Genomic DNA, 72,089 nt, shown 5'->3' with positions numbered 1-72,089 from the left:
CTCAGGAAATCTTTATTGGGCACCTACTATATGCCTGAGCTTGTGGTATGTACCAGAGATAGAAGGAGAGGTAGAACCTTGACAGATGGTTCCCACTCTCATGAAATCTATTGTAGGAGACATATGCTAAGGACATTATTTAACTATGTGGAATCTGCATGGGAAGTGAACTTTAATTTAATCTGAGTTCCTGAAAAAAATCAAAATATTAAGACAGAAATAATGGTATATAGATATATAATAAATATGTGATACATACATTATTATTATTTTTTTTTTGCTGGGGAGTGAGGAAATGACCACTTATGAGCAGATGTAGATAAAGATTAATGGAGGGAAAAAAACGAAGATGAGAATTCTAGTGCTAAAGAAATAATAAATACAAATTCTCAACCAATTCTTTCCTTAGTCCATCTACGAACTCATTACCAGAGAGTATAATCAGATCAACTGAGCGATAATCCCTCATTAGAAATCTACATAATTTTCTTCCTAGTATCTGTTCTCATTCCCTTTCCTTGAAGAAATACCTTAGGGGAGAAGAGATAGTCTAATTCTCGATTTTCAAATCCTTTTTGGAAATTAGTAGGATAGAAACTATAAATAAATCATAGTGACTAAATCCCTTTTTTATTTTCCAATCGCCTTCTTAGCTCTACTACTCCCACTGTGGCATTTCCATATTCAATTGGCTTAAGTGAGCCCTGCTTCCCTCCACCCATCTCTACTTCCCTATACATCAGTTTTGATCCTTGATATTATTTATATGGCCTGTAGAAAAGTGCTACATGGTGACTTGGGATTGGAGAAAATTGTTTAACATCTGTGCTTCATTTTCTACTTCCCCATCTGTAAAACTTGATGTCATAATATTTATCCAATACCACACAGAAGTGATATAAGAATTTATTCATGTTGGTAAGGAACATTGAGATGTAGGGCACAGCAGAAGTATAAAATGGTGTTATTATTCTCTGACAGGTTGGTCGAGCGCTATAAATAATATAGTCAGGCCTTGAGAAACATATTATGGTCTGTAATGACTTGCAGGTGGCCACAGTCAAAAAACTTGGAGCTCTCATTCTAAAGTGCTGTGTCATTGAGGCTGTGTAAATGTCATCATGCATATTTTGTGGTAGTAGTCTTTCAACTCCAGAAGTCTAAATTAAGTGGCTTTATAGGTTACAGTTAAAGATTTTCTTGTGTGCTATCATTAGAAAAGGAAGAGAGCAACCACATAGGAAGGTAACTTTTTAAAAGGGCAAAATAGGACAACTAGTAAAAACACTGCTAAAACGTGCAGGTCAGTGGAGAAAATGAAGAATTGGTCCTAAAATAGTTTATAAATTTGGTGATTACTAAGGAACCCACTCTTGACCCTCTCTCTCTCCATTCCTCTTTATCTTTCTACATAGTTATGTGACCAAATACATTAAACTGTTTTTCCTATCCTCACATCTCCATATATACCCCAAATACCTGTCTAGTCTTACCAAAACAAAAATAGTTAAAGCTAATTGACAAGTATAGCAATGCAAATGTTATGCAAACTCTACTACTTTATAAATATTAGGAATGACTGTGCAAATGTGTAACTTGTATTAACTACGAAATCCTTAGGTTTAATCAACTGTACTTGAGTTGAAGAATACCTAAATCCTGAAATTTGCACAGTCTGGAGACTGTTAAACTACATGACTTTCAGCAAATTGATAAATCTACCTACAAAAATGTTTTTGTCCTCATAAAACTAGACTATGCAAAGAGAATATTGGGTTTGTGGTCAGTAGCAATAATTGTAAATTGAATCTAGAGTACATGGAAACCATGTGAACTAGGAAGTACAAAGAGAAATTAAAATGGTCGGAGTGATTATTTACGTATTTTATCTTGACGTAGAATGATACTTTGTCTTAGAATGCGTTAGCTTATTAAAATGCATTTAAACAAAAGAAAAAAAATAGAAACTCAAAGCAGAAAAATTATGTGGCACAGGAAAATGACTTTTTTTTTTTTTTGCACTATGTTGAATGATATAGAAAGTGGAGTGGTTAGGTAACTAACTACGTTCCTGAGATGTGGTATACATCAGTGGCATCAAGAGGAGAAGAGACAGCCCTCCTGCATTCTCCACTAGCTCCTAAGTTTTGATACAGGCAAATGTCTTTTCTTCAGTATGTCAAGACAGAGTTTTATAAAGAGATAGAGTCAAGAATCCCTCCAATGAAACCTCAGGACTGCTCTAATACAAAAATGTGCAGCTTTCAGTGTCTAAAAAAGAAAGATTGTTTTTAATTAGCATAAAATAATAAAAAGAAATACAATAATTTTCTGTAAAATAATAACCATTATATATTTGGGGAATCATGTAAAAGAAGAAAAATAAGTAAAAATTACAAAAGATGGTCAAAGAAATCTATTCTTAAAAAGTAAAGAAAATTATAACATGTTCAACTTTACAGAGAAGTAAATAAGAAAGATGGATTAAAGAATATCCATTCAGCACACAGAGTAAAATACTCTAAAGAAATATGAGAGTGTAAAAATTAATACTTAGGTCTGAATATAATCGCATGAAATCAGTGAAGTAGGGATATTGTTTTCACAAACATCTTTTATCATTTCTCCTTTCTCTGGAAATAAAATCTAAATATAGTTTCATATTCTTTTTTTCTCCTTTTCTTCTCTCCTGTTAAAAATATCTCCTCTCTTGACTATTATTTCATCCTAGTGTTTATCCTTACTTTACCTTGATTCCTTTTTCAGACAGACTGAGGAAACTGGCTAAAAACGTAGTGTGTGGGGGTTAGATAAGCTTACAGGAATAATTTCTTTCTGGGTAAATCTATGAAGTATTGAGGAAATTAGGTGGAAATCCTAGAATCTCTTCTCTGGGCATCTATTTTCAGAGATGACTTACAATGGAAAGAACATATTCCTATTGTCTCTGTAACAAATGAACTTCCTTTATCCTCCAAAATTTTTTTCATTAGAACTCAGAAACAGTGAGCTCTGAGTAGAAGTTCTGTTTTATACACTAGTACATCTTCATAATTTCAAACAGTACTTCTAAAAAGCATTCAAGAAATATTTGTGGAATGAATTAACAAATCTTTAGGATGAAGTTGCTCCATTAAGCCTATTTCGAATTTGTCAGACCATATGGCATGCTCATGTTAAACCGTCCCTGCCGCCTTCATGCCAACAGTCCCCTTTCCCTCACAAACACACATATACTCAACAGAAAGTGAGAATCAATGTACTAATTATTCTAATTCCATAGCAGTTTGGCAATGCTATTTGCTAACATATTTGTGTTCGGGTTACCTGTCTGAATTTGGGTCTTCAGTGGTCAAGTCCCTCTCTTGTAAGTTTACCCCATTATGATTACATGCATATTATAGAAAGTTTATTCACTGAATGAGCCATTATCTAGTTCTGGTCATGGTCCAGAAATTTTACTTGTACAGTAGACACAAATTTAAATAAATTGCCATGCTTTTCCAATACATTTTCATAAACCTGATGTGAGAAGAGATATTTAAATAATGACAATTTTATTTGTCACATTTATATAATAAAGGAATGTTAAAATGTACATTTAATGAACATTGGTTATTAAAAGTGCATAGTTTTAATTATGACTTGCAACATTGCTAGTGTTTAATAAACATTTATCAGCCAATTATTAATAAAACATTCATTTAAAAATTTATGGAATGATGTATAATAATACAACTGAAACTCAAAATGAATCCTCCACTTCAGAAAGTGTTTTTATGTAGCAATTAATTTATATTCTAAGTGAACAAATATAACATTTATAAAATTTGAGCAAAAAATTCAAAACTTTTAAGTTCCTGAGTTTGTATGTGTATAACTATTTTGTTTATTTCTAGTCTTTAATTCTAGAAAAAAGATTTATTTTCATAACTGCTTATGAAACAAATATGTAAAGCAAAGCAAAGTTTAACATTTTACTAAAATAATACAATAAGTTAATAATAAATTTATGATAACATCTTCATTAATTAAAATTGATTTCTTTGACTAGGTTTCTAGATTTAAAGAAACAATCCTTTTTGCTACACATTTAATAGGGAGACTGCAGAGATAAAAGTTTTCCTTTCTGTAAATTGCTACCGGTGACTAAATTAACAATGCAGAGTTGCAGAGGGATAATCACCAAATGTAAAATTATAGAAAATTACAAAGAAAGAAAATTTTGATGACTGATAAGAACAAGTTTTGTTACTTTTTTTTCATTTCTTTTATAAAAAAGTCTAACACTGTTAGTCATTGTCTTGATGACTAAATACTAGTCACTGGGAAGATTTCTACAAAGTGCTAAACAAAAACTACCATTAAGTCACAGAGAAGAGACAACACAAAACCGTATTTCAAATGTGTCTGGTACCTTTCAAGGGAATAGATTACACACCAGGCCTCAGGGCTAAATAAACTAAATTCCAGGGACCTTCAATATATTCTCAGATGCTTTGACATGTGGTTATTACATCATCTGCCTTCAAGGTAGAAGCATAGATCCTTAGAAGGAGTTTTGAATCATATAATTATAAGAGTAATGTGCCACTTTTCAGGTCAGCAAAACAACATGAAGTGTCCCCTGTTCTCTAGGAGATCAGAGGTCATTTGGTGTCTTCATAATTTTACCTAAAACAAAGTCTTTGCTATTAGAATCAGAGTTTATACTTTTTGGTCCACTGGCAAACAATGAGCTAAAATATGTGAAAACATTTATCAAATTGAGCATGATCCTAGAGTGACCCCTTTTAAGAAAGCTTTCTTCAAGGCATTTATAACAGAGGTCATTATCAGATTACCTGTGACTCAGGGTATTATATCAATATCGAACTTCTAAAAAATTCTGATGACTTAGGGACAGAAGTTGTGTCCTTCATGTGCTGATTAAACAAAGCTACAGTGACCCATTTAACTCCCCTCTCTACTTGGCACACAATTGTGTCATCATTCCTTGCCTCTCCTTCAGTGAGCTTCAACAAATGCCATAGAGCTGGAGAAACCAGTGAGTCAAAAATGAATCCTCTGACCACAGAAAAATACAAAAACAAAAAGATCCATTGCCTTTCCTATATCAAAATATTTTTCTCCAGTGGTTAAACTAAAATTGCATGGGTGTCTGCATCTTACTTGAGATTTACTCATAAGGCTGCAGGGCAGGAGTCAAATAGTGAAAAATAATCTCCCATCAGCTTCTTCCCACTCCCAAGCACACACACGGACACACACACACACAGGCACACACACACACACACACGCACACACATGCACAAGCTTAACCCCTTGCCACTGCCTTATTCTTAAATGATCTTTCCTTTCCCCGTCTCCAGTTTCATCCTCATCTCTTCCTATAGAGAAAAAACAATTACCTAATGAACTAACTCAGAATAAGGATATCTAAACATTGCTTAAAGCTATCATATTTGCATTCTAAAAGAGCATCCAAAAATAGTTAAGCATTATTTTTTTCCACAGCATTTAGCAAAAAATATGAATTAATATCCCAGGCATTGAGAAATTATTTATTTCTTAAAAAAAAATTGTATCGAATGCCCACTCTGTCAAAATCTTGAAAGACACTAAGGATACAACAGTGAGCGAAAAGGACATACTTGCTGCCCCCACAGTGCTTTAGTCTAAAATGGGATTTAAAAATTTACCTTAAAACCACCCTCTACAAATGAGACAGGAGCTAAGAAGAGAGTGTTTATGATGTTATGGGGCTGAATCAGGTAGAATCCTGAAGCCTACCCTAAAAAGTAGAACTGAGATAAAATCTTAAAAAATAATAGATTAAGTAAATAAAATGCTTACAGCTCATGGACTTCAAAAAAAGTATTTATGATGAAGTTCAGAGTAAAGGAAAGCTTTGTACCAGATGAGATCAGAGATCTGTTCACACAGGACCTCCACAGGTAGGATGACCATGTAGGTTAATCATCCAAACCAAGGCAGTTTTGAAAATAAAACAGGTTCCACTTTATAACAACAAGCAGGGCTGAGTTACCAGTTACCAAGTAACTGGAGACCCATGGTCATCTTATTCATAGGCCATCTTAAATACTGAGTTTTATTCTGAAAGCAATAAAGAGTCCTTGAAATATTTTAGCAGAATGAACTTGCATAATTCTCTGCCTGAACTGTAGAGAATGGATAGGAATGGGACTATTATAGTAGCCACATAATATATACGGTAGCTTGGTCTAGGATGGGGATATTAAAAATGGTCAAGAGTAGTCTCAAGGAAGAAAAAAGTAACAAGGATAACTCCCAGGCTCCTGTCTTACAACTAGATAGGTGGTAATAACATTCATTAAAAAGGAGACAGAAAAGAAATAGCTTTAGGCCGGGGTTATGGTGGGAAGAAGAGGCCTAGTTTCACTAATGGTCCTATAGAGTTTAAAATGTGTTTGAGAAAAGAAATCATGTAAAATGAGTTAAAAATAAAAAGTGTTTTGCAGATGAAAAATCTGAGTTGGAGACATAAATCTTTGAGTCATTTGCATATCAATGGTAACTGAAGCATGCAAGTGGATATTGCCTAGAGAGAGTTTAAGCTAAGGAAGATAGGAGAGAAAAGATGAAACCTTAAAGTTCTCCAGCTTGACAATGGATGGTTACAGAAGGAGAGGATGATGTTATGGAAGCAGAGGTAAGAAAGTAGTTGAGAGAGGAAACTACAGTGATGACAGGTGACATAGATCAAATAAGGTAAGGGCTGAAAATGATACTCAATTTATGAAAATGGAGGGTTAGGGCATGGATGTAGTAGCAGATTCCCCTAGTTATAATCACACCTTCATTTACTGCATGGTCCTGAAGTAAACCACATAAATGCTCTTTGCCTCGGTTTCCTCATTTGTAAAGTGGGGATCATTATAACCTTATTCAAAGAGCTGTTTGAACACTGTTTATCAATCAAAGTGTGCTCTGTGGACAGGAGGGGATTTCGGAGACCCTTCAGGAGATTTGGGAGATCAAAACTACTTTCCTAATAATGTTAAGACCTTTTTTTTAACTTTTTCACTGTGTTGATTTGCACAAACCAAGTTAGCGGCATTAAAATGTATTTTCAAGTATTTTTCTTCATAAGCCACTTGCAGTTTTTAAAAAAAGCCAATTTCATTTAAGAATGTTATTGATGAACTAGTAAAAAGTATTAACTTTATTATTCTTTGATCTTTTATATTACATAATGAAATGTGTAAACACTGCCAAGACCTGCATATCTCAGTGAATCAACATTTTTCAAATGACTAATGCATGATGTTCCAAAAATCTACGTGGGTAAAAATATCTATTGGAGGTGCAAAATACTCCAGTGGATTCAAATGTAATAGACTATAAAAAATTGATTGACTTGATTTCAGACTCAACATTGGAACAACCTTCAGGTTATTAAAATACTTCTCCAATTCCAACTAGATGTCTAAATGAGGCTAGAAATTTTCGTATGCTTCATGCAAAATATATCACAACAGATTGAAAAAAAATGATATAGAGTCTAGCCATATTACTAAATTAGGTATTAAAAAGATTTGAAAAATATGAAATAGTACTACTCTTTTCACTATATTGTTTTTGTGTTGAAAAATATTTATTTTTTATAAAAATATTTATGTTAGCATACAATGACTATCATTATTGTTGCTAAACTAATAAATATTTAAATTGTCATAATTTTCTTTTTAAATATTAAAAACATCAATACACAAAGCCTACATAAACAACAGCTCTTTGAGATCTTTAATAATTTTAAGAGTATAAATAATCTCTGACAAAAAATTTTGAGAATCACAGGTTTTGATGACAAAACAAGATAATTAACTCATTTTATAACATATGAGTTCATTCTTATAAAGTACTTAGAACACTATCTCAAAATTCTATATGTGTTTATAAATAGAGATAGACAAATAGATAGAAAAATAGATGAGAGAGAGGGAGTGTGTAAATAGGAAGAACAATAGGTAATTGGCAGATGGGTAGATAGATAGATAGATAGATAGATAGATAGATAGATAGATGATAGATACATGAGAGAGAGAGAGATTGAGAGAGAGAGAGAGATGATAGACAGGTAGAGAGATAGATACACAATCATTAGTTAAACTACCTAAGTATTCTGGGTTTATATTGAGGATAGAAACTGGACCGAAATACATAGAAGAAAGGTGAAAATATTTGGGAAACACAAACATCACCCATAGGCAAAGTAATTTTATGCCTTCTCTAGAGTTTGATCCTGTATGAAAATCCTGATGTGTTACTCTATTTACTATTGTGAAGATTTGACTTGACACCCTTTATAAGAAGAAACAGGAGAAAAAGATCAATGAGAGAAATACCAAAAGCTTGATAGAGTAGCATTATATAGAGACAGAAACTTCAATAAGAATTCCATATGATAAGTTCGTGCTTCAGAGCAGAAAAAACACCTTGAGAAACAGAACATAGACATTTAATTTTAAAATAATCTAATAAAATAATAAAATAAGCTCCTAATCTGATTTTCTCTGTGTGAGAAGTCTGCTCCTTCTCTTTATCCTAACAGAGTCCTTGAATGTGCCTGCTGTTTATAGCTAAAACAAGTCACATAGACAAAAAGCCTCTTTTTCATATCTGTGAGTTAAAGGTTGATCTGAAAATCCATCAGTAGATCCTAAAGAAATGTGAAAACCTATGGAAAAAGATGGCTCATGGTACATGATAAATGTGTTTATGGGCTGTAGATTATATATAAATTATCTATTTGGCAGCCTAAAACTTAACACTCCCATGTCTTCAAAGAGTAAGGGTGAGGAAAAGGAAAAGGACGGTGGTCTTTATGTTTTGTGGGAAAAGAAGTCATTAGTCCGTTGAGAATCTGGTGAGAAGTATGGACACTCACACCGGAAAAACATGCGTGGACACAGTTTTTCAACATACAATTTCAAGGGACTATACTCTCTATCTAAATAAAGACCATCCATGTACTTTCCAAATGGTGATGGATATCAAGTTTAAAAATGCTAAAATCAGGAAAAACAATTTAGGAGCAAAAATAACACTTCCTAGAACCATTCTTCATTAAGTCGCTCTAGATTTTTAACACACCATAAGCAATCTTCTGAGTGTCTGGCATATAGATGAGGCTTGATAAAGGAATAAAACTGTAGTCATGGAAAGCAGCATTTGTTTGAACTAGCTCCTTCACTTCATATACATGGAAATTAAAATCTAGAGATGCTGAAAATCCTGCTCAGTTAAAAAGTCAATCAGAGAACTAGCTGACCCTTCAAAAACTCTGTTTTCCCCCACTTCTCCTGAAAACAAAGAGCTACATCTGCTCAACGTGTGTAGACTATTAGTGTCCTTGCACTGCTGGATTCCAAATCTGGGAACATACATTATCAAAATTGGAAGACTATGTTGTAAGGGAAGGGAGATGTCTTATCTCAGGAAACTAAGACCACAACTATAGAGTTAAAGTTAGTGAGAGACAATTAAGCAGAATCATGTGCATCCATAAGTTGTAGAAAACATCTTAAAATACACCACACAGTGGAGGTGCATAATTGGTTAGATCAGTTATTCACAATTGTAATAGTTTGATTGCAGAATGTCCTGTATTAACCAAAATCACAGAAGGAAAGAGATATCATCTCAAAAGGGGTTATTGAAAGTTTACCTAGGGACTATTTACAACTGTGTGAGTAGTGTTAAGGTAAACCAAGAAGGGATGGTGTACCATACCAGGGCTAGTGACGTGGACAGCCACTGTTCCCCTCCGGACTGAAGGAGCAGCCACTGTAAAGGACTGCAGTAGGGTGAGACCTGTGGGAATAAATGCCCCTGCCTCACTTACCTTTCACCCTCCAGTCTCCTGCCAGTAACTTACTTGGCCAAACCAGAAGCTAGAGGACTAGTGTTTCTATTGATGCAGTTCAAAATGATAACCTCCCGGGTCACATTACAAGGTGGAGAATGATGAATCTGGAGGGATAAATGGAGAGGACCTGGAAAATCCTTGAAACATGCTGTTAGCTCCTCACAAGCTGCAGGAAACTCAGAACCATTCCCCAAGGAGCCACCAAATTCTGTGCACAGGACTGCATATCTCTAGATCATATATCTCTAAGGGGAAGCACCGACAAGAGAGAACAACTCGTGCCCATATACAATATGCAATACTATTGCAATGTTAAAAACCATCTTAAACTAGTGAGCTATAGAAGGAATATAATGATCTCATGCTGTGTTTCAAAATTTAACTTCACCAGGCAATCCTAAGAGATCAGAATGTGCTTCCTCAGGAGCTGCTGCCTAAAGTATAATGTTCAGTAATGTAGCATCCCAAGAGGCACCCTAGATAGTAGAATTGATGAGTAGAATTACTAATTGAGGAGGGAGGGGACTAGTTTACTCTCAATATTTTTGCTTGCTATTTCTCAAAGGGGGCCACATGATTATTGATCAGTAGCCCACTGGAATAACTTTCAACTAAGGATGCTGGAAATTCGAGACTAATAAGAGAAAGCCTTTAGAAGCAGCTGACAAAACTAGAATACTTAGCTTTGACAGTGAGGAAAAAGTTTGTCAAAAAAGTATCCAAAAGCCTAAGGTAGCCAATAATGCCTAGGATAAAAAAGGATCCAATGCAATGAGCCATCTGACTCTGTGCTGGGCTAAAAAAGACCATGATCTCATTGGGCATTGCATATATCCCTACCTCTCCTACCCCTTGCCATTCTTGGGGAACAGAATAAATTGGAATAGGAATGTAATCCTTACCGTTCGAATATCTCCAGCAAGAGGTCAAAAGTTGTCCAAATGTCTCTTTGAACAAAGACGAAAAATATTAGCCCATTAGTGATTTGAAAACCCAAATGGATACTGAAGTCAACCCTCAGATTGCTAGTAGTAAGACGTGCACGAAAGAGGTTTATATTTCATTTCACTTTGCAGTTCTGACCTTAGTCAAAATAAATTTTGATATTCAAGTGAAGCATAATCCCTCATTGCTATTCTTATTTTAAACTTAAATAACCTCAGTAAATTGTGCAGACAGGTGCTTAATGAAGCCTATATTTATAAAACAATATTTTTCTTCACAAGACTGTGGACTCTAATACATCTCCTCTAATTAGAATCTAGTTTCCTAATCGGAGCTCCTCTGGCCTTCTCTAAGCCATATGTTCAGAGTGCATGGAATCAATCCGCTGTGCCAGCTGTGTCCTCATTATGTAAAATGCACTACAGTGTGGATAGCATGGATGACACGGATTATTCCAGTTTGGCAGAGGTATGCCAACAAACATGTGTGTGTAAATATGTGAGGTGAAACTGAAGCCTGGGGAAGTAAGCCTGAGGGCGAGGCCATTCAAACAAGAGAATTCTCAGAACAAAGACTATTATTTCTCTTGTAAATATAGTTACTTCCAAAAAAGTGTAGTAGGGCATGTCATTTTATACCTAATCTGACTATCAGTAGAAAGCATTGGTACTCTTGGAGAGTTATATAAGAGCATATATAGCACCGCACAATCTGCCTAGCTATGTTTAAAATAAAGAGAAAAAAAAAAAACCAAGGGGAATGTTTCTCATATTACTCTGATATAGAAACAATTTTTTAAAAAAACTCATCAAATTTTAAAATATAAATAGATCTTATTAATGTTTAAAATTATTCTCTTTATCTCTCTTTAAAATTATTATGCATCCCTCCCCAATTGCCATCAGGTTGTGGCATGTAAACTGTGGTTCCTTCCTTGCTGTTAATTCAGGCACAGACATGTGATTTGTTTAGATCAACAGTCGTCACTTCTAATCAAAAGTTTTAAGAACCAGCATGTGCATTGTCAAGTCTCTTTTCTCTGGAAAACCGGTGGTAATGTTCCAGATATAGGCCAAGTCCTGAAATGAACATGATAGAGCAGAACAGTAGCCGACCTGTGATGGATGTATGCAAATAAGTTTTTTTGTAAACCGCTTAGATTTTCACGTTGTTACCTTAGCATAATCTAATCTATTCTGTCTGATATAATAAAGCATTGGAAACTTCATGTTAAAAAAAATCCAACTTTTTAATCTTTTTCTCCCATTGATGAGTTAAATAGCTTGTGTTCTTTATTGTGCTTCCAAACTAGAGAATGAATTCAATCAAAAAGTCTAAAAGAAATTATACCCTCACTCTAAAGACATTTAAAATAATTCACTCAGGGAAAATTACATTAAATTGACTATGGTTTTTGTTGTTTATGCTCTTTATACTTGCAAGCAATTTCTTATGAAGCAGCTACAAAATGTTTACAAAATAACTAAGTATACCAAGGAGATGCCAGTCACCTTAGTGTCACTTAGCATGAGAAGTCTAAGGATTATATAAAGGTCAAAGTGAAATAAATTCTAAGGAGCCAACGGATTTAAATTCAGCTTTGAATTTTGGCCAGTGATTAGACTCCATTTTTTGAGAATAACTGAGTTAACCAAAGTCGGGATTATTCCCTCTACTATAGATGAACTGAAATATTCAAAGCAAATTCAGACAGAAAAAAGCAAGTTTCTAAGCAATAATAATTCATTTGGAACTCAAGATTTAACCACACTAATATGATTACATATATTATTCCAAGCCCTCTCTCAGACATATTAGTAGTGTAGAAAGTATAAAGAAGGTAGACTAAGGTCAGATACAAATGGGTCTAAATTTGACCTGACCTCTTACAAACCACATGACCTCAAACAAGTTATTTAATCTCTCTGCTTCCTTTTCAATAAGATGGAAATAACAAGGACTCTTAGGTTGGTATAAATATTAAATAACGTATGAAATGCAACTATTAAAAGAAAGGAATACAATATTATATGAGCTCACTTTATATTAATTTATATTTAGTTATGTATCTAAAACTATATTTTATTAATGATATTTACCAAAATATACTTACAGAATATAACATTTATTTGGCACTCTCTTTGTACCAGGCTCCATTTTAGGTATTTGGAGTACATAAGTAAACAAAGCAGATGCAAGTTCCTGCCCATGTGCAGAACGCATTTCAGTGGGGAAAGAGAACTAATTAGAAAAAGGATATAGAGCAATTTTGGAGAACAAAAAGTGGGGTGTTACACATGTTGCAAATTTCAATAGTATGGTCATATAGGCCTCATTGAGAAGATGACCTTTAAGCAAAAAATTGAGAAGATAACAGGTACACATGTAATAAAATATCTTCTAGAACAAAGGCTCAATATGGTACATTAGTTGGAATTCATAGAAGAGTAAATATTTATTCATAGATGGCATGAAGGACAGGTACTCATCTAGCCTCAAAATTTTTCTTTCACGGGGTAAGCTGCAAAAATACTGCGCAGCAGTCTGTAGACTTACTTATGGCAGCCTAGAGAGAGGAAATGATATTCTCAATTAATCTTTAATATATAATTTCCTTACTACAGGGAGAAAGCAGAATGTAGTAAATAGTACCAGAGAAGTATACTCTGGAGCGTAACGCCCTGTTAAGAGGATGCATGATGTCAGTTTATTTGAGGTAATATATAAAGAAGAAGCAGTTGTGGAATTGTGTAGGGGAATATCCTACATCTCCAACATTATGAGTCTAAAAATCCCTAAAAGAACACACTTATGAGAGAAAATGTAAAAGTAAACATCGGACCTGAGCTTTATGGGGCAGCTTTCTTTCATCCTTCAATGGTCACGTTAAAACACAGTGTGTCCCAGAGTGAATTTTAAACTTACTGTATACCAGGAGCCGATCTAGATCCATGAGGCAAAAAATCACTAAGTATATCCCAATGCGGGCTTCCAAACCCTCCATAGCCACCTTAAACCTCACATTTCTCTTAGTGCTGAAATAGCCAAGACTTTGTTCCACCCATTCCATCCCTCTCACCACTTGAAAAAATAAAATAGCTGAAGGATTTGGTGACCCCTGGGTGAGGGGAAAATTCACAGGCTGTATATTTGCATTCTTTCATCCTGAATATCTGGCTCAACATAACCATGGAGAAGTCAGTTAAGGTGGTACTTCAGAGGCTAACAGGAACAGGCAGTGTAACACTCAAAATTGATTTGCCCCCTGGGGATCTAACTCTTCTGCAATGCTCATTAAAACTTAACTTAAAATTTTAAAGGGTTTAGAAAACCTTTTAAAAAACATTTTCCAGTGTGACCTCACTCCAACTGACTGTCCTGCTTGGTTAAACTTACTGTGGAGGGAATGGAATTTTTCTGCTGGTTTGCAAATGATTGTATAGACAAAGGGAATAGTTAAAATGCTTTTACTTGTGATAAAATTGATTGAACAAGCATAGAGGTTCCAAATCTCCTTAATTAAGCTCTGAAATGGCTTCTGCATTCTTTTTTGAAACCAAGGGGAATTCCCTTGAAATGAACAAATATTTCATATGGTTAAGTATTCATTAAAATGAGCAATAAGGAATGAGCACAGTATCCAATATCAAGAGGAAAACTGTAAAATGAAAAAGGATAGATAAATAAATCAATAATCTAGAATTCTGGCAGCCTGACCAAATTGTCACCTGTTGTTCTTGTTTTTCTAATTATTCTTCCTATAATTTACTCAGCTGTGCCTATAATTCTCAAGTATGTACTAAGTTAACATAGGAGTTAAAGTTGTTAAGGTCAGGCTAACTGTTTATTTTACTTACAACCATTTGAATAAAAGATAATATACATTTCGTTTTTTATAAGACATTTCAATGAACAAGAGATTTAACACTTTCTAAAAATAAAAGGATAAATATCCATGCAACTGATTTGTACACTATGTAAGGTACCATTTAATATTTTGTTGTCTTTTTTTTACTGAGCTAAGTGTTGAATTCAAGATAGTACTTACATTTTGAATTCTGGAAATTTATTTATTGATATTAATTCATAGTTTAAAAAGGATGCTTAAAGCAAATTAAAACAAAACTTTGTCTAAAAGAAAGTTTTATAGACAATTTGCTCTAATGGAAATTTATTTGTTATTCTTCACCTAATTTATATTCAAACGCAAAATTATTTTAAATATAAATATTATTTTAGATATAAGTAGCCATTAAATACTGAAAAAAATTATACACAAAGACATTCCCAACATCATATCAATTGAAGTATTCTATAAACAACATTTCCTCATCAAGCACAATACACATACATACACACATCACATATATATACTTTGTATGGTTGTAAACATTAAAATAAACCTGTGGCATTGTGCTATTACATGAGAAACAAATCGATTCAGATTTAACTACCTATTAGATATAGAATAATTCAATGTAAACAAGAATTGTTCCACCAGATGCTTATACTTTGTCTTAACTTTGAGAATGTATAGTGATAAGAGGCAAAAAAAAAATTTTTCTATAGTGATACTCTCTTGATAAGACAGCACCTGGAAGGTTTTCCCACATCTATCGGATGGCAAACAAATATTTCAGTGGACTAAAACTTATGCCAAAATGGAAAGATATTTTACATTTTGCTTTCTCATGTTCAATATGCATTCTTAACTCTCAATGAAAATAGAGGCATCATATTTATATCTGATTATGTTTTCCATGACCCAAATCACCTAACTGCAAACTAAAGCAATCTCTCTGGGATGAATAGATCTTATTTGCTCTTAGCACTTCCTTTATTTTATTTTTTCATAATTTTTTATATTCTATTTCATCAAATTTGTTCCTAGTAGCCTTGGTAACACCTGACAGCAGTCATTAACAAAACACCAATAATTTATAAGTCAGGAGGCTGAAGGACAGTTTTTCTTTTGAGAATACAGTTTTCAAAGGCAGACAGAAAGACCAAAACAAATTTTGAAAGCTGCATCGCACAAAGAACACATCGGTTTTGAAAATTTCTGTCTTAACACCTACTGGAAGCAAAACTACATCTAGTGCCAGTTCTCTCAAACACAGTATACAGAAGATGGAGACCTATGTCAAATAAAGTGGCTCAGCCAGCAGGAAGTGTTTGAACTGTGGTAAAACTATATTTCTAATATTTTTTTCTTAGTTATATATTTTAAAGACATACGAAATATCACCTCTAGCAAGAAAAGATCACATTTTGATTCCTCATATAATTAAGCAAAAAGACCTGTACAAACTGTCTTCAAAGGCATGATAATTATTTCTCTAGCTTTTGTCTCTCTAGAGGTACATAGAATAAAGAGCAATTTAATTTCAATTTACTTGAACTTCTTGACAAATATAGAATATTTGAATGTGGAAAGTATTTGTTTAACCCAAAGATATGATACTGAAATGTGGTAAATCAGAAGACAAATGAACCTGTAAACCTGCAATAATTAGGGAAATTTAACCATTAGGCAGCCCTGTAACAATACAAATGTGCTCTCAGTGTCATCTTTTGTCTTGTGAGCTAGGGCACTAATTTTATATGCAGAATTTGTGGCAGAGACTATTTCTGGATGGTGACTAAGGACTGACTACCAACACTTACTGGGTCAGTGAGAGAAGTGTTAACGCTACCTGTGCCACTTCCAGGAAAATTAATACATGGAAATTAGAGAAGTTGGCCTGTCTGAGTACAGGGTTAGAATGCCAACAAATAAAAAAAAGAATGACTTTCAAACACAGAAGGAGATGGTTTTAAACAAGGAGAGCAGGGCAACAGGAGCAGGGAAATAATTATTCACAATTATTTGTTATTCACAAAAAGGAATTACTAAAAGGAAACCATGTAGAGAAAGAAAACTTCTATATCCAATTTTAGCTTTCCATTTGTTTCAAAGAAAAATAAATATTGTGTTTCTCATCATATAGTGTGAAAAAGCCCACGGGCTATTATATTTAAAAAATAGTACTAAAAATCTTGGACTCCATATTCTATTTTTATCCATATCATTTTATATCATGGATAGATTTCTAAACTTTTTAAAATTAAGATTAATGATACTCTGTTTGTGATTACTCTTTCTTCTGTTTTAGGAATGACCCACAAGTAAGTTGTAAATACAATTCATAACAGAGAAATGTTAAAGATACAACACAATTATTGCCATACATTTTATCAGAGAAATGTAAATACCATACAAGTAATTCACTTTCTGCAATGTTCTGTATGGTGTTCATCCACAGTACAGAAAACATCTGCCTCCACATGCATATAACAAAAGACATGTAAAACAACAAACAAAAGTCCCTACTTAAGAGTTGAAGTGCATCATGACAAAGTGTTGGTTTAACATAGGCCGTATAATGTTGGATGCTAACGTGCATACTAAACTCAAATGTATGTATACAATTTTCTCTCTAGAACCCTTTGTCAAAATAGAGCATCGATTGTTCTCCTTTGGAAATAGTGCCTGGTAATCAAAGAATGGCTTGCCTCATTCTGCATTTCAAAGTTACAGATAATGACCAGAAAATAATATTAACAAATTAAAATATGCTACTGCTAGTTGTATTTTATCCATTATTCAAGAATAAAGGGGTTGTGGGGAAAAGAATGAAAAGATGGATAGTTTAAAATTAGACCGGAAAAAAAGAAAACAAGGGCACTCTAGGTTACCATAGTACCCCTAATTCTCAGGCTTGTTTCTTTATGCTTGGAGAATAAATGTCACATTATTAAATGTATGTTCCCACCTAACTTTTATGAGTATTCTTTCCGTCCAATTCAGAACTATCATTACCAGGCATAATCCCCTCTGGGTGCCAGGGCTCTCTGCTTACTTGAATTCTTCAATTAAGCATCTTAATTGGACCTACAAGGGCACTGGAATTTAGAATATGAAAGCAATGAACCATTTGGGAATAAAAGTCTCAAAACATTTTACCTAATTATTATCCATATTTCATTCTGAAAGTTACATTCGGGATACTATTGCATCAATCTGCATGGTTTACTGAAACACACTTTAGAGGTGCCTAAAAAGTTCTTTATCCTTTAAAGTGTCAGTTCAGGATTTTCCATTTCCCTGGAGATAACTGATGCCAATCCAATGTCCTTAAAAAAAGTGCACAGAAAACAATTCCTATTTTACATGAGGTCATGGGTGAATCTAAATGTCATAAGCTGATTTCCCCATTGATCAATTAAGGTGCTATTCTTGACCCATTTTAAAAATATACATGCATAATGTTAACTTTCCAATATAATTTACATAATATATTGTAATACTTTAAATTCTATCTACTTTTAACATTTTGCATCGATGACATTGCTGAACAGATTGCTTCAGAACAAATATTTGTTAAAATATTTGTCAGGCTAATGTACATACATTTTTGAGAAACTCCTTTCTATACACTTATGCATCAAATGTACTATTGCCTACAAGTATTTTTTACAACTCATTTATATTACTTTTTCTCCAAAATCAATAAAATACAAATGTTTAATGTAATAATTTCTGACTCACATTTTCTGATCTGATAATAATAATAATTAAAAAAAAGGTACCTTACTTAGAGCACTTTAAATTTTCATCGTTTTTAATTTTATTCTTGACCTTCATTGAAAAGACACAACGAAATGAGGGGAGGAAAAACTTTTTCTCATCCTCCTTACAGCCCCTGGCTGGGTCTGAAAATCAAAATGACAAGAACAGATTGACAGGAGAAGAGCATTCAAACGTATTTAATATACGTTTTATGTGACATGGGAGCCTTCATAAGGAAATGAAGACCCAAAGAAACAGACATGAGTATATTTATGCTAGCTGTGATGATGAGTGAGTATAGATTAAGGAATATATGGTAAATTTAGTGAACTGGGGACAACATAGGGAGCTCTTTGTTAGGAATCTTCTCAGCAGTCTTTTGTCTCTGGAGATAAGGATGCTTCCTCTTGGTATAGAAAGAGCACCTCTCATCTGAGGGTTCTCTAACTTATATCCTGCGGGGAGGAAGGGAGGGAAAAAGGTCAGAGTAACTGACCTCTCTGTTTCTGCTATTTTTCCAAACTCCTTCACCTTAAAATATTCAACATATTTGGTGGGAGCTTGTCCTGAACTTCATCACAAATAACTCAGATTGTAATCGCATAAGATTCATTTCATACAGGGCAGGATTCTAAAGTCAACTAGAATTTCTGAACTAGTTATATACACAGGTGTGGGCTAGATTGACCATACCGTTTATTTTCTAACCCAAGCTGTTTTAAAGTGAAAATGTGTGCTAATAATAGTCACACAGCTAGCAAAGTTGTAAACCAGGAAGGAAATATGGTCACTCTGGGATGAACAAATGATTGATTGTGAAACAAAAATATTTGTTTGGTAAGTGCAGAAACATTTCAAGTGGAATCAGCTTTTCAAGGGAACTTATGGATTGAGCAAAACTAAAAAGTGACAAATCATTGCTTTTTCCAGCTTTTAAAGATATATTAAATCAGGACATTATATAAAATGATATAGACAATGATACTATCTCTCATTGCTCAGTCAGTTCACATATATTCTCATTTTGAAACTATTTTAAAGTAGGAAAGAAATCTTCACTCAATTTTTTCATCCTTTCATTTTTGCAATGTTATAGGTAACAGGGATAAATGAAATTATGACTATTTTGATTGTATAACATTACCACTGTTCACAGAAGTTATGTATAGATAATGAAAGATATTTTTTTGGGAATCCTAATTTTTATAATGTAAATTAATAACTTTTAATTTAAACCATCTTCTTCTTGAGAAAAAAATAAGTCACAATTAGTAGAAAAGCATATTTGCATCCAAAGCAAATAACAAAAATTCATAATAATTTACCTTATCACTTTAAGGTAAATAGACCACATAAAACCATGCCCAAAACATTGTAAATAAAATTATTTGCTTTAAAAAGCATACTAAAAAAATCCTTTACACATCAAATACAATCAGCAAACATTGAATTTCTTAGAAATGTAGGCATCTTTTGGTAAAAAGATTTCTGTTTCTACCTATTCGTGAACATCTAAAAAAATAAGTGAAATCTTTCCTTTTAAATATTACAATTAGGAGTTCAGTATTTTCGTAAAAATTAATTTCACTAAACTCTTACCATGTTATCTAAAAAATCCATCAGATCATGCTTTGAGGCACAAAACACACACAGTATTGAAATAACTGGCATAAATTGACACAGTAGTCTAACCTTGTAACCACCCCAGTATTACTGGAGGCAGCAAGGCTGCATCATACAATGCAACAGTCATTTTGTCAGGCACGCGCTTTAGTCACAATCTGATTCCTCTCCCCTGCAGGCTGTTGAATGAAAATGCAAACTTGTAATTTCTATTACAGACAATAGAGGTCAACAGGAGGATCAAAAGTTGCACATCTCTCAAATTGTACACTCTGTTACAAGTGCTAACAACTTATGCTAGAGAAATAAAACTGAAGTAAAATGAGGTTTGAAATACCCTGCTTAACTCTAATCAAACACAATAAATGTAACCTTAATACAGCACAGAGCTCCCTGAACTCTTTGGAACCAGTGCTCCTATGAAAATCTAATGCCTGATGATCTGAGGTGGAGCTGAGGCGGTGATGCTAGGCTAGCACTGGGGAGCGGATGCAAATATAGCTGAAGCTTCGCTCAGGCCATTCATCTCCTGCCATGCAGCCCGGTTCCTAACAGGCCACTGACCGGTACCAGTCCACGGCCTGTGGTTTAGAGACCCCTGATCTAACAGATATAAAATAGATCCCACAAGCACAGTATACTACAGATGCTATATATATTTATGGCTCCGGCCCCATAAATTAATGATTTCCTTCTGGGTATCTAAAGGCCAAAATGTGGTTTTTGACAAATTATGTATTTTAGATTTCTTACTTTAAATAGTTAATTTTAAGAACAGTTATATCTTCCATTTCTGAAGGAAAATACATTTACTAACCACTAGATCATGGTTTTCACAAAGTATATAGTTATGTTTGTTTGAAGGCAGTTAGTTATGCATTACCAACAAAAGTTAGCAACTTCTGTTGTGGCTCATGCTGTTCCTCTTTGTGGCACTTTCAAACTTTTATGGTTATACTACCTTTTTTTTTTTTAAGTCAGGGATTACCTTTCTTGGGAAGCTTCTCTTCCAATATTTACAGAAAAAAAATTCACAGTGTACACAGCACCTTTTGTTTAACTAAGTCTCATCAATTTTTTTTAAAGAAAATATGGTCTTTTTTTGCAACAAGTTTCATATTCTAAGCAACGATGAAATAGGCAATGAAAACATGGGTAGTGTATTCCACTTACATGAAAATATTAGAATTGTTTATAAAAGATAAAGCACAGAGGTAGTGCAATGTTCTATATTTCCTAAATATATTCCGCTCTGTCTACTGAAGTGGGTACTTCAGGGTACAGTCTGACTATAATTTAATCACTTTTGGTAAATGAGTATCACTTACTGTAAATCTGATCATACTCTGCTCTGAAGAATTTCTGCAATCTTTTTATTTGCTGTCAGCTCCTTTTGAAAATAAATTTTCCCACTATAGTCTTACCCTTAAAGTCACAATGATGCTTTGCAGGGTTCTTAGTGAAAGGAAACATAAGCTAATTCAAATATGAGAATTGGCAGTGCATAACATAAAAACATAAGCACTTGAAACCTTTTGGCTCACTTCTATGTAGTAACTAATTTCATACGTTGTTATAAACCACACAATTTTTTCAAATGATTGAAGGGCTGCCATTAATTATTCTTTTTATATTTTTTTTTTTTTTACTTTTAGTTTTTAAAATTGTCAACTATACAAAAAGAGACCAAAAATAGAATAAACCTGCATATCTCTATCACATAATGTTAATTATTTTCAATTCATGGCCCATCTTGAACTATCTAATATTATTTTGAAGAAAATCCTGAACACATAATTTTATTCTTAAATATTTCATATATATACATATACAAATATTTCTCATATATACATATACATGTATATATAATGAGGATTCCTTTTTTAAAAACATAGTCATATTATAATTACTTTTAAAAATTTTTACAATGATTTCTTACTATCAAATCTCCAATAACCAAATTTCTTGTCTTATGTTTTAATTAAAAAATTTGTTTTTCTTGTGTAAGGATAGCTATACATTGTTACTGGTCGATATGTGTTTAAGTCTCTCTTTTTTTAAAGTATATTAATGCTAATTGCTACTGGCTGGTTCAATTTACTAAATCTCCTACTTTTTATTTAAACTACTTTATTGAGATAGGATTGACATATAACGACCTGTACATATTTAATATATACAATTGAGTTTGGAGATAAGCATACACCTGTGAAACTATCATTACAGTTGATATCATAAACATATCCATCACTGCCAAAAGTTTCCTCCTGCCCTATTTATTTTTTTATAATACTTTATATAAGATCTACTCTCCTAGCAGGTTCTTAAGTATACAATACAGCACTATTAACTATAGTCTCTATGTTATACAGGAGATCTCTAGTATAACTGAAACATTGTACACTTTGACTAATACTTCCTCGTTTCCCGTCCTCCTCGCCAGTCCCTGGCAACTATCAATCTACTCTGTGTTTACATGAGTTTGACTACTTTAGATTCCTCATATAACTAGTATCATGTAGTATTTGTCATTCTGTGTCCGGCTTATTTAACTTAGCATAACGTTCTCCAGGTTCATCTATGTTGTTGAAAATGGCAGAATTTCCTGCCATCTTTTTTAAGGCTGAATAATATTATATTATTATTATTGTTATTATTTTATTATTATATTATTATTATTATTATATACATATATATACACATATATAACATTTTCTTTATCCATTCATCCAATGATGAACATTTAGGTAGTTTCTACCTCTTGACTACTGTGAATGATGCTGCAATGAACATGGGAGTGCAGATTCTTAAGTCTTTTTTAATCTATAGGTTTGCACTCCTCTCACAGGCACATTCTCTCTCTCTTCTTTGCAATTTATTTGTTGAAGAAACTAGATTTCTTGTACTGTCCATTTTCCCGTAGTCTGGATTTTGCTGACAGGATCTCTGTAGTTCCTTAACACTTTCCTCTATCCTCTGTATTTCCTGTACAATTGAAATTGGATCTAGAGGCTTAATCAAATTCAGGTTTAATATTTTGGGCAAGAATACTCCATAAGTGCTATTGTGAAGTATTCTTTAATAGTAAAAACATTTGCATTTTGACCGTTGTAACGTTGTGGTTAAAGCACAGCTTTGGAGAATGAATACATGGAATCTAATCCTGGTTTTGCCTCAGTGAAGTGGTGAAACCTTATGAATTAATCAGTTCCTCACTTCCTCCACACATGTGAAATGGAGACAATAAATATACCTAACAAATAAGATTTCAGTCAAGACTAGATAAATTAATTCAGATAAAGCACTTCAAGTAATGCTTGATACATATAAGTACTCAATACATGTTAGTTATTATTACCAAATAGGTGGAATTATAAAGAGGAACATGCAGAAAATATTTGCAACAATTTTTATCCATATGGTAGCTAAAATGACAGCTGTAGAATGAATGGACTTTCAGTTCCCGATATAAAAGTTGAAGTGTGAGTGGACCAAAAATTCCAAATATATCAGAGAACTGGTAATAAAAGATGCAGTCTTTTGCTGGTAGGTCAATGATTGAACACCCCATAGGTTGCTAATGATTGAAAGAAATTGCTCTCTCCAGTTCGGGAAAATGTATTGTGCCCTTCCATGTATATCATTTTTGGCTCAACTTCATAAAATAACCACAAGCATGAGCAATTCACATTTTATTCTTGCTTACATATATTTTGACGGCATCAAGCTAAGCAAAACAACTTTCTTAGCTAGGGAGAAGACATGGGTTCATCTCTTGCTATACAGAGCAATAGTTTGTAAATAAATTTTTCACCCTTTTAGGGATAGGGCATAAATGTTTCACATATTCAATCAGTGGTTTACAGAATTTCTAAGGGAGCAAAATCACTTAATATGCATTTTTTTAAAACCACAATCTTGAGAATGGCTATTAACTAAGGATTTAACAAACATCAAATTATAAAATCCATAAAATTGGAAAATGGTGAAGATGTGAAGTTGGTTGAGCAATGGAAAATTTAGGCTGGGTATTTAAGGAAACTGCCTATTAGCAAGAACGATTAGATAATAAAATGGTACTTTTCTTAAGCTCCATAAATTTCAAAAGTAAATTGGAAAACATATTGGAAGAAAATGTTCCACCCCACCAGGGGAATAAATGAAATGGTCTTTTCATCTCCTGTTTCTATAAGCTGGTCTGCAAATTAGATGCATAAAATTTACCTACCCAAACTATGAACACGGTAAGTCCAATATTAGGCTTAGTCCGAGTTTCACTGGGAAAAGTTCCATTTCCAGATCTTCAGCCAAAAGCTGAATAATACCAATATGGAAATTTGGAGCCAAATCAATTGTTAAAGTCAGATTATGAGATTTTAACTGCCATTCTAAAACTACTTATGCAGCCTTTCTATGTTATTTCCACTTGCCAGATCAACACCCAAGAGTCATTTTGACATTTAAAAAAAAATCCCAATTACATATCCAACTGCTGATTTACAAAGCAAAAGGCAACCTGTGATTTTGGCTTTAAAACCTAGTCTGCCTCAGGGATAGATGGATGAAAGAAATTCTAGCCTACTGTTTAAGGGCTAATATTCTCACATTTCCATATCCCATTTAGGGCGGGTAGATTTTAGCACTTCAGTTTAAGCAATATCACTTTATATAAGGTGCTTGAGTGGAGTAGGCAGCAAGCAGGAAAGGGATAATAAATGGCAGAGAAGCAAAGAGGCTGCTGCTGCAGGTAGCCTTCTATGCCAATTGCCAAAGGAAAATGTCTGTGAAAAGCAAACACATTTTTTTCCGTGAGTGAGGGATGAGAATTTAATAGTAAAACAGTAAATTGAGTGTCTGTCCTTTTACCTCTTACTAGAATTCCTTTGTTGTCCTTTGCATGGGGAAGGTTAACAGCTCAACTTAATTCTTCACTCCAAGGAACTTTACAGGCTGTCATTTGGTTAAGGTCTAATGGGCCTTCCGGGATTTGATAGCTGAATGCTGTGCTCACTGGAGCAGGCTGCTCCACAGAGGGCCTGGAAAAGAATGTTTGAGTTGGAGAGAAGGTGCTGCTGCTCCAACTGCTTTTCCACCTGCAAAAACAAAACCTTTGGGGACAGTAGCACTGCAGTTAACAGGGATCCCAGGAATGAGAAAGGTGTTAAAGTAGCCAGTTCTTCTGTTTGCCAAAGATTTTCTGGCCTTGATGTTTTTGGCAAAATTTTGAAATATCCCACTTCTCTCACTCTGCGCTTTTCCCTTCTCATTTCTCAGGATGTTTTTGAGAACTGGGCTTAGTCCAAACAGAAAGACAGAATTTTAAGAGGATGTGAGAGCCACACTCCTGGGTTCCCCATATGCCTGTATGCAGCACTTGGCTGCTGTGAAGACTTTGGGGGCGGTGGGGCAGCCAGTGAATAGCAATAAAAAGATCAAGTCGTCAACCACCTCAGCCTCCATATTGGAGAAGGACACTCCTAAAACCTCAAATTTCAAATTTCAAAACATTACCAATTGAAAATGCCACAGATTTTACTCAGAGGACTCTGAAGGTCAAGTTCATATTTAACCATGTTGAATTGGGAACATTCCTGATAGGAGCACCTTACAAACTATTCTCTAAAATTCCCATTCAAAAACCTGAATCATCCGCACATCTGCATTAGCCTGCTGTGATATAGTGACACAGTCTCTTCTCCCAACCTAGTTTTAAAAATGTTACTTTTGATTACAAAACATATGTAATTTTTTCTTATGTTTCTTTTAAAATTTGTATTGTAATAAAGTATATATAGTATAAAATATGCCATTTAAACATTTTCAGTGTCCAAATGAGTGGTATTAATTATATTCACAATGTTGAGACTTTTCCATTGTCCCAAACAGAAACTCTGTAAAAAAAAAAAAAAAAAAAAAAAAAATGTTTTTAAAGAATGGTTTTTACTATCACAGCTGCCATAAGTCGTGGTCAATGCAATCTCAAAATAATCATGACTAACAGTCATGTATATATTTTCTAAAAGGAAATTAATTAGCTTAAAATAATTATTAGAAAATGGTAAAACCACTGCCACTGATCGCTAAACCTGCATGGTCCATAAAGTGTTTTTATTTCAGCTTACTAATCAGATATTTTTATATAATATAAAATTTCAATGAGTAAGTAAAATTAGTGACCCAGATAATCATGATTAAAAATAGCTCAAACAATAAAAATAAACAAACAAAAGCATAATGTGATGTCAAAGGCTAAAAACGTAAAACTACAAAGAGAATTTGCAAGGTCAGAAGAATCAAGCCATGATTAAAATCTAGAACTCTAATGTATTATTTTAGAAAAACATTTCCAAATTAATAATTAGATTTCAAAGAAAATTTAGATGTGTTTTTGAATTTACTTTAGATAGGGATCCAAAATATAAGTTTAGGAGTCTCATATATAATGTTATCTCAGCCACTAATCAAATTTGCCTTGTCTTTCAAAAGGCAAAAGTAAAATATGAAATATAGATTTACCAATTTTAGGCACAACTTCTCATTTCAGTCAACTCTTGCTCATTGATTAGTAAATCCAATCAGTGGCAATGACAATTTGAGAAGTAAATCCTTCCATCAAATCTTAAATCTTACACATTGCATCTTTGAAGTTCACCCTTTCCTTTCATCATCACGAATTTCAATGCCGTGTGAGGTAAATGCATCATTTATTTTAATCCTGTTGAAATGAATGGATGAACTTAAATAACAATGCAAGCCTTTTCTCACATAGTCCTGTAATTCACTTTGAAGTGATAGCACTTTTAGGATTAAGATGTATACATTTTGGTTCTTTGATTAGTTGTCCTCTCTTTGTGTACTATATTAATAAGAATTTAAAGCAAGACCAACTCACATCTGCCTTCTAATACAAGTCTTAAGTCAAAACAAAATTCTACTAGAGTAGCCAAGATTAATAACTATTTTGAAAGAAATAAAACTATGGTTTAGTAACTACAGACTATTTAATCTCTTGCATTAGGGTGACTATCAATAAAATCAGTCTTGAAAATATTTTCATTTATTATCACGTTGACAGCATTAAATGAAAGGAATTTGAAATACCACTGCAGAAGAAATGAATAACTATTTAATTTTTAACTATAGCTTTCTGAAAAGAAGGTTGTTCTTCTAGGAATAGCTATAAGCAAAAACTATATTATGTATTATTTAGATTTAATATGCTGATTTATTTTAGATGAAATTTAACAGCTAACAGTTTACATTTAAAGGTTGTTCAAAAGAAAATATCAAAGGAAGAAAATCTTCTAATATATCACCACCTAAAGGTAATCATTCTTAATATTTCAGAGTATTTCTTTCCATTTTTCCTTCTACAATATTATTAATTTTTCCTAACTAAAAATTAATATATACCAGGATATGAAACCTTGGCTAAGTCAATGAACAGAAAGTAAATTAATAATAATAATAATGTTTTAAAACATATTTCAACCATCATTGTAAATAGTCATATACCCTTTGAGTCCATTTTTTGAGTGTTTAGTTTTGTACCCTTTTCTTCAAACATTTTTAACAGCAATAGTTTTGTTTTACTCTAATTAAAAAATAAGTAAATGCCTGATGCAGAAAGCTTGGCAGAGAGCGAGATAAAAGGATATAATAAAATCATCTACAACCTTAACCAACAGCTCACTGATAATTTTATTCATGTTCTATCAATGTAATCAGAATCCTGTATACTCCCATTATCCATAAATAGATTCTAACCTTTTTAATATGATTCAGAATATCTCAAAGCAATATCTAAGGATTCACTTACAGAAGAAAAATCATGAATATTCTTTGATATTGTGAGGCAAGCCATGATAAATGGTAACTCTCATTCTTAGCTATCGTGGCCCTCCAATGTCCTAGTACCCTTCCTGACAAACCATTCCTTACCCTCCTATCCATTTTCTACCCATTTCTGAGCAAGTCAGATCCCTATTGTCCTTCATTTCTACTTTGCTGGTTCCATTCATGCTATTCCTCATTGCAATATCATCTTTGGTTGCCATTGTTTTTTGTTGCTTAACTGTTTTTGTGTATGAGTGTTTAACAAATCCAATGTCTAGTCTTCCTAGAGGCCTGAGTCAAAGCTTCACCAAAGCAGAACACCTTCTTCTACAGCTTAGAGACCATATTTCCTGATATATATTTGAGGCAGACATAGGGAATCAAGAAAGGGACTTAGTTATCAGAAGAGGCTAGGTGATGACAAGAAACACGAAAAAGATATCAAATTCCTTGAAACGACTACAAAATCAGAAAAGGAACCATAACCTTACTGATCTTTGCAGACAAACCGAGCTACTGCTTTTAAGCTTTGGCTGGGAAAATGACTGATTTTTATGTAGACCTGATATTTATCTAAGAGATGGCTAAATATTCCCTTCAATAAAAATGAAATATGCCAGAAGAGGAAACCAGGCAAGGCGTTACTCTGAATGACTTAAGTCAGTGGAATTATGTGATAATTACAGATAAATCCAGATTTTGTGAGACCTGAAGTTTGTATAATTTATGGGGCTCTCTAAGAAAAAGAATACAAAATTACAAATACAAAAATTAAGTATGAAGGTGACCATCACTTTGGAATGAGAAAAGAAATCCCAACAAAATATTAAAAACTTGGAGGTCTGTGTACATTTATACTTTTAGATCTCTTTAGAAGATTTATAAATACAATTGTATAGGCATGCTTCCTGATAACAACCTGCCTCTGTTCTCCACCTAGAACATTCTACAACTCCCAGCACTCACAGGGGCCTGTCGAAGTGAGGGGCACTGAAGCTGAAACTTGGTAAGCTTCATGGCAAATCTGCTTCTGGTTTTAATTGTAAAACTTCAGGCAATAGGAGCCAGATGGTGAGATCACTTTAGTAGGCAAGCAGTCCGTCCTAATTTCCTTGAACGTCTACCAAATAGAATTCTCACTGAGTGCTATAAAGGTATAAACAAAGTACAAAACTATAAAAATACAATGGTTTAGCAGAGGCTGGAGCCTAAATGGAGTCTGAGGGACAGGTGTGAGCGGTGGGGGAGGCTTCCCATAGCTGGGCCTTGAACAGTGCCTTAGATTTCAACAGAGAGGTAGAGAGCATTCAAGACAGAAATAAAAACAAGTATGAGAGAACAGGGCAGCCTAAGGAAAAGCAAGACTGTCAGGTGGAGTTTAACTTATGTTATGTGGGAATTTGGAATGAGAAAAATGAGTGTACCCCATAGACTGCTTCAGGATTTCAGACGGTCTTGAGTGCTGTCTTAAGGCATAGGTACTGAATTAGAACAACATAGAATAAAAACAAGTTTTGTTTTGTTCTGTTTGTTTGTTGTAAAGAAAATAAGAAATATTTAATGATATACTTAGGTCATCCAGCAAATTATTAACTAAATAATTAGAAAGTTGCCAGGGAGTTTTATTATTATAATATCTTAGATCACAGCAGAGAAATTTTATATGTGTGTCAGTGGAGATGGGAGTACAGATTAAAGAAGAAGAAAACGAGCAGGTTTCTTCCCACAGAAAAAAGTCCTCTAAATTCACAATGCATGTAAACTGAAGACACTTGCTAATGATGAATCAAATGTGTAAATAGAAGAGTTCTGCTCAGAAGAGTTAAGAAGGCAAGTCCTAGACTTAGACTTTCTGAGTTTGAATCTTGGCTTAATCCCTTCTGGTATGATTTTTGGCTCATTGCTCAGTTGTGTGCCTCAGTTTTAACATCAGTAAAGTGGAGCCAATCATATCTACCTCACGTTGCTGTGTCGGTCCACAGGCAGTAGGTTATGAAAGCACTTAGCAATGCCTAGTTTGGTTAACATGGGCTATAATGTTAGCTGTCATTCTTATTATTTCTGTTTCTGGTTCTATTGTCACTGAGAATACTGAGACGATCTTCTTTCTTCAGTTCAAGATTGAATCCCCTAGGTTCAGTCTTGCTCTTCTCAATTCAATCTCTAAACCACAGTCAGAGAACTTCCTGGAGTCCATATGTTATTATTTGATATCTGCCACAAACTCAGGACAAGGCCCACATTTCTCACTTGGCCTGGCCTCCGACTACCTTTCCAGTTCATCTGCTATCACTCTCCATCTAATATTTTAAGATCCAGTCTTCTTGATTTCCAGGTCATTTGGTTTCTGGCCCATAAGGTTCAGTAGAAGTGGTTCCACTGTAGTTCTTCTACCAGATAACCCTCTCCATCATTTAGCTTAGTTTAGCCATCCTTTTCACTGAGGTGACTGACCTAATGTTTAAATTGGATTTAGCTGCCCTTCTTAGGAGCAACCAGAGCATTTTCTTATCTCAATTGTAGCCTGTAGCATGCAGTATTTAAATTTCCTGCTTATAGATCTAGATTCTGCACAATAAATTCCTTGGAGGCAGGGAGTATGTAGTTTGCTTCTAGCAGCCAGCATAGTAGTTAACACAATAAAGCCTCACTGAATAAATAATTAAGAGTAAGAGTGGTGGTTGTCTCTGGGGAGGCAACGAATATTGACTGGAAAGGGGCAAAAGGAAACCTTCTGGCATGACAGAAATCTGTATCTTGGTCTGAATGATGGTTACACATACATGTGTAAACATTTATTGAGCTGAACTGTTAAAATTCTTATACTTTGCTTCAATAAAAATAATTCAGTCCTCAATTCTTAAAAATGAAAAAAGTACAAAACAAGGCAAAATTCATTTATGCTATTAGAAGTCAGGATTATGCTATTTTGCTAATAGAAGCAAGTTACTAATAAGTCCTACTAAGCCCTAGTTACTGGGTATTTTTAGTTCATGAAAATCTATTGAGCTCTACTCTAATATGTATATTTATGTAGGTATATTACACTTGACAAGTTAAAAGAGTGAGAATGAGTGAATAACAATATATATTACATTAAACCTCCCTATTTGTGATGAGAACAAGTCCGTTTCCTCAAACTGCTCCCTCGTCTCACATCAGAATCAGCTAAAATAAAATGGCAAAACCAACTTTTTCTCTCTACTTTATGGTCCATCTATGTACATTAATGTTTATAAAGACAGACTCATATTATGTATATACATGGTAAGGTACCTATGTCTTTAGTAACTTTTGTGCAGTAGTGAATTGCAAATCTCTGCAACACAGCTCTTTCAGATGTTATTTTTAACACATGGATTCTAAGAACAATTAGCTAGAATTACTTTTGGTGTAAAGTGTGTGTGTGTGTGTGTGTGTGTGTGTGTGTGTGTGTGTGTGTTTTAATTATTTTCTTTTACAGATCTTAGAGTCACAAAAATCTTTATACATTCCTCTTGCCTCAGATGAACTATTGTTTAAAATAAGACTTAAATAGAAATGCAATTTAGATGCTTCTACTAAAGATGTTCTTAAAATATTCCTAGAGCTTAAAAAAATAAAATAAAAACATTTTCACACTCTCTCCAATTTCCCTGTAGAGCATTTATGCATGATTTGGACTCTGGTATACCTATGCTAACAGCAAGAATTCTTAATATAGATATACATTTAGCAGCCACATTGTGAACAGCATAGATAAAGGAATAAACGTTACATCAAATCAAAGTATCAGCACAATGCCCTCAGCACCCAAAGGCGAGGAGGGAGCTTTCAATCTCGGATTCCATGCATGGTACTCGGCAAGATATCGGTTAACTAATTACAGTCAGGTCTGTATTAAATAGCAAATCCATTGGATAAAAAGATACCATACCACAAGGCAGAAGCAAGAAATTGGGACTCAATCCACTCTACCCTACTTCACATCATTTCAATGAACAACCTAAACTGCAGTGCTTTTAAATAGAATATTTATCACAAACCTTTTAATATTACTGCAGACTTTAAAGTACCAAAAATGCAGCTTATTTAACTAAAAATCCTTATCATTATAGATTTCTAAATTTTCTTTTCCACATACAATTTATTTTCCAAACACACATTTCAACAACCTAGAAAGTACAATGTTTAAAGAGAGATTTAGGAAACTCTTCCCCAGAAGGCAAGAAATACATCAGTCATTGATGTCAATCCGTAACAGTTCAAATCACCAAAGGTATTTGGTAAACTTTAATCACTGTCACAACTGCAAAGGTTACTGAGCATCTCCAACACAAATCAATTACAACAGTGTTGCACAAATGTGAGAGTGGATATTGAGTGAATGTGTGTGTGCTTCCTTGACAATTTAACCTTCTGGTATATCAGCATTAAGTTCAGCTACATATAACAATAACAGCAATAATAATAACAATACCAACAAAAGATGACAAAAAAACTGAATATTTATTTTCATTCTGTAATAGATTTAGGCAGCCCAAAGCTTTCGTGCAGCCATCCTTATTGTGCTGCCTCATTTCACAATATGGCTGCCTGTGCTCCAGTCATCATGTCCACATCTCAGGAAAAAGGAAAGGGAATAAGAATGAAGACCTCATTAGCTTAGAAGATATTTCCTGAAAGTTGCACATAACACTTAGTTCTCATTGGTCAAAATGTGTTTCTAAGGTCACAACTATCAGAAGGGGAAGTCTAGTTTTTGAGCTGGACAACAAGATAGTCAGCTAAAATTTGGGATTGTTATTAATAAGAGGAGGAGGATTGATAATTAGAGTAGACATATTTTTTTCTCTCACTCTAAAAACATTAAACAGACCCCTTCCCTCCTACAAAAAAAAAAAAACACCCACTAGACAATTCAATCAAAGAATTAAAAGGAAAACACTTATACTATTATTTACCATAATGTAAATAAAAGCTAATTAAATTTTTTAACTGAATATTTCACTGACTTTCATAAATATAACTAAAGAAATATTTCAAAGAACATTCAAAGCTTTAAAGTACTATATGAGTACAATTTATTGGTGGGGGATAGGAGAAGAGGGGGCCAATTAATTTCTTTTAAAAGAGAAGAGTTAACTTAGAAATAATTTCATCCCGCTACTAACTCAGAATTAATGCACTCGGTTAGGCTGTCATATTTGAGAACCACTGATTTGAACATACTATTTCTGAAAATAATTTCTTTTAGTAATTACTAACAGTTTACGAAAAGATCGGCAATTGTATTTTTCCAAGTGTTCAAGTAATCTTAACTCATCAAAATGCTAAAATCTTTTATATCAGAATTGTCTAAGACTTACTCATATTAATGGCCTCCCTGTTCCCTGACAGCTGGAACCTCTTAGTGAGGATCTATCGCCTAACCCCACCCCAAGCACTGGGACTCATCTGGCCTCTAAGCCAGAATCCATAGCTCATTGTCCAACTCTCAGCTCCACTCTGATCTGGCAACCAGGTTTTAGTAGCAGAGTTTCTGCACTTAGCCTGATGCCAGGCTTTTCTCATACTAGGTTCTGGAAGAATTGGTCCACAGCATATCAGAGAGTCCCCGGCAAGATCGTGAATGAACCTTCCATAATAGGAACCTACTACCTCATCATATAGTTCTTTATACTGTTTGTTTGAACACCTACTCATGTATTTAGTAAACCAACATTGAAACCTGGCTAGTCAGGCATGTTGCCAGGTACTGCTAATAAAAATATCAAAGGCTCAGTTATCCGCCCTCTAGTGGGGAAGACAGCTGTAATTGTTAAAATTATATTTCTTATAAAGAGTCAGATTTGGCCGCTTAGGGATTTTCATCCATTGTTCTTAAGTCTGAATTCTATAGTCACATGGAATAGATTCCATTCAGATTTCCACAAATCCACCCTCCAATCTGAAATATTTCAAATAGGATTATATTCTCATCAACATCCCCAAACTTCACTGTGCCCCCTACATCCTACAAATAACCTTCATTCGAAATCATATACACATTCTTCACTTTTCTTCTCCAAGATATTAAAACCCTGTGACTGTAACTCTTACATGAAATGGTTTCTAGTTTCTTCACTCTCTTTTGGGATAAGTTCCAATTCGAAAATACCCTCCCTAAAATGAAGCACTGAGAAATGAATCAAGTATAAGAAAACATACTAGTATGCCTTACCTCTACTGAACAAAACCTAGTTATTCCATCTAGAATATCATGTCATGATTCTTGGCCAAAAAGAAAAGAAAGAAAAAGAAAAGGCTGCAAATGAATTTAAGGACCTTTTTAAGTCACTTTTGAGCTGACGGTGATTTAAGTCACTTTTGAGCTGACGGTGATTTTAAGTTCTGGAAGTTCTGGTTCTCTCATCCTTGGTGTCTTCCTTTAGCTTGCTTCCTCTGTGAGGCAGCCTGGTATGGTAATTCACATATTGTTCCCCACTTACTACATGAACTTGAGAAAATCAAGATTCTGAACCTCAGGTATCATAAAATCATGCAAATAAGGGTCGGTCCTTACTCCTTAAGGTTTGTGAAGGTGATATCAGCCAATATGTATAAAGCACAGTAACTGGCAGAGTAACCTACGTAAAAGGCCAGAATTAATAGCTACTGTTTTAGTTATAAGTAGTTTACTTATAGCTTAGGACTAATTCATCAAAAATAGATGTTAAGTAATTTTAAGACTATCTAATACAGCTCTGTCATTCAACTCAAGAGCCCTTATTAATCACCCAATATATGTTATGTTTTGTGCCAGGTGCAGGTGATGCAAAAATTAAGTTGTCTTAACCTCAAGTAACCCAATGTTTAACAAAAAACCTTGCACATATATAAATACTTTGCACAGATGGGGTTTGATAGGACAATATTCCTGTTACCCCATTGCATCCCACTCCGTACTAAATATAATGCTCCTCAGCATCAGTGAACATTCAGTAAATGTTATTTGATGTTCCCTATTCAGATATTTCAGGCAAATAGTAATGTTGACTTTGTACACAATATATTTTGGTTTGGAACTTCATAAATTAACTTCTTTTCATCTTGGAGTAGATATATATACCCTGGTATTTCCTATTTCTTAGGATTTAAGGGATAGTGAAAAGCACCACTGCCATCTCTCAGAATAAATCTCTAGGAAGGTGATGGCATGAGGCTAAAAATATATTTATATAATATTATACAATATTAAAACTACCTGGGAATTGATAAAATGATTTGACATATACCAAAATATTTTAAAATGACTACCTCTAGGTGGCGAGATCATGAGAGATTTTGTTAATATCTCTATACTTTTAAATTCTTTAAACACTTCTCAAGGAGTGTGCATATTAGAAGGGATATACAAGGAACTCTAATAGGAGAAAGGAAACAGATGAGTGATGGTGGCCCAGGAATATAGATGACGCAGGATTAAGAATGAGTTCAGAGGGCTCTAGATGGATGAGGGTTACAAGCTAAAGAATAAGATCAACAGTAGAAGGGATTAGAATAATAATGAAAATATAGTTTTACTATTAGAGTATCTAGTTCTCTTTACATTTTGGACAGTCATATCTCCAATTTTGTTACTGAGAAGGTAGGCCCATTGTCCAATGGAATGATTGAAGCACAATAATTTTAGCCTATCTTCCCAAAATTTAGGCAAAAATATGAAACTTAATCTTGTTGCAACTTTTAAAAAATATGTGAATTGTCCTTAAACACACTAGTCTTAGTAATGTTTCATAATGGAAAAAATAATCTAATTTATGAACCACACATACAGCTCTTTGATTTATGAACAAAGTAATGCATTTTTAAAGTATGAGAATCTGAATAAATACCTGTAAAATTAACAAATGAAATTAATCTTTTTTATTGCTGTTGCTACCCTATATCCTTCTCTCTAAAACAAATAGATAGACAGACAGATAGACATTGACAGAACTATATCATTTTAATTAAAAATATTATTTGATTTCCCCTGACAGAACCAAAATCCTTCTCTAAATGCGCAAAATATCAAATCAGTATCTTAATCATGTAACTTCACATTCTCTTTTGCAAAGACATTTTATTATATTTCCCTATTAGTCCTCAGAGTTTATTACTTGTGTTTTACTCATTTTATATCCCTTAAGAGCAGAATTAAATTATTTTTAAGACTGGCATTATAAAGCTATAATAAATAAATATGTTCCCCAAAGTTCTGAGAATATTCTATGAAGTCAATCAACATTTATTACTTTAATAAAAAATATTTTGCATTTTGTGCAACCGGATTGTGGAAACTGCCCAACAGCATTTTAAAGCTACTTCTCATATGAGTGACTATCAATCTTTTATTTGTTCTCAATCTTTCCTTATGAATACCATGCAATTGATTTCTGTCATCCCTCTGCACATTCATGATGGAAGTGGAGGGCAGAGGCTTTATGGTGAGGTTCTCTTCTTTCTGAACATTCACCACACGATAAGTTCTATAGCAAAGACTCTCTTCTTAGATTCGTTGAGTTGCGGTTTTCTTTTTAGTAATGATATAGTCAATCCAAAAAATAATATTACACCAAATCAGATTTCATATATATTATTTCTTCCTAAAGTAAAAAACTCTCAAGGTGCTTAGTGAAATGCTAAATGCTTTATATTGACAGACTACCACTCTTCAGCAATCTATATTTGCAGCCTGCCAAAAATGAAAGCTGTAGTTGAATCTTCTTTGTCGCTCACAGTATTTTAAATTACAAATGATGTTGATTTTAGTCATCTTTGCTCTATTCACTCACAAAGCTGGATGCTGCACAAGTCAGCTCTCAGAATCAGTCTAAAATACTTTTATTGGGCTTAGCACTTGCATAGTACATTATACCTTCAAAATACTTTGTAAACATTTACTAGTCGATCCTCATCAAGAAAGAAAAAAGAAAAAATATCTTGATCTACTGAGAGATATTTGTAAAACAGGTCTTAGGAAGAGTTTTCCTATAGATTAAATTTGAAGGCAAGATATTTATTTATTTAGCATATATTTTAGGAAGTAATTGTCAGCTCTTCGCTTTCCATTGTAACAGAGTACATACTTTCAATTTTAGTGATCATATGAATTAGAGAAGTAGTAATATTATTAACAACCAATAGAAAATATGCCACATAAGGAATTCTTAACATATTGAATGCTGCTTTGCACACTATACAAAGCAAATGTTTTGTGGTAAGTCGATAAGACTCAACTAGTCTCAAAAAACTAACATGGATAAATTCCTGCTTCTCCTTCGTGTCCTATAAGTAGCCACAACTTCACTTGGTATAGTTGCAGGTAAGACTAACTTGGTCTAATTATAAATGAGTCCCCAAGTTCATGTTAAGTATATGAAAATATATAGCACAGCAGGAGTCAAACTAATATATTATTTAAAGAGTACACTATAAATTTTGTTCCTGGTTTTCCAAGTAAAATACAGCTTCTGCCTTCATTTGTTCTACATTCCTTCCATTCTCCCTTTTAGATTCTCTCATTTTAATCTATGGTTTTAAAGGGAAAAGATTGTATAGTCCTCTTGGAAAATAACACACTTAAAACTTAATGAAGAGCTGAAGATGTTATTAATATTATTTGTTGTACTAAATACTAATTAAGGATTTTAAAAATTATGCCATAATACAAAGAAAGCATTTGTCATTATTGCTTTCTTAGATTTGGAAAATAAAAACAAAATGAAAAGGGTCATATGAAGAAGAAACATCAAGGCCCAGAGTAATAGATAATTTGATATCTAATTAAGCCATGACCATAGCTCAGAAACCATAAGTTGTACTTGAAATATATGTTAAGGAAAGCCTGCACTATATTTTAAACAACAAAACAATCAAATGCAATATATGATCATCACAATTAAAAGTTATATACCTAAAATCTAAATGTTTAGATTTTAATTAAGAAAGACCACGAATTTACTGATTTGCTGAAAATCATGTTTCTAAATTCTTTGAGAGTTCTTTATCAGGAACAGGCAAGTTAAGAATTCTAACTTGAAATAAACTATTGCATATTTCAACTTAAAAGCTATAAATAAACCAAAGTGATCTCATAATCTTCAAGCTCCTTTTTTTCTGTGTAAGAATCATAAAATTTACTTGTGATAAACCGATGGAAATATTATGCACATCCATCACAATTTAGTGACATGTTTAGAACAATCTTCAAAAATGTAAAGCAAACCTCTTAATCACATGATAATGCAGCAAATTTTTACACTGAATTTTATATCTGATTGAAACTTTATTATTATAGTTTTATTAGGAAAAAATAGTATTATTAACAATATCAATCTCGCTAAGGTATCATTGCAAAAGTTTTGATTCAAAGGTGGGGTATTTGATCATGCACACATTCAAGAGACTGATGTTACAACTACGATAAAGCAGATCTAATAAATTTTAACATTAAAGTTCAAGAAAACAATATCAGCATTATAGAAACTAATGTGTTTCTATGAATTCATTATACAACCACTGAAGGTTGTATATTTAAAAATCCCCTGAATAATATTTCATGTACACATTTCAATTCCGAAATCACTATTTTAATCTTCCTCTCCAGAAACTCATCTCTTTTCAGATGTCAACTCCTTACCATGTACTCAAGAAAGAAGTTACATAGGTCTGGAAATAAATTTGGAAATAAGAAAACTGACCAGTTAGGATGTGGTTCTTGTAGCTCCAAGAAGGACATTTTGCCTAAAAAGTAAATAGAAGATATCCTTTCCCTATTTTCAAGTGCCTGAAATTCTACAATTTGATACTTTTGGATTGACTATTTGATTAAGAAATATTCTTAGAAAGAACATTACTTTTAACTGTGAAATTCTAAAGCCGCAAAACCACATCATGTACTGGACAAATGCTGCCTATTTTCAGCTGAGTAATTATCTAAGCTACAGATAAAAATTGACCACTATTAAAGGCTGCTTACTCAAAGCCTGGCCATATCTCATATAACTGGTTATACTTATGGCACGATTTATATTTTATAGCGTCCACGTATACCATGATGGGAGATTGGCACTGACATAATAAAATGTGAAACAGCAGCAAAATATTATGAGCCAAAGAGGTAGCCTATTTTCTCTCTTAAATCTCTCCATCAACAGCTAAGTACATTTAAGGCCATTCTCAGTTCTATGGTTTGGCTGATATCCTCTTCTTCTTATAGTTAGGATTTTATATTTGCAAAGTGCTTTTCAACCACATTTACTAGTTTTTCCTAACAAATATGCCTGAAGTTTAACAATTTTTTCCACCCCTTTACAATCCTGATACTGAAGCACAGAGATATTGAGGTATGTTCAAGGTTACACAGCAAATTAAAAAACCCAGCAGGGGATGGACTACAGAGCACCTGAATTTCCAGACAACTGCTTAGGCAACTGATCCATGGAGACTTACGTGGCACAATGAATTAAGCTAAAGAAAGAAACAGACTAGAAAATAAAATAATGAAAACAAAATTAAGATTTCAGTTTCTTTCTCCACAGATAGATATAAATACCCCAGGATACAATGCTTGCTGTTGAGCTTCTAGGCAGATTTACAGACTGATTAACCTATTCCTGTCTGTCTTTATACTTTCTCACCCACTTATGTCAGAACATAAAACATTAGCAAGTAGGTCCTATCCGATAGCTGAAATGAGCATGTTCTGTTGCCTAACCTCTAAAAGCCATAAACATGGAAGTTTTCAGAGGAATTTCTGAGCTCCTCTGCTCAACTTCCCTTTCACAACTCTGGGCTTCCCAATCAGGCCTCATGATGGAGATTAGGGAAAGAGGGAAAATATCAAAGACTCAAAATTTGGGTTTTAAAGATGAGAATAATAGATTTGGAGATCAAGAACTCTTGAACTTTCTCCTAAACACTAATTTGGAATGGAAGTTTACAGTTGTTGGGGTAGGAAGTGTAATGAGGCAGTGAAATAAACAGCAAACAGAAATCTTAGTAACTTCCACATATAGATATACTGAGAAATATTGTCAAAGAGACTTTAAGACCCCAAAGGTCCCTCAGTCAATAAGCATTTTTGAATTCCCTTAAGGTGTCAAGATATGAGCTTGGTGATAGGGAAAAGCCATGAAAAAACTATTCAGGAGCAATAACCTAATTCTGTCTGGAGTGTGAGAAGAGCTTTCACAGAAAAAAATGATACTTCAAGTCGAGATTTGAAAAATGAATAAGAGTTAGCCAGATTAAAGAGGTTAGAGAGAAGAGCTTTCAGGCACGGGAGGCAGTACATGCAAACATACTAAGGCAAAAAAGCGCATGAGACACTGGAGGAACTGAAAAAAGGCCAATAAAGTTGCAGGGGACAAAGAGACATCAAGTCAAGTTTGAGATGTAGACAGGTACCAGATCATGCCAGGCCTTAGAGATAAAGATGAGTACTTTTTTCCTCACTTTATTCTAACTGCTACAAGATGTCTTAATATGTTTTAAGAGGAAAATAATATGAACACATTTGCATTTTTAAAATATTACTCAGCCTTCTGTGTGTACCTACCTGTTATCCATATTCTTTCCAGGTTCACTTTCAGGTGTTTTAGTTCTTATTATACACAAATCTTCTCTCATGAGTAAGATGTGACTGTTGGGAGAGTTGAGAAATTGAATGATGTCAATTTCCTTGAGTTTCCATAAGTTACTGTAAATTTAGCTACCAACAGAAATAAACCAATTGGTATGCTCGTGAAATTCAAAATTATGCTATCATCAGTTAAGCTGACTGAAAAGAAATTCAACAGGGAAGTAATAGGCAGCCCATTTTAAAATGGTATCTTTTATAGAAAATCATTATATGAGCCAATTAAAAGAGGGAAATTTATTTGAATGTGCATTTATAAAACACATTTCAACAAAAGCAAAACTCTAGCAAAAGTACAAAGAAAAAAAGAACCCTCTGAAACAGTCAAAAGATTATACTCAGAATATGAGGTTAAAATCTACATAATAAAAAAAACCCACAAGATTAATATTCAGAAATATAAAGCACTGTTAGTATTCAATTGATGGTCAAACCCATTAAAGTACTAATAAAGACTAATAAGATACTATTCTAACTTATCATCAGCATTATACATTATTTTATATCATGTCTTCTTAGTTACATCACAGTAATCATATATAAGTAGCATTAAATATTTAATTACAAGTAACTGGTAACTCCTTCAGGCCACAGATGTGACAGGTTTTTTTCATGTTCTGTTGTTTTTAATTTTAGTTTCACTTAACTTTTCAAACTTTTCAATTAATACCAAATATGTCAAACTCTTAATTTTATTTTATGTAGATAGTATTTTAACATTTACCAGGACTAAATAAAATGTTCTAGCCTTGGTAAATATTTTTTGTTTAAGCAAAAAATGGTAAAATAACAATTCCCTATAATAAAACAATTTATTTTTATGACTTAAATTTTTTCATAGCAATAGGAATTGAAGCAAATAATAATCTATTTCAAAAGCCACTTAATGGCAGTACAAGGGTCAAAACTGACTTCTGATGTCTAGTTCCTAAATTCAGACCAAAATTATTTCATTATTATACTGATTTCCCAAATGATTCTAATCAGGAGTAGCTATTAATCAGAAAAGTATGAAAAACATTAAGGTCCAGATAGATTTTAAGACTACTAGACTATTCTAAAATTTTTAAAAAGGAAGAACAGAGATTCTAATTTCAGAAACATTTAAAATGTACTAATTTCAATATCTCAACTTTAAAGACCCTATTTTAGCAGCATGAGCAACAAAATATTTTGTCATCTATTGCTGTTGATATGCATTTGAAGTAGACTATGCTCTGAAAACTATAAAGTGAAATGCAAATAAATGACATTATAGATCACATTCCATGAAGTCAGTTGACCAAGAAATGATCGACTTTTCCATTATGAACATTTTCAAAAAATGATCTGTTTTTCTGCAGAATAACTCAATTTCTCTTTTAAATCAACATTCCTCCCTGTGGTAGAACCTAATCTTAGGCAATTTACCATCATCTCTCCAATTCTCATTCACCATCCTTGGTATGTGTTTCTAGATTAGAAGAACTAAGTGCTGGAGCGAAGGTACATTTTGCCTGGTCATTAGCCGAGCATCCACTGAGGTACCTCTGTTCACATCTAGCCTTCAATTTTAGTTCACAGAAATAATACCAAATAATTCCTCTTTCCAAATCATCGAGTCAAGTCCAGCTTTTTTTAAGATATCTGTATCCTTCTGGAGTCCACAGGTCCATTCTTTCCCTTGGAAAGAATTCTCATTTAAGAAAGTTTCCCATTAAACTCTGTGAAGCTAAAGATTTGTGTATTCCCCTGCCACTTACGTATGCAGCTTCTGCTCTCCTGTGTGACTCTGGGCATCAGGAAAATGCCAAGTTTTTCTCAAACATCTTCACCCACGGCTTGCTTCTTGGCATCATCCTTGCCACTTCATTGAGCACTTCTCTGAAGTGAGAAAAAATAGGTCCTAAGCATACTTTTGAATCTATCCTACTTGGGGTCCCTGGCACAGTTACCTTCCACTTCACTGCGAGGTGCAAAACAGAAATCTCTCTCCTTTTCAGGTTCCCACTACTCTCAGCTTTGCCCGAATTTCCGCTCACCATGCTGTTAAAGAATCTGCTTTAGTTCAGGGAACAGGAAGCCTTGTTCCTGTAACAGATAAGAACCTTAATTTGCTAAACTTCATAAAAAAAAAAACTCATTAATCCCCATTCCACTCAGTAATAGAAACACAATTTCCAATCCACTTAGGCCTCCTCCTAACCATAGCTAAGGTTGTGCTAGGTTTAAGGGGTTTACACGCTGCCAAGGATGGAGAGAACCACCCAAGCATGGGCTTCCGCTGTACTTACTTCCATCTGGTCTACAAACATCAGCACATGAAGCCAAAGTTAAACCACTCCTTTTCCCTACTACAGGGCCTCTTCAGAAACCCCTCTTCACTCATTTACTAATGTAACTTGGCAAGAGGCACAAGAGTTTACTCTGTAATTTGGGAAACTTACTGGAGTTCATGAAACTTCTTGGCTCCATCTGTTTCTCTCTGACTAGACACACTCACAGCTACTCTGCTTCTTGATGCTGTGTGAGTTTTGTTCAGAAAGGGAAAGGCAGAAAGGCCTTCAAACTGCCCTGAAGAGTCAGTGCTTTCCCCAGGCCCATTCTTGGCAAGCAGTGGTTCTGAATGCCCCATTAGGGGTCCACCCTTTCTAGGCATCTACCTATTCACTATTCTTTTGTGACATAATTATTTCTCTTCCAATTCTGCTTTTATTATTGCAGTATAGGATGTAAAGAGGAGCCATAATTCTTGGCTATTTGAATTGGCAATTTGTATATCAAAACTCAAGAATAAACATGCTTTGTTGCCTCTGCTTTCTGTGCTCTCATCCCTTTCCTCATCCCTTAGCTGTCCGAAAAAAAAAAAAAAAGCTTCATTAGGAGAATTTAAAAATATATACATGTAGCTAACAATTGAAAATATTATGCCAGCACATCATTATTGTTCTCATTATTCCATATGGGTTTTATGTTCGCCCATTCAGAAACATAAAATTTATTACCTATTCAAATTGATTAGTCTTTTATTTTCTTTATGGTTTCTAGCTTTAGAGTTTTTCATGGGATCAATAATTTGGTTTACAGAAAACACTGTGAAATAGTTTGAGGAATACTAGACTATATTAGATAATGTCTTTCTTTTTTTTTTTGTCCTTAAATATTAAGGAATAAAGTACATGTCATACACAATAAAGGCCACACTAATGTGAAGTTTTTCTAAATTATATAAATATTATATTATAACCTGTGTTTCTAGAAGGAAGACATTCTTGATCATCAGAAAGGCAATATCATTGTCAGCTGAAAGGGAATAAAAAACATTTACTAGTTTGGAGAAAATGAAAAAACATTATATATTAAAATGCTACCTTTATGCTTTATGTCAACAACTTCAAAAGTGTTCTAAACCTCTATTTCTGCAGTACAATGGATGAGGAATGTCCTGTTTTTCTCAGTATTCAGCATGCAATGAAAGTTGCATATCATTTTTCTTTAGCTATCATTGCTCTCCCAACTTTGTCCCAAAACACATGGGTCCAGCTATTGGGTATCCTTTGTACTGACACTGTTATCCTGTGTACCAGTCACATGGAATGTCATTCCAATTGTACTTTTTTAACACTTGGAAGAGTACAGAATGGTGACAGAAGAGCTGGGCCCTGAACCCTGAGCAAGCAGAGGTTTTCACCTACATTTCCAACACTGAGTTTGAATTGAGGATTTGATTCATCGACTTGCTATTTCAGGCTTGAGCCTTTCTTGATTATACTGAGAAAGTGTAAAGCACTAGAAGCAGACACGGCAGGCCTTTGGTGCCAAGCCTGTCTCTGTAAAATAACAATAGCTTTATAAGTTCAATGTGTACTTAGCTTTCCATGAGTAGCATTTATCTACTAGTCAATTTCTAAACCTCAATAAATGCAAGGAAATTGAGATGGTCTTGGCATAAATTCTCCTCTTCACAAGACATAACTAGCAAAACCCATCAGGCAACTATGTTTTTTTTAAGTGAAATAGTTGAATTATATTGAAATTTTAAAAAATGGCAACATATTTTTGATAGATATGTAACTTTAACAGACTGATAAAATAGATTAATATCATTGTGATCTAAGCTACATAAAAATCTATCCATATTACATAAGAATATATTTGAATTTCACCTTAACTTCTTGTTCTCTCTCTTTTTTTTTTAGGTTACATATTATTTATAGGAAAAAAAAAAGAAAACTCAAACTTATTTTTTCTTTTTAGGATGTAAGACATTAGAACCTACCCAAAGCTGTTGTTCTTATGGAGGACCTGTAAACTCATCCTTATAGCTGAATATTTGAGGGGCCTGGCCCTCGAAGATTGTGTTAAAGCATTTCGATAGCAAAGAGTATTCTGTAAACGCCAAAACTAAGAGAAGATTATTTTGAAAGCTTATAAGGTGTAAATAATTTTTCAGAAACACTAGGATTATGCTGCAATAACTTCTGCCTTTGAAAAAAACAATTGCAATATGCTGTTGTGGTATAGCTTAAACCAGTATTTTACATTGTATTTAATATTTAATTTAATTTTTTACCATTATAAATCAATAATTCTTTCTGGAATAAAATCATCCTACTTGACATTCTCTATCTTTTATTTCTTCACCTTATGGCACACACCCACATGTGTAGAGTTATTTAAATAAATGTTTACATCAAAATGTACAGAGTTAGCCTGTAATGATAACACTGAAAATATATGTTCAAGAGCTTTTAAAATTCTAGGCTGACCTAAGTATGTTCAGTAAAATGTCAGAAACAGAAAAACTTTAAATCTGCCATTTGTTCATTCTTATTCACACATATAGAAAAAGAAAAATGCTACTCTAAATCTAATACATATGCAATCTGTTTGTTTCCTGATGCTGATGGTCAGTCATAACCAGGCAATGGGTTGTGTTACTTAATGTGCTACATATCTGGCAGTGCTGCTGCATTGTTAATGAGCTTTAGGCCTAACAGTAATTTTATTTTCAGGTTCAGTCATATGATGCGTCCCTATAGGAATAGGTTTTATCACAGAAGCAAATTATTCAAATCTAATTTAACAGACTCAATAATTCTCCTGTTTTATCTCAGGCATTTTGTATTCTTTTCCCTACACCTAGTGGCTATGTAACAATTCAATTACCAAAGTTCCTCATCCAGAAAGTACAGCTGATTTCCGGTAATTCTTATTCTGTTTGATTTTTTTTTTCCTCCTAGTTTAACACACTCCAGTTGATACTGACTGAGTTAAAAATCTCGAAATAAGCCTGGCATTGTGTTAGCATGTAGGTTAAGAAATGAAAAAAAAAAAAATACAAACTAGAAATGGAAAATAAGATTAGTAGTGACATTCCTTGTCATAAGGGCATTTTTTGTCTATGTACACAAAATAAAAGAAGCTCAAGGCAGCTGAAGAAAACAGAAATAAGAGAGATGATACAAATTGAAAGATAAGGTAGAGAGTGAATGTAAAGAAGTACATTAAGAGCACACAAAGTCAGTTGGCAGGAAAAAGCAGCTCCAGGAACCTCAGAAGGTAAAACGCCAATTAACAGATCAAGTGGGTAAGAACCAACTTTTGAAATAGAAGAGCAGTAGCATAAGCAAACTCAAGGAAAATTAAAAGATCAAGGTGATAAAAGTATTCAAAAGTCTTTGGAGAGTATTAGGAATTTTAGGGAATTATAATAATGACAAAATTGTAAGGGTAAAATTCTTTACACATTCTTTCATAAAAGAAAATCACCTGTCGAAATCTGTCTGCATGGATGCTAGAATTCGATTCTTGTTCTTCAATAACAAAGTATAGTTTCTAATCAGATTTGGGTCCATCTTTCCTCCATTTCTCTAAATAACCTCTCTCTATTTGATTTTTTAAAAAAGCAAATAGACATATATACCTATACATAAATATAAACAACAGAACTAAAAATTCAAAGAGAGTGGAGAATATAGACAATGTATGAACTTCATGAAACTTATTGGTTACCTTGAAATAGTCTGATAATTAAATTTGAAAGTAAATTCCCATAAATCTTTTAAGTATATTAGTTATATCTACAAATAATAAATCTCTTAGAGAAAAGCAATGATCTGATTAAATTATGCAATACAAGAAGTAAATTTAGATGAATCAGATAGATACATATTTGGGGAGAAGGCCTGAGCAAACTCTCTTTGTCAGTATTGATTAAGTGAATCAGACAATAAGTTTCTACTTAATATTTAACAAGTGCTCACAGACCCTCAGAGATTCCCTTTAGGGCTCTGCATGTTAGGTAGAAGAAATATACATAATTAACATTTTGGAACTCCTCTACCATTTTTTCTACTCTTGTGCTCCATAAAGAGTTTTAATAGACTTCAGACTTCTTTAGAAAAAGCACTGGAGATTTAGATATATACTCATGGAAAGTTAATAAAAACAACTAACAGCTATTTAGCCCTTACTATGAGGAAGGTGCTTTTATTGTCCCCATTTTGCAGATGATAAAATATAAGCCCAGAAAGTTAACCCATTCTTCTGTCTCCTTTATGTTTAGATTTCAACTAGAATATATAAAGTATTTCTACATATCAATAAGAAAAAAAAAAAACTATATAGGAAAATGGTCAAAACAGGGATAGGTAATTCCTAGGGGAAAAAACTAAATATTTGAAAAGATGATCAGAACTCTCAGTAATCAAGAAAATGAAAATGAAAATGATAATGTAATAAATACTAGAAAATAATTATAATCAATTATATCTAGTTAGACTCTGGCGGAGACAATGACCACTTATTTTTGATAGAAAGAGTATTCAGCAGAATGCATCGAACTCAAAAGTGATCATAATGGTGAAACATTCATTCTGTTTCTAGAAATATATGTTAGAAATAGTGACTTTTGTACATGAACATATGAAAAAAGTAGTTTAATGGAGCATGATTTATTAATAGCAAAAATATGGGTAAATTGCTCAACAATGAGGGAATTGTATATAAATTATTATATCATATTGCTACTGTGGAAAACTCTAATTAAAAAGAAAAAGATAAATTATATATGTAGAACTCCAAGACACATTTTAAGTGAAAGAAAAGAAAATCAAGTAGTAGTAAATTGATAAGGAAATTGCATTGTTACATCAGCAGTAAGAAATGGAATATGCTGCCAAGAGCTTAAATGTAGGCTATCCTGTTTTAATTCTACATTCCTCTGGATTTTGGAATAATTTATAAACTGTTTCTGTACAATTCATGTAATTAAAGAGTAATACTGACATGAAATTCTTTATGGGTCCTGTATTTCTCTCAAGGAGTAATGGAACTCAATTATACATCTAAAATTATCCGTTTGAATTTTATACACTACTTTGTATATGTGTTTAAAAATGGCTCAATGAAATTAAAACCTCAAAAAATATAGAAAATCTCACTATGTTGAAAAGAATAGCACATGTGGAATAACAGAACTTTGCACTTACTCTTCATACAAACTTTTGAAATCGGACTTCAGGTTTCTCTATTCAAAATTATATCTTTTCTCCTCGACTTTTCATCTCTGTAATTATATCTACCTTAACTCAACTCCCAGAGTTACTGTCAAATGCAAAGGAATTCTATAAAATTCACTTTGCAAGCAGCACAGTATTTTATACATTGATAAGTACAGACATAGATATTTAGTTAATTTGATACTCTTGGGGAAAACTATATAACAACCAGTTTTTTTTATTATTATTTTAAATGTAACTCACTATGCAGTTATACTAGAACCCATTAACAAAACTCAAGATTCAGCTTATACTTAATCTTTTGCCTCTCAAAAATAATATTACCATCAAAAAAAACTTCTACTAAAACTAAACTCTTTTAAAAAGGCTATTGGAGTTGTTTCATAAGTCAATACTGAAGTTTTACTGCATACCTATAATCACAAAAGGCTTTATAAGACTAAAAGAAGAATATTTAAAAGTTTTTTTCACAAAAGATTCAGGGTTGGTTAGCAGCTTATAGTAATTATTATATGAATGTTCAGAGACAAGGTAATTACGATAAACAGCAGAAACTATATTTCTGTGTTATTTTTGAAAAAAGTCTATTAGAATCATTCACGAAACTGAGTGTTTTTGAATTAAAATCATTTAGGTCAACAACATATGCTAATTAAGATAGATGATGGATGGATGGATGAATGGATAAATGAATAGATAGATAATAGACAGATGATAGATGATAGATGATAGATAGATAGATAGATAGATAGATAGACAGACAGACAGACAGACAGACACATACGTGCAATCAAAGAAATATTAAGATATGAGTTCACAAATTACACTAGATTCAACAACAACAAAAAAATCATTTTCATTTGTTTTTCTAACATTTACCCAGAACTTTTTACAGAAAATAACCTGACTAATAAGCAACTTCATGGCTTGGAAGTTGACGTGCATGAATAGTTCTGATGGTGGAATATGAAATGTTTAGTTTAGGAAGTGATGGTTAGCTCACAAAGGAGAAAAAAGAAAGCAAAGAGAAAGGGAAGATACAGTAAGAAAATGATTTAGATTGAAGGTTATAGCAGCTGTGCAAATAAAGAAAATGGTGTAATCAACAGTTCACATCCTTCTGACGGATCACTGGAAAAGCTTTATGTAAATAGTTTTGACGTTCAGGCTCCCGTAAAAAAATAATACATTAAAAAAATGCAAGCAACAAGCTATAATGTTGAAGAATATTACAGTCACTTTTCTTCCAGCAGACACAGGCCACTGACCAGCTGATTTATATATTTAAAAAATAATGATTTTTAAATATGACAAGGAACTGCAACTTTTGGTGGAAAACTTAGAAGAGGTTTAAGGACAATATGCTCTGCTGGATCATGGGTCCTACACAAATGTCAACACCATGGCACGTACTTTAGCCTTAATGCTAAATCAAGTCTCTAAATGAAGAAGTTTTTCTCACCTTAAGATTTTTTTAAATAAAATAAAGTAACAAAAATTAATGGCTTGCCAGATGTTCGCCACGGGGAGTTTGTTTCACGGAAATTGAAGGAGGAACTTAATTTTGAATTTATGGGAATGTTCCCTACCCCCATTTTTCTTTGTTTGTCCCATGTTGCTTTTCACCTTTGTTGACCAATGCCAGAAGTGCCACTCTGGGACTCTTTCATTGCTATTCATCTCTGCATTAGAACAAGATGTGTTTAACTTTCCCTTTATTTTATTTTATCTCACTAGGGTGTAGCTAGAAGTAGCAATAAAATTATCCTCGAACTCACAATTGCTCTGACAATTTTCGATCAGCTCAACAGAAAATGAATCAATGAAAATATCTTAAATCATAGACATTCAAGCTGTAGCATTCTGTGAAACAAGGCACTTAATTTTTTCAGCTTCCATATTCAGGGCATGTGTGTGTATTGTTCATTTCTTAAGCATTTTTTGAAAATAAAATGAAGTTGAAGTTTGCACTTGGGTGGTCTCCAAGATTATATAAAGATATAAATGTGGAGGAATCAGTTTTTTCAAAATTGTCTTAGGTTAAGTTGGGGACTTATGTGTGTTTAACCTGGGAGGGGGTTGAAGCAAGAAGGAGAAAGAGGAAAAAAAGGAGAGTTGAGAATGAAAAAAGAATAAAAGCAATTGGCAATTCTTCAAATTATAGAATCATGTTTATTAATTATGTAAGGAGAGGGGTTAACTTTTATATATATGTGGAATTCTGCACAAATACTAGACTCAGTCCCTACTCTCTTCTTGAATGGCTCTCAATCTCTAAGCACAAATAGAAATCATCTAAAATTGTGGACTTCCAGACTCCACCCCTAGAGAACTTACATTTTGAAAGGCATCTCAGAAGACTTTTCTTCAAATGGTGCATGACCACAACTTGCAAAACACTTCTTTAAATGCTTAACAGCAACAACAACAACAACAAAAACACACACAAAAATCTAAAATAATTTTACCTAAAAATTGTGGTGGCTCTCTTTTCCTTGATATCAATAAAAATCAAGCTAGAATTTAAAAGAAAAATAAATATTATAATAACTGTCTTATAGTGAACTGAAAGAAAAAATAGAAACCTAATGAACATACATTGAATGTACAATTGAAAGAATAAATGTGCAAACAGGTTTGCCCAACACGTGCTCTCTGGACACTTATATTTTCTAACTTAGAATAAAAACCCTATTTAAAACTGATTAACTTTCTTCACAATGCATGATTTAAAACCAATTCTTGTGTTACCTGAAACCAAGGTAGGCAAAAGAAACACATTAGTAAGCAGTACAAAGTTGCTTATTTTTCTCCACTGGAAGATATTAGTCTAATGCACTCATTCTTATTCACTGGTGGTAAAAGCAACAAAGTGCTCAGTATCTATCACCGAAATAAGACAGAATGAAAAATACATAATTCATCTATTTTTTCCCTTTAAGGGCAGTGTTTCCCAAAATTCAGTCATTTGTATAATATCTTCATTATTTTGTCCATATCCTTGTAAGACATGTCATTGCATCATAAAAAGAATGTAAATATTTCCGATAGACACTACCTATTTTATGTCACACTAACTCCAGTTACCTCAAGAAATCTCTGGTTTATTTTGTTAGCTGTATTTCCTATCACACATTTATATTTAAAAATCTCAGTTATTGTAGATTAAAAGTATTTATTCTTCAACCATTTAAAATTAGCTCATGTCCTAACAGTGGTTTATTCACTGCATTTTGAGAAATTATCCTCAGAGAGTCCCAATTTCAGAAGTACACAGCCCTTCAAATTATCTCACACTTACCTGTGAATAAAGGACTGTTCCAAAACTTTTGATGCACAGAAAATTCTTAAAATACTTTAACCAAGAGCCAAGCATTCACTACCCCTTCTCAATGATCTTTGAAAAGGAGAATATGAGAATGATGACTTCAAATGTCTTTGTTCTCACTGCCTCCACCCTTCCAAAATTGAGGCTATGTTGAAGTAAAAATCCTCAGGCAATCTTCAGGATCACTTTCCAGTTTATCTAAGGGGGAAAAAAAACTTAATCTTCGTGATTCAATTTGCCAAGTTAACTCATACTAAAACAAAGTGGATATTATTCCTGAAATACTGACATAACCATCTCTACCCATACGTTTGCCAAAGGAAAACTGGCCTTAACCTGATGGTTTACATTTTGTAATTTAGTTAAAAGTCTACTTTATGTGTGGTGTGTTTCATTGTGTTAAGTTTCACCTAAGTCATTTCTACTTCAAGCCTGATTTAAGGCCTTAGAAGAAAACAGATATTTGGCTAAAATGTCATTAAGTATATAAGAAGGCTATGTATGTTGCTATTTTATGTCACGGAGAAGGAAACTCAGTGGGGAGGAAGAAAAGATTGCCTTCAACCTTAAAAACTATTTCTGAAATTTATCTTTACATTAAAAATAAAACCAGCATCTACAGGCATTTGACGAGCAAGTTTTAATAAGGTAGCATTTTTGTTTCAAATTAATTTGTAGCTAATTTCAAAATAATAAATCAAGTCCATGAAGAACACTGAATAATATTTGGATGTTATCATTATTTTACCCATTAAATAATATGGTGAATTGGAAAATGAATGCTTAATTGGACCATGACCTATTTGAAAATTTTGTATTTTTTATTCAGTTAAAAAGGGAATTTAATCTCATGAGTGACCAAACCCTGCCACTTGTCTTTCCAGAGTTACCAACTGTTCTGTTCTGTACGTGGTCTACTATGAAACGGTGATATTTGTGCACTCTACATTTATATTCTCATTAAAACTACTTTAATGCTTAAAATTATTAAAACTCAATATAAATAACTTTATCGAGTTAATAAAGAATTTCAGTTTTCTAGCAAGATGAAAATATACAAATAAAATTTCCGATTAACAATGTTTAATTTTACATTAGCTATGATTTTACATAAACCTATCCCCGCTCAGTGTATACTATGAGATCTGTATCTATTCCCAGAACAAGTATTCAGAAAATCCACAGTTTCTTTGGAATAACAAAGGCAACCAAGTTATTAAATCACAATGATAATGTAGAAATGTATGTATGTGGCAATGAAACAAAGGGCACAAAGTTGACACAGCAGTGAGGAGAAAAACAACTGTCCAGCTTATGAAGTGTCCTAGGAAGATGTTTTTAAACTCACAACATCAAATAGGTATCTTCTTTTATGCTACCGTATAATGCTAATAGCGGCTATGAATTATTACAGGTGACCATTTTAATCACGTGATAGTCCCTTACTAAGTAATTCCACACACAATACCTTATTTCATCTTTGTAACAACTCTGTGCAGTAAACATTATTATTCTTCTATTTTACAGACAATGAAGCTAAGGTTTAGGGAAATTAAGTTACCAGAGCCTTCCACCTAGTTAATAGTAGATTCAGACCTCAAACTATGTTTGTCTGATTCCAGCACTTAACATCTTGGCTATTGAGCTGCAAATCACTTTGTAAACAATCTTCCAGGAATCCCGGACAGAATATAAGGTGCCTTCTCCAAACCTGACATCTCTTTGAAATTTTGAGATTTATCACTTAAATTCCTATGAATGTTGCCTTTACTCAAAAACAACAACAGTAAATGTTTATTTTAATGCCAAAGTTTTGGAATCTCTCCAAAAAAAAAAATAGAGTAACATTTTCACACTTTCCATGAAATAGTGACATTTATCCTCTGGCTTTATGTGCCTCTGTGAGACCTCTACAATTTGAGAATGTCAGCTAAGTAAAATATGGGAATTACAAAAATACATACTATTAAAGAAAATAAAGTTTTAAGTAAAGATGAGAAATTCAAAACAGAAAAATAAAGGAGGAAAATATTTTTAGTCATGAATGAAGTTAGTATAGTAATGCCTTATTGACTGTGGCTTTGGCAATCGTGTTTTTATTTTTCTATAAAATGGTAATATATATCTGCATGCAGTTAAACTGTATTCATATTTATACATAGAATAATTCAAATCCCCTTAAGCAAAGGATTACTGGAATTACTACTTTCCACTTTTCTGGACTACTTAAATGAATCTAGAGGATAGTGCAGGTATAAGGCATCTATTTAAACCCCATGCTCTCAGTATGTTGATAGAAGAGTAGAAATACGTGTCCTTTAGGATCTTGGTAATTTGTGAACATGCCAAGCAGTTATACAAGCATTTGGCTGAGAGTTGCTAAATATGCGAAGGAGATTGTAAGTGCAAGATACATTAAATTCTAAGTCAGTAAGGGTGGTTTGAAAACTTTAAAAAGAAATGCACATTGTATAAAATAAAACGTCTAAGAGAGTCTGCCTCAGCAGGTTACACCACTTTAGCAATATTTCCTGAACAAATAAAAGTGATTCCAGAGAAAAGTTACCTAAATGTGTATACGCGTTGCAGGGAGGGGAGGGAGGGAAGCGGGTAACTACTGCTTTGATTTCAATGGGATAGATAAATTTAAAGCAGATTGCTAACTCAGATTAGTTTATTTTGGAAGTGGATTTTTACTATAACTTTTATTTACCGGGGTTAATTTTTTAAATACATTAAATGCCTTTTTTTTTTTAGCATTCTCTTGGTTTAGTCAACTATAATTTTGCCACACACTATACTTTTCAGTAACGTAATGCCTATGGTTGGCAATGATAGCTGTGCAAAAATAGATGCTGAGATGACACAGTATGCTTAGAAGATGTGGAACATGGGTTTGGACCCAAGATTTTTATAATGCAATCGATTACATGACTCATGGCCTCCAGGAGATAATAATAAACCACTGACAGTCAGGACATTCTTTCTCTTCCATACTTGATTTCTCATCCAAGCTGAAAGTGTCTGGAGTCATCTCTGACGTCTCCCCACTTCAGGCCTCATATTTAATAATCACGTCCTGTAGTTCTACTGTCATGGATCTTCCAAATCAATTTCTTCCTTTCTATTTTCATTGCCACCACCATATTTCAGACTTGCATCACCACAATCTGTTCTGTCACAATACAGGCTTCACGCTAATCAATCCTGAAAATGCCATCAGGTTAATCTTCATAAAACGCAATTCTAGACATGTCACTCACCTGCTCAAAATTTTTCAATAGTTCCCAGTGCCTGGAGAATAAAGGCTATGCTTCTTTGTTTAGAATTCAAAGTGTCCCCTGTATCATAATTATTGCTAGATGTTTAGTTTTTTCTTAGATAGTGGGACCATTTTTTTAACATGTGTGCATATAAAGTATCTGGCAAAGAAATTTACACATAGAAACATGTATTCATTCTTATAGATTCTATTATGGCATCTACCTTTCTCAATTCCATCTAACATGTAATTATCATTAGATTATACTCTCTTATTTTTAATTCTCTCTGGACTTTAATATGCATAACTATAGAAATTTTCTATCATGATTTTTCAGAATTAAGTACAAGAGACAGTATCTCAAAAAAAACTATCATTATTTATTCTATATTGTTGATATGAGACAAAGAAGAAAAGACATTGCATTACTTATCTGTAGAGCATAAAATCCTTGAGGTCAGAGATTGACCCTAATCTTCAGTCCCCCTCAGTCTACCTTGACTTCCTTCTCCGATTTCTCAGTAACATTGTATGAACCAACAAATATGTTGGCTAACTTCTGAATGAGTCCAATCATTGTATTCTCTAAGTTCCAGTCAGAGAACTCAGATAAGAGAAAATAGTGTCAAATAATATTTCTGAAGACCATATTTATCTGAACTATTTATTTTAACTTGCTGTGAGGTAGATTATACTACTGCATTAACAGTTCTCCTATTCTGGAATTGTTTATTTATGATGCCTCTCTCTGCACAGAGAATGATGAGAAGTGAATCTCCACATGAGTAATTTACATGGGAGATCACTTATCAGACCACTTGTGTTCACTTTAGAACTAAAAATACTATTGGGGCCCCATAAATGTTAAATAGTACTAAGCATAATAATAACTAACCTCTTCTTAGTACATGTGCTCCTGAGTACACACACTTGAATTTTTTCCAATTACAATTCAAGAAGATTTCAGTTCCTTCTATTCAGGACCATTATACAGGCTCTTCCTGAAATGTTTTATTCAGGTTGCATATCTCTTCTCCACAATCTTTAATTTAGAATTCAGCTCTTCAATGAATGGAAATTGGGGTCTAAAAGAGAAAAACACCATTTTCATAAATGATGAATACTATAGGCATGCATTGTCTTAATCTGAAAAAAAAAACTCTAAAATATTTCCTAAACTGCTAAAATGCTTGAGCTTTTAAAACAACAACAAAAAAGCAAATTACCATGCAATCCATTATATTTTTTAAATATCTGTGATCACATCTTGTGACATTACATATAATAACATGAGTGACATCGAAAAATGGGCTGAAAGTATTTTAGCAGTGTTCTCCAGGCAAATGTGCAACCCAACTGGACATGCTTTGTGAGTATAAGTAAAAAATGAAAAGTACCCATTTTGTGTGTGGTTGTGGTTGCTGCTATTGTTGCTGTTGATAATAATAATAATAAAAAGACCTGATCTCAATAGGACAGCTGAACTCAATCCTTATGTAGGCTGTAGTTTACCCTTCTACTGATACCTAAAGATGGTTGGGGCAACTTGTAAGCACCATAATGAGATCCAAGCAAAAAAAAAAAAAAAAAATTTCTAAATAAATTGGCCTGGTTTATCCCCAGCTCAGGGAGTTGGGGCAACTCATAGTGAGATTTCCATTTTTAATTGTGGAGCAGGCTGTTTTGCTTCGACTCCTTTGTAAACCCAAATCTAATACATATCTACTTGGCCATTCTTGGAAAAAAAAATATACATAAAAACAGCCAGTCCTGGAGCATCTGAGTACTGTAAGTTCAGAGTGCTTTGAGTACCCAAAAGAGGCAATGGGGGACTCAGAGCTGAATAACTACCTGTTAATGGAGGAGTGGGGGATGTGATGGACACAAAAGCAATGTCCGACAAGTGTCTCGGTGAGAAAATCTGCCAACCCAGCAATGACTTGCCCAGGGAAGAAAGATGCACTTAGAACCACCTTATTTTTAAATGACCACCATGACAAGAGCTGTTAAGTATTAAACAGGTGTGTGCTATCCGTGATTGCAATTGGATCTCCCAACTTAGTGGTGTCAGTAGAACTAATGACTGAGACAGATAAAGTGGCATACTCCCTGCATAGATTAAGATTCTGTATGAAAGCCAAAATAAAGTGCTGCACACCTGCTGCATTTGAGAAAACATAGTCACAATTCCTAAGATGCTTATCTAATATTTCTGGTCTTAAATTCCCAAATGGATCAGCTCGAAAAGATTTTAGATATTTTTAAGTTAGAGAAAATCACAAAAACTTCTGTGGTTATATATCAATTCCAAATCTCTTACTCAGCCTAGCTTCAAAACTGTATTTGTTCTGACTCCTGCATATGTGATATGATAAGATCACTGACATATATTAATTACTGTAAAATGAAACAAAACGATGACCTAGAATGAATGAAACATTGGTTTAAAAAAAAATCCCTTGTTCTTATTTCCACACTTGAGTTAGTTAGATTTTAAAATATATACATAAACTCTATTTAGCAGGTGAAATAAAACTCTGCAAAATATTTTGAAATTTCCCCTCAGAATTTTTAACTATTTTATAAACATTATTTTTCTTCCTTTTTTCTACTATATAAGTAAGAATATAATTGAGCTTTTTCTGAAAACATCTCAGCCTGCCAATTCAAAAAAAATCTTCAACTCTATTCAAGATGTTCTGCTATGCATTATACTGTGTAAAATGATAAATAAGACGTTAGTCCATACTACCAAAAAACTTATCCTCTAAGTGGAAATTACATATTCAGAAGAAAACAAATATAATATATAAAGAGATAAATGCCAGGAGATACAGAATAATTGGAGGAATGATAATTTCTAATTTAAATTTGTATGTTTTCAAAAATTGAAGGCATTATTGAGACACATCTTGGACAAATGAATGAATTTCAACTGAAATAAAAGGTAATGCCTTTTCAGAAAAAGAAAATAGTTTAAGTAACATTAAAACAGACATAATAAAATGAAGTTATCTTTGCAGATAGGTCAGTTTGCCTGAAACAAAGGGTACATAAAGAGAAAGTAGTTGATTAAAATGCAAAGGGCAATGGCAATAAGATCATAGAAGCCTTCTGCCTTAATAATGAGTATGAAATGTGCTCTGTAAGCTGTGGAGAATTATTAACATGGATTTTTTTACTAATTCATTTTATAATTTTATTTGACAAGTAATACATAACAATATAACATTGGAAAAAGTAAATATTACATGATCTCTCACCATGGTTAACATTTTAGTGTATGTCATTTTAAAGAAATATCTACAAAAATGAGACCTTACTGACCATTATGTTGTTACTTGTTTTTTAAATTATATATGCATATGCAGTTAATGTACAATGAAAGTCCTTACATAGCACACTTCTTTTCATATCTTTTAAATAACTGTATAAATATTTATTTATTGAATGTACCCTAACTTATGTAACAATTCCTATACTGTCACACATTTTGATTGCTTTTTATTATTATTATAAACAAGCACAACAAAAACAAATACTTAGTAAGTACCTACCCTGTGCCAAACATTTTTCTAGATACTTTGCATAAAACAAACTAATTACCTGCTCCCTTGGAACTTAACCTTTTGCAGTTACAATCACATCTTTGTACATGCATCTTTAGCATTGATTTACTTGTATCTTTACAATAAATTCTGAGTGCAAAATTTCAATACCAAAAAAATTAAATGTTTCGAAAGAAATCAATGCATACACACAAGCTGTGTATGAGAGCGTATTTCTCCCCACACCTCTGGTAACATAAATATTACCAAACTTTTTGGTCTTTGTCAAAAAAAAAAAATGTAGTTAAATATCATTTTTATAATGATTTTGAATGTTTTCATTTTTGTTGTTATTGGTTATTATTTTGCACGTGTGAAATGTCTTTCATCCCTTTGACATAAAGATTTTATTTGTATTTCCTATTAATTTGTGACATTTCATTATAAATTAAGGAAATGCTATCTTAGGCATATGTTTTGCAAACATCTTCCCCAATTTGTACATATGTATTTTTTTCTTAACTTTTTGTGATGATTTGGACTTCTGATGATGTGTTTTTATCATTATTATTAAAAATTATTGGAGTGACATTGATCAACAAAAGCTGATGTTTCAAGTGTACAGTTCAACAGTATATCATATACTGCATTGTGTTTTTAAGTGATTTACTAATGTCAATAGTTATATAATTTACATATATTTCCTCTAGTACTACATAATATTTTTTACATTTAAGTCATCAACGAATTTATACTCTGTGATATAGGAGTCAGATTTGCTTTTCCAAGAGGTAAGCTTCCTATCTCCACTACATTTACTAACTAATCAATCATTATTCCTCAGTAATTTTTCTCAAGTAGTAAGTCTTCTAAATAAATATCTTTTTTTTCTAAAATATAAGGTGCAAAATTTTTTAAAATAGTTCTTTCAAACCACTTTACTATAAGTTTCTCTAAATACTTTAGTAAATGCTGTCTAGTATTAAGATAGTAGCTGCTTGTTTCTTACTCATGTAAAAGAATTCTGAAGCTCCCTCTTATTGTATTACTAAAAGCTCATGACTCCAAAAGCCACTCTTTTTTTTTATTTCTAAACATCTCACTTTCTAATATCCATAACTTATTTCATTTTCTTATGTAAATATATTGACCAGATCTTTCCAGAGATTGTAGTTAGAAAAAGAGACAGTAGCTGCCTACAGATAAGATTTCTACCTGTATGTTAAATTTCATGCTGTCTGGGTGAACCCTGGGACCTAACAAACACTTCCATATTCCCAATAAACAGAAATTCTAGCAGGGGTCTAATACAGCTAAGTCATGTTCTTGAAGAAGCCATTAACAGTAGTACCCTCAGATCTCACACTAATGGAAAGTAAAAGAATTTCCAGGTGAGGAATGATACTTTTAAAACCTGGTTGGGAATACAGAGGCACAGGTAATTGGTTGGCCATTTTCTTCTTTTTTCGTAACATCCAAATGATAAGGTCTTTTTTTTCCCCTCCAAGGTTTTGGTGTAAAGACTTTCAAATTGTATTAAAACATGTTGCTAATTTAGGAAGAAAATTCCTGTGCTTAAATTATTAAATATAATTCAGGAGCCATATTTCATCAGGGGAACATATCAGTCACCTGGAGACTTTTCAAACTAAATACATTTCCCACGCACACACCTCATATATTGAAGATCTTTCTATGCCTCTCATTTGCCATTAAAACCACTACAGAGTAAGCCATTACTACTGATGGGAGTGAATCAAATTTCAGGGATGTGTTGTAAGAGACTAAGAAACACTTTTACATTAACTAAGAGTTTAATCATGCAATCATTCAATAAGCAGTTTTGATCAACTACTACCTGCTTAGCACCAAGCCTCTAGGAATATAACCGTGGAAAATAGTCATAGTATTAAATAAACCAGCAAGTTCAGCATAATGAGACATATATGTATAAAACAGAGTACTATGAGACTATGCAGAAAGAATAATAATCCAGTCTTGGTGAATCAGGGAAAGATATTCAATGGCATTGGTATCTATGTTGAAACCTAAAGAATAAAATTAGACAGAGAGCAGAAGAAGGAAGTCCCTAATAGAGGCAACAGCTTTTATTAATGCCCAGAAGTGAGAGATTGTATTGTGTTTGGAGAAATTCAGAAAGACCAGATATAGAATTCAAGTGGAAGAAAGGGAAAATATATTGAGAAAGGTACAGAGATAAAAGATGAAGCTAGAGAAGTAAATAGACGTCAGATCATGAAGCTGCTACTAAGTCATGTAAAGGTGTTTAAATTCTACCAAGAGAGCATGGAAGAGCAAATTAACATTTTAAGCAGAACAGTGGCCTAAGTTTTTCCTTTAGAAAGAAAACCCCAAAGACAACATGCAAATCATATGAGAGAAGGGCAAGTTTAGAGTCAGGGAAATAGGTTAATATTCCAATTTGTTTTGTGTTTACTTCTCGATAAAAGTTCAACTAAGTATTAAACAACAAGAACTCTCTGGCTAACCATTGATTACTCTGTGAATCATCTAGTTAAAACATAGAGTCTTAACTGTTATACTTAATAGTTGCACTGTTTATAACCTAAGTTGCTTACTATCTGAAGTTTAACACTAAGAGAATTGATTAAATTAGGTAACTCCTCTTTTGGATGGAAGCAATAACCTTCAGTGGAATGCTAACTGCTTCTGAGAATTATGTTTAACTCACACTCTCATTGCCATAGGCAGAAATAATTGATCTTAGGCTGGGTGAACTGGTTCTTAATACACACAACCACGGGAAGAATGTCATTTTAATAAGATGCTTCTATAAACCACATCCTACTTAAAACAGGTTTTTCCTTGCGTTCATAAGCAAAAACTGAAGGAACCCTGTTTGCCCTTAAATTTATAATAAACTGTGAAGCAATATAATACTGAGTCAGCAGTCTGCAAAGTATCTCTTTGCCAATTCAACTACCTATGTTTGTTGTTGTATTGTTATTTTAGCTACTGCTTTCCTAGAAAAATATGTCTATGTTTAACATTCTTGAATATCACTAATTAATGTACTTAAATCTGCTTGTATTGGTTCTTCAGTAGTTTTCTAGATTTCACAGTCCACTGTTTTGCTCAGCTAACACCATGCCACAATTTAAAAAAGTATTCAAATAATTGGAAATTGTAGAGGGGAGGTAATAAAATAAATAACTTTATCTCAGAGATCAAGGCAAAAAATACAAAGACCAGATACAAATCTTTTCAAAATATGAAATCTTTGATTAATTTAAGCAGTCAAATTCTGATGATTCACAGATTTTACCCAATGGGATATAAGCACTCAGTTGCTCAAGACTGGCAACTGAGTTGTGGGGAAAACTGTTTACATATCTATTTCTATTCATGTTTATATAGCATCCTTTAAAATTCATAATTTTGGTGTATGCTTTCTAACTCATAATATGTTAATATCATATATTATGTTAAATTTGTTTTTGAATACATAAATGTTCATATATTTGGGCCAAACTACCTATATAACAATGTTGATATTATGCAACCAAATTTACCACCATTGTTCTTATTGTGCAATATCTAATTTATAAAACCTCATATATAGCCTACTTTGTAGGCATTTATATAATTAATTATTTTTAAAAATAGTTGCTTTAAACTTTTCAAGTCATGGCTGGTATTACAGCTCTTTAAAAATAATTTTCACGAACTTTAATTTCTCTCAAACTGCTGGTGGTAACTTGGCTTATTTTTCATGGTACACAGATAAACAATTTAAAAAATTTATTAGTTATGCATTAACTCCATTGTCAGTTGAGAAAATAGAGCCAGCACACAAAGTCCATGGAATTAGGTGCTAGGCTATAAGGACTTGGATGTCATCCCCAAAGATAAGGCCATCCTGGATGTGGAGTGACTTGACATCATGATCTACCAGCCACTTTACCTATTCCCTCCTGAAATACGTGGTCCCCTGAAATCATCTCCCAGGCTTCAGCCCCAAGAACTAGTGGGACCTCCCAGACCAACCTGACTCATTTTTACCACCCTGAGACAACCTGCCCAGATCCCAACATCTACAAGAAGTTACCTTTCCACAAGCAGAGAGAATCCATGGGAGGCAGCCCTCAGAGCAAGCTTTTCATTGAGGACCTCATCACGGAGTCAGCCAATTCCCTGCAGCCCAGCCCCCTGACCCAACCAACAGCCAAGATCAAAAACAACTACTGGCCATGCCCCCCACACACACACACACACACACACACACACACACACACACTGGCCATTGTGAAAACAGAATGAAGGAAGCAGAAGACATCTCAGAGAGAGGCAAAGGAAGGAGGGGAAAAAAGGAAATAATGATTCCAGAGAGGACAGGAAAACTCAGAGCATCAGAGAGAGGAACTCAGTAAGGCGACTTCCAGCTTGGAAAAGATGATCTTGAAAGAAGAGATAGAATAGTCATTGCCTAACTAGAGAAAAAACCTGCTCCCTGCCTGACCAGACACCCTATCATACCTCCTTGCACCCAAGATATCGAAGTCTTCTTTCTGCAAAGTTGTAGAACCACTTTGAGCCAACCAAAGTCCACAGACTTCAGCCCATCAGGTGAGACTGGAAGCCCTGGCCTGCATATCTACCACTATGAAGAGCTGGTGGTGACCAATAAGAGGTGAACCAAGTTGCCTCTGGGTGTAGACAGAATGGGATTGAGAGGCATCTGTCAATGGAGGACTTCTCAAGGTTATTTTCCATGTTTTCTGAAGAGTTTAGCAAGCTGGCTCTGTAAAAGCAAAGCAAACTCAAGAAAAAGATCTCTGTCTTCTGATCACCCCTACCCTCTCCATGACTAACCCTACTCCTGCTGTTCAGGTCACTAGAGCTAGGCTCATTGATACCAAGGCATCCTCTTCTACTGGCCAGCTGGGACTGACCATCTCTTGGGTAGGGCATAGATGGGGCTGTCTCCATTCCCCAGGTGGAGAGGGAGCCAAGACATCTGTAGTCCTATGGCTATGGCACATGAACTTTCTTCCCCATAATGAGGGGGGTTCCTTCTCTCAATTTTGGTCCTCACCGTACAGAGAAAAACCTAGTCTGGACTCCAGCACAAACAGAGTTAATGTTTGTGCCCTCTCCTAGCCCTCCATGCCCACATGAAGGTCCCCAGAAGACAGTGAGAAGAAATAAACATGGCACTTACATGTCAAGCCTGTCAGCTCTCTGGACCAATGGGCAGATGAGAGTGGGAAGCAGCCAGGTAGCAGAGAAAGCTCTGGGACCCTGTGTGCACCCAAGCATGCCTCCTCGCCTCACGTTTGGCAGCTTCCCCTGCACCTGGGCCTCCTGCTTCTCTGACTCTAGCAGGAGCAAGCTCTAGCTCAGCCCCTAGCAGGGAGACTGCCTTGCCTCTAGCTCTCACCCTGTCCTCTACTTGCAACTCCCAAGCTTCAAAGCCTCTTGCTCCAGCCCTGTATCTTCACCAGAAGCCTCTGTTTAGAGTGGAGATGTCATTTCTACAAAACACCATCCACCATCAACCTCCAGGCAAAAGTCAGCTAAAATTTTACCTCCTGGCACCAACTTAGCTCCTGGGCAGAACCCAAGCCTTTAGACTCCCTTGGATGGGTTCGAAAGGCCAAGCTACAATGACACTTCTAAGTGTCCTATATACCAAGTCTTGCTCATACCCATGCATCCCCCACCACACTCTCCAAAGAATGTGATTTATTGGGGCACACACCTCTGCTTTCCTCACCTAATTTCTGCCCTACCTTACTCACACTCCCAGCTTTTCTTCTCTACAAATACACAGGTATATGTAATTATATAAATTAATTTTGTCCAGAGTCTGGGTTTTGTTCTTCTCCAGACCCTGGCATCTCTTTCCACTATGTATGTGATAATGCTGAGGAGGGGGACGCTGCTTGGAATTAAAGGTTGCATTGAGTCTCCCCTTCTACCGCTCGCTCTTTCTTTCTCTCTCTCTCCCTCCCTCTCTTTCTCTTCCCCCATATATATATGTATGTAGTCTATTAGTGCCAAAATTTAAGTAAAAGTAAAAGAAGACACAGTGAAAAAAAGTGAATTTGAGGGATGTGTGTGTGTGTGTGTGTGTGTGTGTGTTTATACAGACAGAGAGAAAAGAGAGAGGGAGGAAGAGAACAAGGGAAAGAGAATATCCATGTACACATTGATACTCAGATAAGCCAAAAATTATAAAGATAACTTTTTTCTGCCTTCAGAAACATCGACTAAACATTGACTCTCCCTGGGTCTTGAGGCTGCTGGCCTTTAGCTGGAACTACCACCAGCTACTCTAGTTCTCCAGCTTACTGAATCGCCCTGCAGATCTTAAGACTTGCCAGCCTCCATAACTGTGTGAGCCAATTCCTCAATTCCTGATAATAAACCCCTCTTTTTCTATAGATAGATAAGACGGATAGATGATAGATAGATAGATAGATAGATAGATAGATAGATAGATAGATAGATAGATAGATAGACAGACAGACAGATGTTAATAGAGATAGATATAAACAAACAAAAATGTTAGAAACATTTTTTTTTTGTATTGATGCTGTTTTATACACATACACACACACAGTGTTCTGTTTCTCTGCAGTATCAAGTAATACACTGTTAAATATGAGGACTGAAGATAACATCTCCATCTTAATATGAGGACTAGAAGATCAGGCTTCACATGTTATCCAGCAATGGAAACAACATAAAAAGAACCTTTAACCTCCCAGTGCCATGTGATGACTTTAATAACACCTACACATTTTTGTATAATGCTAACTTAAAAAAAATAATCATTATTATTGAGGCAGCCAAAAATTGTCAATCTCATTGATAACTGCATTTTTAATTTTCTTCTCACCAAATAATTTACTTTCATGTGCTTCTAATTGTGAAAATGCACTTTAATAGAGCTATAGAGTACAGTGTTAAAGAGATGGCACATTTACCATTGTGCAGTAACATAAAATCAATGGCAGCTAGTCATACAGGCTTTTTCAATTTCCACTGTACATCGTACGCAGCCCTTGGTTCAGTGAATAATCCAATTGTAAACAGTGACTCACTGTTAACAACTCTAGGAAATAGGATTAGCAATTTCTAATTTCAAAGTAAACTTATTTCATTTTTGTCCTGCAAATAAAAACAATGTGTTCAGAGATTTAGCTTTTCAGCTTTCAGAGCTCCCCAGAAACAAAAAATGTTGAAAATAAATTTTTATTGTATGATGCCATTAATGGTAACCATTGAGTATATGTTCCTAATAGCTTTTTAACAGTTTGGTACCCCCGCCTAATAAATAAATAAATAAATAAATAAATAAATAAATAAATAAATAAATAAAAATAGATAAATAAATAGATAAATAAATAAATAAAAGTTCGATTAGATAAAAATTTAAATTCAAATTAAGAAAACAATCGAAACTCTGGAATCTCAAATTTTTGGCAGTATCCTCTACTTAACGTAATCACAAGAAAAAGTTAAAAGTTTATGTATTATTAGAAAGCTTGGCTTCTAAAACAAAAGTTTTAGGTGAGATTTTAGGAATCTGATTTATCTTGGAACACAGTTAAGTTGAATCAATGATCTTATAATTTTGGTGAATTATTTACCATTCTAAACCTATTTTCCTCTACTTTATCTGTAAATTTATTTAGTAGACATTACCTCAATCTAAACCTATATGTCTGCATTGAGTTACAGACTCTTTTTTGTTTCCTATTTCAAAAAACAGAGGATGGTAACTTTTATTCTTCTTTGAGAACACAAAAGTGTCACTGCATCAGGCCACAGGGTCTCTGTCAATAATACTCATGCCTGGCTTTTTTAAAATATCCACATTTGAACTCTTTATTTAGGGACTTCTCTAATTGGCCTAAACTGGAAACTGCTAATCTGTATTTTTTAATCCCTCCAGATATTTATAGAATACAGCTATCATGGGAAACACTGGCCTAGATTAATCAAGGAAGGGATACTACAAAGGAGGCCTGAGGCTGTGTAACTGGGATTTAGAACCATGATATTTATTGTCCAAGTTTGTACCAGAAAACTGTAGTGAATCAGAAGGGTGAATAAAATCAATCAAGAGAGAGAATAAAGTTAGTGGACAGGAAAGTCAATATTGAGGACTGGATGAGTTTTGGGAACAGTTTTTATGACTTGTGATCATTAGCAGAAAGTAAATTCAGGAGATATGAATGAGCCATTTCAGGCTGAAAAAAACTACTACGAATAAATGTCTTCCTAGCTCCTTTTGCGGGAAACTTGACACCCTGTCCAGTCAAAGAAATTATACTATTTTGACATTGCAAGTTATCTTATTCCATTAAACTCATTAATCATCAGCAAACTTGCTCACATCATTCTGTTACAGGTAGAGATTATCCAACATGAGATTAGAGATTTGTGTCATTTATAAATTTATAGTAGAGAGCAGTTAAAAATCAGAGCTCCATGTCCATGGACTGACCAATCCCACTCACCTTTAAAATCCCACTCGCCCTATAAATTTGTAAAGTATTTTTATAAATATGTACTCTTGTTGGACTTTGGAAGCCACTAAAATTAATACATTTATCAATCTTTTATTCTGTCTTAACTATATCTAGCAGGCACTACGCAAGGTGCTAGGCACTCAGAAAAAGTTATATTCTTTGTCCTCAAAGAGGCTACAATCTCATAAACTAGGTAGAAAGTTACCTAACAATTAAAATATACTTTTGGCACTGCATAATTGGTGATATGTTGGAAGATAAGAACAAGGCATAAGGAGGGTGGGCACAAAAGTATTCGACAATTGTGCTTGAGAGTGGACTGCTGAGGACCATCAAAATGCATTTGAGAGATTATATTTATAGTAATTCTTGACACATAGAAGAGGAAGATTAAGTCACCACAGTGCAAAGCCCCAAAGGACATGCATTAAGGAATGGTCCAAACAGAAGCCATATGTAGGGAATGACATAGGAAAGATAGAATAAGACAAATACATGGCCTTTTTTCTTTAACACCAAAGACAGTTTAAGTTCTATCTTGAAGGAACAAAGAACAATTTTAAGATTTCACACATGCATGTAAACAATCAGATTTTTAAGAATTATAAAAAGCTAAATGAGAGACAGAACATTAGTTATAAGACAAAATAATACAATTAAAAATTACACTAAATAGAAGATACCTAAAATAGAGACTGTGAGTGTGGATTTGACAGAATTAATTAAAAGGTATTTAGGAACTGACAGTGTTTAGTGAGCAATAGGAATGAGGAGGGCTGGAATAATACAGGATGACTCCTAACTTCTGGTTTATAAAACCAAGTGAAACTAAGTGGCATTTACTGAAGGGATATATGAAACAACTGATTTAGGAATTAAATTCCTCCTACTGTAGTCTATTTTCTCTATGAATTCTCTAGAAATTATGAGTTCAGTCTTGTACAAGTTAAATTTGAGATGCCACTGGACAGTCAACAGGAGATTCTTAGAACTGTTGGAGATATGCTATGATGCATGGGAGCAAGTTGTGTTTGAGATATAGGTTGTGGCATCAACAGATTATGTTTCCTTGTAATAGCCCTGCGTCTTCTCAAAAACATGGTTCCCAGCTTTTCCTTTCTAATGTAGAGGAGACCATAGAAGCAGTAGATGAAATCATGAAAAACACAAAAACATAGGATATTGTGGAGGATATAGGTCCAAAAAGAAGGCTATGTAAAGCAGTCAGAAAAGGAGACAGAAAACCAAAATTCCAGAAGAAGAAATCATTTCAATGGGAAGAAAATGAAATTGTCAACTCTACTATCAAATACAACTCATAAATTAATTATAGAAGAACCATAAATTACTCATTCAATTTTGCAATTAGAACTATTGGCAATTTTGGCAAAAGTAGTTCCATGGATTTCCAAGGAACTGGAATTCCACTAAGTATAGTGAGCTATATGTAAGCGGCGTGAGTAAGAGATGAGAGATACTCTTTCAAGCAGCTTGGTTGTTAATGGACAAAAAGATATGGTGTGATGCCTAAAAGAATATACAAAATCGAAATATGTTCTAAGCTTATTAATTGTTTTAGGTTAGAAAGATGGAAACTGTTGAAAAAAATCAGTATAGAAAGAAATCTTGGTGTTATAAGATTCAGCCACAATAATCAACGGATCGAAGTCCCTGAAGAAATGGGGATAATGGGATCCATGGCAAAGTAGAAAGATTTTTTTTAACAGAAAGAACGACTACTTCCTCTGGGAAAAGAGGAAAAAAGGCAAGAGTAGATACAGATATATTGTAGGTGAAAGGTTAAAAAACTAAATTCCTCTTACTGTAGTCTATTTTCTCTATGAATTCCAAGGCACTATCATCTTCTGGGAATCAAAAGATAGGAGTAAATTAGAAAATTTGAGAATAGTTGTGTGATCTTAGAATAATAATGCATGGAGGAGAGAATGATGAAAAGATTAAAGGATTTCAGGGAAGATTTAAGTACCCAGCTGAAGCTAGAAAACTATGAAACTGCTCTCTCCCCTCTCTTCCAGTTATGTAATTTCCATTAGCTGTGCTCAGTTATCTAAACATAGTAAACACATAATTTGGCAGGTATAGAGAAAGACTGGGAGACAAAGCTATAGAGGTTATTGGAGAAAGGGGGACTAAAATGAGATTTCATGGTTTTAGGTTTAAATGTAGAAAGAAATTAAGCCAGAATAGAGAAATAGAAAATTGGAAGAATCGAGGAATTAAAAGTTACTGTGAATCTAGCGCATGGGTACAGCAGAAAAAAAAAAAAAAAGTCAAAGGTCAGAAAGGTATATTTAGAAAGTCCGCTGTTGCAGTTTACTCCTGCACATACAGAAATTATTTTATTTTGTTCTCTCATCTTCTACCACCATGTCTGATACTAAATAAATGTTTATAAATTAAACTTAATCTGAGATAAATAGAAAAACATATTTTTGAGAAAGAAACCATATATTTGTCTATGTTGTAAAATATTTTCCTCATATAGATAGAGCACAAAGGTCTTATAGCAAAGCTAGTAAACCACTCAAAAGCAATAGTGAACACTAAGCCTTCAATTTCAAGCTAAAACTCAAAAGATGTGATTCAAATACCATGCTTTGGCCAGTAAAATCCAATTTTAAAACTAGATGAATTATCCCACCCATGGGGTATTTTAAGTTAAGATTGTATTCTATGAAGAGACTCCCTATCAAAGCCCAAAACTAATACTGGGGAAACACAGCAAATTATACACAATCTTTATTTTTGTCTTTTCTCTACAGAAAAATAGATTAGTTACCAGAATTGACTTTACTCTACTGAAGAAACTGATACCAAGGATGCATATGTTGACTATCACTTGTAACAATATCTACTATTCTCATTTTAGAGGAAAAAAAGTCCTTAGAGATCACTATTCCAAGCACTTCATTACGTAGCATAAAGAGCAAGGCCTGAAAAAGGTTAAGTGATGTGTTTCCAAGGTCATATGGAGAGTAAAGAGCTGCACTGTACCCAGGACCAAACTCTTCCACTACAGAGAAGCTCTCTAACTTATTTATGCAAGTATGTATGTCAAGGAAATTGAGTGAAATGACCATGATTTCAATAGATTTCATCGTCTTCCATTTATCCTTTACAAGAGTACTGTGGGCTACAAACCCCTCACATGCATTCTCCTTTTGTTACAAATAAGCAATAGAAAGGTTCAAATAGATGATAATACAAACACACATACACAGAGAGAGAGAAAGAGACAGAGATACAGACAGAAACAGAGAAGAGTGACAGAGAGGAAGAAGATATATGAAAATGTATATTTCACACATGGAAGTTTCTTTCCCTGGATAATTAGAAACAGGCTTATTCACCAAATTTTTTTTGTATGTAATCCCCTGATGTGTTTGACTAAAATGGTAATTAGCTATATTTTCTGTTTTGATTAAGGTATATTGTATATCATATATAGTGTATTTCTGGTCTCAAAAGGGGAATGAATAATCAGGAGAATATCATTTCAATGTCTCCTCTCTGTAGAGATTTACTGAGTTGTCTCTAATGTACACTGACAGTTTCTGCATTAAAATTAGAGGAAAGTAGACACTGATATGGTCAAGATAAAAAAAAAAAAACTCTCTTCTTTCATTTTCATTCTACTAAATCAGGTCCATATCTTTTAATATTTTATTAGAATAGTTCATTTCTGAAGGTCAAGAGCAAAAGGACTTTCTAAAGTTAAAAAAAAAAGAAGCTTAAAAAAAGATTCAAAAAGGTGGCAGCTAATTGACAGTTTCTAGACACCAACAAAAGTATGGACTGAAAGCTTAAAAGCCTTATTAATTTCTTTTGCTGAAGTTGTTGATATATCAACAACTTCAGTGTGTCCTGTATTCAAGTTATTGGTTTGCAAACAACAGAAACCCATTCTAGATAACTTAAATAAAAAGAAATTTATTACAAGAATATCAGTGTCTTTCTAGGTGAATGAAGTTGTTGAAAACCAGGATTAAAACCAGAACAAGAACGCAGACTTGGAACGGCTTTTCCGTGAGGGAAAGACTGCTGGAATAAATTAGCTCCAGCTAGTCTTCCATACTGTTTCATTGCACTTGAGATTTATAATCTTAGCAGAGATAATCCATTTGGCTAAACTTATTTTTGACTGTAATCCTTGATTGTACCTGAGTACTGTGATGTGGGCACTCCTTCAGCTTCAGTAAGTCAAAAAACAGTATATAATTAATTCCACCTTCCAGACTATATACAATGGGAGCGAGATCATTTTTCAAAAGAAAATTAATGTATTGATAAGAAATGGAAATTTATGCTGGGGAGCTAAAATATAAAATCTATCAATGTTTTTAGTGTTGATTTTGAAGGAAAAAATATTTAATATTTAAGAAAATGTATACATTATTAAAATGTTCCAAAATCTAGACAGCAGAGTGCACACTGGACCAACAAGTACCCTCCTTGAGTGATAGTGTTTATGAATATCTTTTGCTTGCCAGCAGCAGTCTGAATGCCTGTGATGACCAACAATTTATTTGTTCCCTCTAGAGCCACAGGTAAGGCTTTCTCATGTATCGGTCTGGTGAGTCATCATAAGTCTGACAACATAGTGGTAGTCAGTCAGTCCTGCCCCAAGAAAGAGAAGAGAAATCGTCTCAGAAATTATTTAATACATGCTTCAAAGTAGCATATATATCCTGAAAATCATTCCTGGCTTCATGAACACCTGAGAGAAATTTGCATTTGATAATTCCGATCTGACAATCATAAACATTAAACCCTAATAACATGCAATATTACAGAAATTTCATATAACTGCCTTCATAAAGCACTGTCTTGAGCAAAAATAAGCAACCACATGGCTTCAATTTAATGTTAACACTTAGCACAACTCTAAATTCCACCTCAGTGGTTAGAACTTTTATAATTTCTGAATTAATAATTATCTTAATACAGAGAAATCTTATACATCAACATTTTCTTTTATGTGTGTATTGCTTGAGAAATATACTCATAGATTATATAGTAAAAATCAATGAAGCTTGAATAATTCCAAAAAATTTAAATCATTTTATTTATGAACCAAAATTAGCACAATTTCTAGAGGATATTACATAGTTATAAAACATATGTCTTAGAAAGGTAATTGAGAAGCATTTTAGTCTAAACTTTTTATTTCATGAGATTATAAATGCTATAATACTGCATAATTAAAATAAAAAACAAGTCAATACAGAACACAAGATTGGATCTAGACAACATCCAGTATGCTCTTAAATATCAGCAATATCTTATTCCAAAAACTGATATGAAAGCTGATATATTGTCTACCTTTGA

At 33.6% G+C, this 72,089-nt stretch overlaps 1 long non-coding RNA gene and 1 pseudogene across 1 annotated transcript; one reads left to right on the top strand and one right to left on the bottom strand.

Annotated features, from left to right (window-relative positions):
• Positions 1–15,116: 15,116 nt before the first annotated feature.
• On the bottom strand, positions 15,117–43,404 carry LOC120590789 (uncharacterized). Its single transcript, XR_005649766.1, has 6 exons — positions 42,318–43,404; positions 40,495–40,578; positions 24,960–25,129; positions 20,174–20,272; positions 18,491–18,613; positions 15,117–18,034 (listed from the first exon to the last, which is right to left on the bottom strand). It is a non-coding gene; the product is annotated as an uncharacterized LOC120590789 (long non-coding RNA).
• A 10,343-nt stretch (positions 43,405–53,747) lies between these two features.
• LOC120590751 (dematin-like) lies at positions 53,748–63,043 on the top strand (annotated as a pseudogene).
• Positions 63,044–72,089: the final 9,046 nt, after the last annotated feature.

Source organism: Pteropus medius, unplaced genomic scaffold (assembly GCF_902729225.1).
Source record: "Pteropus medius unplaced genomic scaffold, Ma_sr-lr_union100, whole genome shotgun sequence".
NCBI lineage: Eukaryota > Metazoa > Chordata > Mammalia > Chiroptera > Pteropodidae > Pteropus > Pteropus medius.
Note: the sequence above shows the minus strand (reverse complement) of the source record. Positions and strands in the feature narration are given on the sequence as shown.